At 45.6% G+C, this 72,089-nt stretch overlaps 2 protein-coding genes across 3 annotated transcripts; one reads left to right on the top strand and one right to left on the bottom strand.

Annotated features, from left to right (window-relative positions):
* Window positions 1–5,348: 5,348 nt before the first annotated feature.
* On the top strand, window positions 5,349–11,733 carry LOC106583363 (zinc finger and SCAN domain-containing protein 31). Its single transcript, XM_014167496.2, has 2 exons — window positions 5,349–5,659; window positions 10,273–11,733. Exons 1-2 carry the CDS (start codon window positions 5,467–5,469, stop codon window positions 11,595–11,597), a joined length of 1,518 nt encoding a protein of 505 aa, XP_014022971.2. The 5' UTR covers window positions 5,349–5,466; the 3' UTR covers window positions 11,598–11,733.
* A 16,595-nt stretch (window positions 11,734–28,328) lies between these two features.
* Window positions 28,329–50,908, bottom strand: LOC106583364 (transketolase). Of its 2 annotated transcripts, none has more exons than XM_045705728.1 (14): window positions 50,467–50,908; window positions 47,803–47,920; window positions 47,352–47,465; window positions 45,830–45,933; window positions 44,738–44,929; window positions 44,081–44,199; window positions 42,259–42,455; window positions 41,733–41,897; window positions 35,486–35,642; window positions 34,146–34,276; window positions 32,524–32,607; window positions 32,052–32,145; window positions 31,366–31,488; window positions 28,329–29,825 (listed from the first exon to the last, which is right to left on the bottom strand). In XM_045705728.1, exons 1-14 carry the CDS (start codon window positions 50,571–50,573, stop codon window positions 29,638–29,640), a joined length of 1,893 nt encoding a protein of 630 aa, XP_045561684.1. In that variant the 5' UTR covers window positions 50,574–50,908; the 3' UTR covers window positions 28,329–29,637. The 2 variants fall into 2 exon arrangements, with proteins under 2 accessions (XP_045561684.1, XP_045561685.1); XM_045705729.1 differs by having other exon boundaries at window positions 45,830–45,927.
* Between the last annotated feature and the right edge of the window lie 21,181 nt (window positions 50,909–72,089).

Genomic DNA, 72,089 nt, shown 5'->3' with positions numbered 1-72,089 from the left:
TTGGTTGCAGACCCATTACGGATGCAGGCAATGAGGCAGTGATTGCTGAGATTTTGATTGAAAACAGCAGAGGTGTATTTGGAGGGCGAGTTAGTTAGGATGACATCTATGAGGGTGCCCGTGTTTACAGATTTGGGGTTGTACCTGGTAGGTTCATTGATAATTTGTGTGAGATTGAGGGCATCATGCTTAGATTGTAGGATGGCCGGGGTGTTAAGCATGTCCCAGTTTAGGTCACCTAGTAGCACGAGCTCAGAAGATAGATGGGGGGCAATCAATTCACATATGTTATCTAGGGTACAGCTGAGGTCAGAGAGAGGTCTATAGCAAGCAGCAACAGTGAGAGACTTGTTTCTGGAAAGGTGCATTTTTAGAAGTAGAAGCTCGAATTGTTTGGGTACAGACTTGGATAGTAACACAGAACTCTGCAGGCTATCTTTGCAGTAGATTGCAACACAGCCCCCTTTGGCAGTTCTATCTTGGTGGAAAAAGTTATAGTTGGCGATTTCAGGGTTTTTGGTGGTTTTCCTAAGCCAGGATTCAGACACGGCTAAGACATCCGGGTTGGCAGAGTGTGCTAAAGCAGTGAGTAAAACAAACTTAGGGAGTAGGCTCTAATGTACACAATCATGAAACCAAGGCTTTTACGGTTACAGAAGTCAACAAATGAGAGCACCTGGGGAGTGGGAATGGAGCTAGGCACTGCAGGACCTGGATTAACTTCCACATCACCAGAGGAGAAGTAGGATAAGGCTAAAGGCTATACGAACTGGCTGTCTAGCACGTTCGGAACAGAGCACGATAGCATAGATTCAAGGCATAGTATACAGACAAAGATAAGGTAGGATGTGAGTACATCCTAGGCATTGAGTAATGATGAGAGAGATATAGTCTCTAGAGACTTTTAAACCAGGTGATGTCATCGCATATGTAGGAGGTGGAACAACATGGTTGGTTAAGGCATATTGACCAGGGCTAGAGGCTCTACAGTGAAATAAGACAGTAATCACTAACCAGGACAGTAATGGATGAGGCATATTGATATTAGAGAGAAGCATGCGTAGCCAAGTGAACATATGGATCCAGTGAGTGGTTGGGCTGACTGGGGACACGGCGATTCATACAGTTAGCATGCCGATGCTAACAAGCTAACAGTTAGTAGGCCGGGGCTAAACAAGCTAGCAGTTAGCAGACCGGGGCTAAACAAGCTAGCAGTTAGCAGACCGGGTTAGCAAGCTAGCAGTTAGCAGACCGGGGCTGGCAAGCTAGCAGTTAGCAGACCGGGTTAGCAAGCAAGCAGTTGGCAGACCGGGGCTAGCAGTTAGCAGACCGGGGCAGGCAAGCTAGCAGTTAGCAGACCGGGTTAGCAAGCTAGCAGTTAGCAGACCGGGGAAAGCAAGCTAGCAGTTAACAGACCGGGGCTAGCAAGTTAGCCTTTGGGGACGTCGCGATGGGGGTAAGTCTGTTTTTGCCTCTTCGTGCGTTGATGTCGATAGACCAGTCGTGGAATTAGTAGGGTTCCAAGTAGCTCTAGGTAGCTAGTAGGCCGCGGTTAGCAGAATGGGCCTTCAGCGGACGTCGCTCCTGAGGGGCCTGTTGGAATCCCCGGGAAGATTATGTCGGTATTCCAGTCGTAGAGGATCGGCGGGGTTCCGTGCCCCGTACCGGCAGTAGAAGGGGTCCGGATATTGTAGCCCAGGAGTGGGCTTCGGTGGTAGCACAGGAGCCCTGGCCGGGCTAGCTTCAGGCTAATTGGTGCTTGCTCCGGGATGGAAACGCTAGCCAGGAGTAGTCACCCGGGATTGCGGTTAGCTAGTTGCGAAGATCCAGATGAAAATGTTCAGAATTTGCAGTAGGAATCCGGGGATATGTGGAAAATAAATAAATAATAATAATAGGTCCGTTAAGCTCTGGTTTGAGTCACGTTGTTCAAACTGGTGAGAGCTTTCCGAGCTAAAGATTAGCTGATGACCGCTAGCAATGGTTTGCTGACTGATAGCTGGTAGGTAGTTAGCTGGCTAGCTTCAGTTGAGGGATTCCAGATCCGAAGGAAACATATCCACGCCACATTGGGTGAAGCTGGTTGCAGGAGAGTATTTAGAAGTTGAGGTTTAGGAAAATATTTTAAAAAATATACTAAGAAAAAGATGTAAAAAGATATATACAAGGGACAGGACAAAGATGTCTGACTGCTACTCCATCTTGGATGATTATTATATGTAGTAGAAAGTGATGGGTTAGAAGAAGCCTACATAACCAACCCATAAAGTACAATTTTACATCTATATATGACCAGCTATGTAAACTTTAACATTGATTTATCCTGCAATAGATGTCGTTCAATTGGTAACATATATGTTTGTCTTCATCTAATGCCTCTTAAGGGGAAAGTAATCTAAAAGTAACTGAATGTCATCAGATTACAATTTGACAGGTAACTAGTAACTGTAACGGATTAAATTTAGAAAGTAACCTACCAAACCCTGATATTATACTATTGCCTATTATTACATTCTCAAAACGCCACCAATTGCATGCTGTTCCAGGTACCTTAGGCAGAACATCTATCCTCTCTTTTTTCAGACCAGACAAAGTGTGGCTTTGTGCAGCAATTTGTTGAGTAATTCGAAAACTATAGCCAACTGACACTTTTGTCTTAGTGCAATTTACATGCCAAAGCTGGTCATGACTTGTGTAAAATTTCACAAATGGGTATTCCTATGAAAATGTGACTATACTGGTAAAGGTATATGTATGTTTGCTAAATGTGCAAGGCAGAGTAAAGCTTTTAGGTAATTTGATCCCAGCCGTGTCCATTTTTACAAGCAAAGTCTACGGGGCATGGGTTACATAACAGCTTTAATGTTGAGAGAGAGCCATTTGAATGCGTAGATATATCACATGCTCTGTTCTGTTCATGTGAATCAAAAAGGTATTGGCCTATGCTTTCTGCACAAATGTCCCTCTGTTCTACTATCAGTTATTTTGTAGTCTGACCATGCACTGCCTGGGCATCACATGTTGAATGTAACAAATTATCTGCTATACATTCACAGTCTAAGAAATTTGCAGGTAGAATTTCCTGAACAAAATGTTCAACTATGTCCTTTGCACCACTGTAATGAAGTTGCTCTTGAACCATGGATTGTGAAAATATCCCGAAGTCAATGCTTCAAACTGTGAAGTGGCCTTTTTAACGTGAGGAGACTGTTTCACTTGGTCAGCTCTAAGTAATCTCTTATGGCATTCAGAAAATACTGATGTAGTATTCAGAAACATTAAAATGGGTAACACTTTATCCACTGTGTGATTTGTATTTTTTGTATTTATTATGGATCCCCATTAGCTGCTGCCAAAGCAGCAGCTGCTCTTCCTGGGGTCCAGCAAAATGAAGGCAGTTTATACAACTTTCAAACATTACAATACATTCACAGATTTCACAACACACTGTGTGCCCTCAGGCCCCTACTCTACCACTACCACATATCTACATTACTAATACCATGTGTATGTATAGTGTGTGTGGTGTGTGTGTGTGTGTGTGTGTGTGTGTGTGTGTGTGTGTGTGTATGTATAGTGTGTGTGTGTGTGTATGTGTGTGTAGTTTACACCATTTGATTCTGTACTCAAACATCTGCCTGTTATTCCTTCCCTATAAGCATACTGAAATTCCATTGTCAATTTGTTTACTGTAAAATAGCATTGTATCTGGTCAAACCATTTTTTCCAGAAGTTTACTAAGGGTTGGTAACAGGCTGATTGGTCAGCTATTTCAGCCAGTAAAAGGGGCTTTACTAATTCTTGGGTAGCGGAATGACTTTAGCTTCCCTCCGGGGCTGAGGGCACACTCTCTCTAGTAGGCTTAAATTGAAGATGTGGCAAATAGGAGTGCCAATATCGTCTGCTATTATCCTCAGTAATTCTCCATCTAGATTGTCAGACCCTGGTGGCTTGTCATTGTTTATAGACAACAATATATATCGTTTTTTTCACCTCTTCCACACTGACGGAATTCAATTGTACAATTCTTGTCTTTCATAATTTGGTCCGATATACTTGATGTACTTGTGATTGGAGAAGTATTCAAACTGTGGAATGACAGTGTTTGTACATCATTGCAATTTGTTTGTGTGTGAGGCTCATTAACTACTTCCTAGAAATATATAACCCCTTCTGTTCTCGTGCCAACAGAAATGTGTTACTCATCTGCTCGTATCTTGGTGTCAAGGTGTCAAATCCAGCTCTGCCCCCTCTGAGATTTTGCGCCTGAGTGAAATATTACAGAGCTCAATCTTTCTTGTTGCCAACAACTGGGATTTTAATTGTAATGGATGGAAGAACTGGGTTTCTCTTAACTCTACCGTTTTCTGCTACATGGGGCACAAAAATAAGAAGAATATCTGGTGTGGTGGTCCAAACAGTCTGTCTAATCAATACGCCATCACATTGACTGCAATTTGTGGGTGCACCCCCTTTTGTGATTAATTGCCTGAATATAATATCAAGCGATGATGTGTCTGTATTTAGTTGAACCTGACATTTTGTTGACGTAAAGCTCATTGTGTGAGATGCTGATCACAGCTATCAGTATGCATGGCACTGACCACTGTTTGATGCCCAATTCTTGTAACCAGGGGAGTAATTGATATATACAGTCTAGTGGGTCATTATGCTGACCTATTACCAATGATGGATTGACATGCTTTGGGCCACATATTTGCCACATACAGTATTTGAAAATAGGCTGACAACATAACGTTATAAAACGATAGCTGTCCATGGTGCTGATATGCCTCTCTCTGTTCAAAAGTCAACATAAAGCTTCCTATTACATAGCTTTTTGTTCAAACTCACCTGTTTTGTATTTTAGGGACTCTAGGGAGTAGACTGGACCCTGGTTTTATGGACACACAATTGATTGTTTTTCCTGTACACTGCTAAATTTGAACCATATAGTATCAAGGCATCCAATTTTAAGCTGTTTGACCACAGTAAAAGGCCAGCAATGTTCTGTATTTTTTCAGAGCCCCATGAAATGACACTATATTTAGATTCTAAAAACCCTAGTGAATACTCCCCACCCCACTTTTACAAAAAGAATCGTTTTTTCTCTATAAGCCAATATGAGCTGAATGCATATACAGTGATTTGAATTGGGGGCATTTATTTGAACATGTTTTAAAACCCAAATTGAATGGACATTGAATACTTAAATATTAACAAATATGAGCAATTGTTAATATTTTGACAATTATGTTCCATACATCATGAATGAACAGGTTACTTTTTTCTACCATTACATGGGGACCTTTATTTTGAAGTTTGTTGAAATTCCCTGACGCGGAAGTACTTTTTTATTTATTAGGCTGACCAGACGATGATAATGCTTGCTACCATTAGACACCTTGTTAGCAGCAAAACACATCTCTTCATAGTAAAACAAATAGCACTTAGATTTCCCTCAAAATGTCTAAAATGCAGCTGTTGCAGGTTTATCTGAACGAGCGGTTAACAGCAGCGGCTGTTGAGATATTTGGGGCAGTGGAAAATACCATAGGAGAGTACAAGGAAGAAATCTCCCGTTCGAAGGAGGAGATCCAACGTCTACAAAGGTTGCTGGATTTGGCTTTCAAACCCGACATAAAGTTACATATTGCAGGTTAGTAGTGAGTAGCTATGACCCCGCTATAACAATCTAATTGAACCACCTAGCCAGGCCATAGCTTTGTCCCGCAACTAGCAACAGTAGCCATTTAAATAATCATTTAGAGTGACTTTTGACTTTTATTGTTATAGATATCCTTCTGTAACATACAAAGTAAAAGTCAAAATTGTTAATGGTCATTTTAAATGGCTAGTTGCGGGACGAAGCTAGTCACGCCACAGCTCAGTTTCTAGCTGGACCTGAAGATGGTCCACCTTGTGAGTTGTTTGCCAACCCGTGCCTGTTTGACAACTTTTCCAAAGTCCAGGAATATATCTGTAATCGGTAGGAGGTTCTGATTAGGAAGTCCTCGTTTGCGTCACAGATCAGTGCCCAATAAATAATTAAATCAAATTAAATCAAATTTATTTATATAGCCCTTCGTACATCAGCTGATATCTCAAAGTGCTGTACAGAAACCCAGCCTAAAACCCCAAACAGCAAGCAATGCATGTGAAAGAAGCACGGTGGCTAGGAAAAACTCCCTAGGAAAAACTCCCTAGAAAGGCCAAAAACCTAGGAAGAAACCTAGAGAGGAACCAGGCTATGAGGGGTGGCCAGTCCTCTTCTGGCTGTGCAGGGTGGATATTATAACAGAACATGGTCAAGATGTTAAAATGTTCATAAATGACCAGCATGGTCAAATAATAATAATCATAGTAGTTGTCGAGAGTGCAACAAGCACGTCCGGTGAACAGGTCAGGGTTCCATAGCCGCAGGCAGAACAGTTGAAACTGGAGCAGCAGCACGGCCAGGTGGACTCGGGACAGCAAGGAGTCATCATACCAGGTAGTCCTGAGGCATGGTCCTAGGGCTCAGGTCCTCAGAGAGAAAGAGAGAAAGAGAGAATTAGAGAGAGCATATTTAAATTCACACAGGACACCGGATAAGACAAGAGAAATACTCCAGATGTAACAGACTGACCCGAGCCCCCCGACACATAAACTACTGCAGCATAAATACTGGAGGCTGGCCTATATACAATTGTAGACCCCCCCCCCACATCCAAATGAAAACCAAACATAGATTTCATGTTGTGTTCTCGCTTTGTGTGCACACCTGTCTGCTTCCAAGTCAGCCTCACAATTAGCTACAGATTGATACAACAGAATGTGATTTAACCAAATCTTTTTTAAGAGGTAGGTATAGTTTGGTGTAGCCAAATATTGGACCCAAGGAGCCCAACGTTGCTACTTAGTCCAAGGACCTTACATTTTCTGTTTAAAAGGCGAATTGGCTCTGGAAGCCAAACACTAAACGTGAATCGATTCTCAATCGCGGTACGGTTCTAGAAACATCAACGTCTGTCTTCCGTTCACACAATGATGTTCAGAGATGCATATGGATAATTAGCACAGATAGTCCACTGTCTAATGTCCGTTTTTCATAAACAAGCACTGTAGTATGGCCGTGTGGGTACCCTAACCCTATAAGTGTGTATCAATTTAACATTGTTTTTTGAAAATTATTTATTGCTGATATGAAAAATAAGGTCCTTATGCTTCCAAAGCCATGCCGCAAGTGGCTCTTAATAAAACTTCTCCCTATAGAAGACGCCTTCGTCCATTAAATTACACATAAAAGTCATTGGAACTGAGAGTCATGATCAAGGGCTATGTTTGGTGTAGCACAGATAATTCTTGACCAGCCTTAACTTAGTAATACCATCTTCGTTATCAATTCAGCCAAACGTATCTTCTAAAATGTCAGTGTCCAGATGCAGGTGTTGCGTTTGAATTAGGAAATGCTCCATCTGTACGCCGCCACCTTGTCTATTTCAAATCTTCTGTCATTGATTGAGACAGGTGGGTCCACCCCGAAGTACCGCATGTCACAGTGACACTCACCAGCCTTTCTTCTTCTCTGGTATTATGGTGGTCCGCAAACAAACGCCTACTGTGAACGAGGGAAAAAAAATCCATTGTGGGAAAGGGGGAAAAACCCAACATCATATACATTACTAAAATTAATCCAAAAACCCATGCCACTCCTTCAGTCATAATCCAAGCAAGTCACATCCCTACACAGGCGCAGGGCCCTGTGAAGATGGAACGTTAGTTGACAGTATTCTTTGTAATGCCTCTGCTGTAAAATCTCTGAGTCCCAAAAAACATTCAGCCACACTCACAACCGGACGCTGCACTTGACACATTTATGCAATTGCTTATTCCAGTTACTAATAAGCATGCACCCATTAAGAAAATGACTGTAAAAACTGTTAAATCCCCATGGATTGATGAGGAATTGTATGGTTGAGAGGGAAGAGGCAAAAGGAATGGCAAATAAGTCTGGCATCCCAATCGATTGGCAAGCGTACTGCAAATTTAAGAAAAATTAACTATACTATGAAACAAAAATAAATGATATAAAGAATGATAGTTAAAAGCTTTGGAGGACCTTAAATTACATTTTTGGAAAAAAGACAAACTCTGCTCTGTCGTTCATTGAATCAGATGGCTCAATTATCAAAACCCACTGATTGCCAACTACTTTAGTGACTTTTTCAATGGCAAGATTAGCAAACTTTGGCATGACATGCCAGCAACAAACGCTGACACTACACATCCAAGTATATCTGACCAAATTATGAAAGACAAGCATTGTACTTTTGAATTCCATAAAGTGAGTGTGGAAGAGGTGAACTAATTATTGTTGTCTATCAACAATGACAAGCCACCAGGGTCTGACAATCTGGATGGAAAATTACAGAGGATTATAGCGGATGATATTGCAACTCCTATTTGCCATATCTTCAATTTAAGCCTACTAGAAAGTGTGTGCCCTCAGGCCAGGAATAGTGAAGCCCCCTTTACTGGCTCAAATAGCCGACCAATCAGCCTGTTTCCAACCCTTAGTAAAAAAGAAAATTCAGTAAACAAATTAACAGACTTTCAGCACACTTATAGGGAAGGACATTCAACAAGCACAGCACTTACACAAATGACTGACGATAGGCTAAGAGAAATGGATGATAAAAAGATTGTGGGGGCTGTTTTGTTAGACTTCAGTGTGACTTTTGACATTATTGATCATAGTCTGCTGATGGAAAAACGTATGTGTTATGGCTTTACACCCCCTGCTATATTGTGGATAAATAGTTACCTGTCTAACAGAACACATAGGGTGTTCTTTAATGGAAGCCTCTCCAACATAATCCAGGTAGAATCAGGAATTCCCCAGGGCAGCTGTTTAGGCCCCTTACTTTTTTCAATCTTTACTAACGTTATGCCACTGGCATTGAGTAAAGCCAGTGTGTCTATGTATGCGGATGACTCAACACTATACGTCAGCTACTACAGCGACTGAAATAACTGCAACACTGTCATGTTCAAAACATATTGATACAACAGTAGCTAAGATGCGGAGAAGTCTGTCCATGATAAAGAGCTACTCTGCCTTCTTAACAACACTATCAACAAGGCAAGTCCTACAGTTCCTAGTTTTGTTGCACCGAGACTACTGTTCAGTAGTCTGGTCAGGTGCTGCAAAGAGGGATTTAGGAAAATTACCAGTCTCAACGTCAACAGTGAAGAGCCGACTCCGGGAGGCTGGCCTTCTAGGCAGAGTTCCTCTGTCCAGTGTGTGTGTTCTTTTGCCCATCTTAATCTTTTCTTTTTATTGGCCAATCTGAGATATGGCTTTTTCTTTGCAACTCTGCCGAGAAGGCCAGCATCCCGGACTCTTCATTGTTGACTTTGAGACTGGTGTTTTGTGGGTACTATTTAATGAAGCTGCCAGTTGAGGACTTGCGAGGCGTCTGTTTCTCAAACTAGACACTCTAATGTACTTGTTCTCTTGCTCAGATTTTTGCAATGATGCCATTTATCTACTTCCCCAGAATCAGATTAACTTTTGGATATAATTTTTATGTCTCTGTGTCCAGTATGAAGGAAGTTGGAGGTAGTTTTGCCAGCCAATGCTAACTAACGTTAGCGCAATGCCTGGAAGTCTGTTTCAAGTTTTAATGTGACATGCACAAGTATAGTGAAATACCTTTTTTTGCAAACTTGCAAAATGCTAGTAGATACCATCATCTTTGGTTAAATCACGCTATCTGGTGTAACAATCTACCTTGCAATATGGGCACCATGCTGCCGCAGACTGGAAGTAGAATGGAGTGCACGCAAACATAGACATCCATGTTTGGTTTTAATTTGGAGGGGGTGGTAGCATCTAACAATTGGATTTAATTATTTCCTGGGCATCACACAGTGACGCAAACAGCACATTCTTTATCAGAACGGTTCACCGACCACGGGTATACCCTTTGAAGTGGGAAAAGCGTTGCCAAACAGATACAGGTCGGTAAATAAATCACACAGTGCATTGTGGGCTAGTATTATAATGCTAGACTGAGATACAATCTTTGTCTAGAGAAGCTGGGCTAGCCAGGCCACTGCCACTAAACACCTGATTCATTCAATTGTTTAGCTGTAATGTTCGAACTATTTACAACTGATGAAATGTAACATTCGAATTGTAGCTTACTGGCGTTAATCTAATAGTTGGACTCAAGGCCACATATAACTGGAAACTACATCTAATTGATACCCTATTCTTCTCTTCAGACTCCCAGCAGCTCACTCTCCCTGTCCCTGAAGACATTCCTCCTGAGCAGCAGGACTGGAGCCCCTGTCAGGGCCAGGAGGACCCAGAGCCCACTCAGATTAAAGAGGAACAGGAGGAGTTTGGGACCAGTCAGGAGGAAGAGCAGCTTGAAGGGCTGAAGTCTGATATCAAAGAGTTCATATTCACTCTACCCTGTGTAAAAAGTGACTATGATCAGGACCCTCCTCAGCCCTTATATCTTCCCCAAACCCAGACTATGGAGAACAGAGAGAGGGACTCTCTTCCCACCAAAACAACTGAACAAGACATCAAAACAGAACCTAATGGAGAGGGCTACAGTGCATCAGAACCAACAAGTGAATCTCAACCCCTCTCTGCAGTACACCCAGACTGCTCTGCAGCTCAGATTGGGAACAGTGAAAGTGACAATGGGGTGGACTGTGGAGAGGTACTGTCAGGGTTACAGCCACTTAAATCAAAGACAACTTGGACGAAGAAAGGACAAAGCTCTATTAAGACCAGGGAAGCCAGTGAGTTGAAAGTTCCATTGAGGGCGGCTCACTCAGGGGAGAGACCACACAGGTGTCCTGTCTGCAGGAAATGCTTTCTGAAAAGTAGCATTTTAAAAGCACATCAGAGAATTCACACTGGGGAGAAACCATATTTCTGTAATGTATGTGGCAAATGCTTCAGTCAGAAGGGAACCCTGACGGAACATATGAGAATTCACACTGGGGAGAAACCATATCAGTGCAAAGATTGTGGCAAATGCTTCAGCCGAATGAGAAACTTGGCAGGCCATATGAGGATACACACTGGAGAGAAACCATATAAGTGCAGTGATTGTGGCAAGTGCTTTAGTCAGAAGATATGCCTGAAAGATCATATGATGACTCACACAGGGGAGAGATCATATATTTCCCCGCTTGTGCCATCAAACCCCTGCAACATATCCAGATCGCCGCAGCACGCCTGGTGTTCAACCTTCCCAAGTTCTCCCATGTCACCCCACTCCTCCGCACACTCTACTGGCTTCCAGTCGAAGCTCACATCATCTTTGAGACCCTGGTGCTTGCCTACGGAGCAGGAAGAGGACCTGCCCCTCCCTAACTTCAGGCTATGGTCAAACTCTACACCCCAACCCAAGCACTCCGTTCTGCCACCTCTGGTCTCTTGGCCCTCCCACCCCTACAGGAGGGCAGCTCCCGCTCAGCCCAGTCCAAGCTCTTCTCTGTCCTGGCACCCCAATGGTGGAACAAGCTTCCCCCTAAGTTCAGTACAGCGGAGTCCCAGCCCGAAAACGTCTGAAACCCTACTTAAATAACCCCCCCCCCTAAGAGTATAGGTTTAATCACCATGCGCAATGTCAAGCGTCGGCTGGAGTGGTGTAAAGCTCGCTGCCATTGGGCCCTGGAGCAGTGGAAACGCGTTCTCTGGAGTGATGAATCACACTTCACCATCTGGCAGTCCAACGGATGAATCTGGGTTTGGCAGATGCCAGGAGAACGCTACCTGCCCCAATACCTAATGCAAACTATAAAGTTTGGTGAAGGAGGAATAATGGTCTGGGGCTGTTTTTCATGGTTCAGGCAAGGCCTCAACTGTACAGCATACAATGACATTCTAAACGATTCTGTGCTTCCAACTTTGTGGCAACAGTTTGGGGAAGGCCTTTCCTGTTTCAGCATGACAATGCCCCGTGCACAAAGCAAGGTCAATACAGAAATGTTTTGTCGAGATCGTTGTGGAAGAACTTGACTGTCCTGCACAGAGCCCTGACCTCAACCCCATCGAACACCTTTGGGATGAATTGGAATGCCGACAGAGAGCCAGGCCTAATCGCCCAACATCAGTACCCGACCTCACTAATGCTCCTGTGGCTGAACGGAAGCAAGTCCCCTCAGTAATGTTCCAACGCCTAGTGGAAAGCCTTCCCAGAAGAGTGGAGGCTGTTATAGCAGCGAAGGACGGACCCATGATGCCCATGATTTTGGAATGAGATGTTTGAGGAGCAGGTGTCCATATACTTTTGGTGATGTAGTGTATGTACCGTATTTCATGAATTTTTGTGAAACGGGGCTCCAACATCTGGCCAATCAGTGTAATGTTTGTAAATGTCGGAGCTCTATGGCAAGACACATCATTCACCCAAGTTTAATCAAAGCATGTGACGAACGTACTAACGATTTTGAGGGGTACAATAAGTAGTTGAAGGATCTTTGCCTACCGTCATAGCCTACCTCCTCTGTCATTATCACATTATCATAACTTCTATCATAACTTCTATCATAACCTTCTATCCATGTTGTGAAAATATTGAGAAATTGAGGTTGTCCCTTGATGTTCAATTCCTTTTAGATTTTTTTAAAATGTACATCTCAAATGTTATTCTTGCTGTTATTTACATATCAAAGGTTGATACTTTTTGATGTAATAAAAATGTACTCTTGTGTCTAGAAGGGGCTGAAGTCTTTCAGAGTAATTACTGTAGTTTATTCATACAAAATAGACGGAACAACACAAAGGACACTGATAGCCTATTTTACCTTTATTTAACTAGACAAGTCAGTTAAGAACAAATTCTTATTTACAATGACAGCCTAGGATCAGTGGGTTAACTGCCTTGTTTCGGGGCAGAACGACAGATTTGTACCTTGTCAGCTCGGGGATTCGATCTAGCATCCTTTCGGTTACTGGCCCAACACTAACCACTAGGCAACCTGCCTATAAGACAATTTATGCGGTCCAGAGTTTCCGTACGGAGGGTGGGACGCAATTGCCGAGGCCAAATTAAGCTCTGTACCGCATCGTCCGTATTTTGGAACGATGTAGAGGGCTCTGTATAGCTCCGCACGCATTGATATGATTGGTTGAAGGTAGGTGGGGGCGGTACGTTCTGTAGAAACAAACTCACTTCCTTGACAGCTTCCTTCACAACAGCTCTGTGCTGCTCTGCGAAGTGCAAGAGGTATGAATGCCCTGCCTTCTGCAGAGGCCGCATCGCAGTAAATGCTGCACGGCCACTGCAGACTCCGGAATGACCATAATTTGGCTTTAAGTGTTCAATTATATGACATGTCCAAGAAGATGTGCAAGAAACATTAAGAACACCTTCCTAATATTGCCCTCAGAACAGCCAACATTTGTCGGGGCATGGATTCTACAAGGTGTTGAAAGTGTTCCACGGGGATGCTGGATGTTGACTCCAATGCTTGGCGGCTGGATGTCCTTTGGGTGGTGGACCCTATATATATCTCTCTCTCTCTCCCCCTCTCCTCTTTCCCTATACATTCTCCCTATAGCTCTCATTATATCTCTCCCTCTATCTTTATTTCTCGCTGCCTATATTGCTCCATATCTCTCCCTCTCCTCTCTTTGTATCTCTCCCTCTCCTCTCTTTGTATCTCTCCCTCTTCTCTCCATCTCCTCTCTTCATGTATCTCTCCTTTACATCTCTCCCTCTGTCTCCTCTCTCTCTATATATATATCTCCCTCTCCCCATCTCCTCCCTATATCTCCCTATATCGCTCCTCACCCCCTCCGTGTGTCCCTCTCTACTATTGTCCTCCCCATCTCTCATTTTCTGTCACTTAGGATAATGCTTTATTAATGTGCATTACTCATCTATTATCATAATTCACAGTTCAGCACACACATTGCTTCCACTGAAAGTGGATGGATGACTGTATGTGTCTGTGTGTCTGTCTGGGTATGTGTTTGTTAGTTTTTGACGGGGGAGGAGAGAGTGTGTATTTATGTGCGGGGATGCGTGCATGTCTGTGTTAGGGGGGGCAGGGGGTAGAAATTAGCTGGGGTGGGTATGTGAGTGTGTGTATGTCGTGTGAATGGAGGAGATCTCATACGGGATGTTTCCAGTCAAAGGAATTCTAGAGCCACATTGCAGAGAGATTAAATACAGTCCATCTCTGCCACCTCAGACCCATCGCTCAGAATCATAGTCATGATATCCATCTTATACTCTCTGGCATGCCATAAAACAGTATGTAAATTAAGATATACAGAGCAATCGGAAAGTATTTAGACCCCTTGACTTTTTCCGCATTGTGTTACGTTACAGCCTTATTTTAAAATGTATTACATTCCCCCCCCCTTATCAATCTACACACAATACCCGATAATGACGAAGCAAAAACAGGTTTTTAGAAATTGTAGCAAATTTATAAAAAATAAAACAAGGAAATATTACATTTACATAAATATTCAGACCCTTTACTCAGTACTTTGTTGAAGCACCTTTGGCAGTGATTACAGCCTTGAGTCTTCTTGGGTATGATGCTACAAGCTTGGCACCTGTATTTGAGGAGTTTCTCCCATTCTTCTCTGCAGATCCTCTCAAGCTTTGTCAGGTTGGATGGGGAGATTCGCTGCACAACTATTTTCAGGTTTCTCCAGAGATGTTTGATATTGTTCAAGTCCGGGCTCTGGCTGAGCCACTCAAGGACATTCAGAGACTTGTCCCGAAGCCACTCCTGCGTTGTCTTAGCTGTGTGCTTAGGGTCGTTGTCCTGTTGAAGGTGAACCTTTGCCCCAGTCTGAGGTCCTGAGCGCTCTGGAGCAGGTTTTCATCAAGGATCTCAATGTACTTTTTGCCGTTCATATTTCCTTCAATCCTGTATAGTCTCCCAGTCCCTGCCGCTGAAAAACATCCTCACAGCATGATGCTGCCACCACCATGCTTCATCGTGGGGATGGTTCCAGGTTTCCTCCAGACGGGACGCTTGGCATTCAGGCCAAAGGGTTCAATCTTGGTTTCATCAGATCAGAGAATCTTGTTTTTCATGGTCTGAGTGTCCTTTAAGTGCCTTTTGGCAACCTCCAAGTGGGCTATCGTGCCTTTTACTGAGGAGTGGCTTCTGTCTGGCCACACTACCATAAAGGCCTGATTAGTGGAGTGCTGCAGAGATGGTTGTCCTTCTGGAACGTTTTCCCATCTCGACAGAGGAACTCTGGAGCTCTGTCAGAGTGACCATTGGGTTCCTGGCCACCCCCCTGACCAAGGCCCATCTCCCCTGATTGCTGTTTGGCTGGGCGGCCAGCTCTAGGAAGAGTGTTGGTGGTTCCAAACTTCTTCCCTTTTAAGAATGATGGAGGCCACTGTGTTCTTGGGGACCTTCAATGCTGCAGACATTTTTTGCTACCCTTCCTCAGATCTGTGCCTCGATACTCCTGTCTCAGAGCTCTACTGACAATTCCTTTGACCTCATGGCTTGGTATTTGTTCTGACATGCACTGTCAACTGTGGGACCTTATATAGACAGGTGTGTGCCTTTCCTAATCATGTCCAATTGAATTTACCACAGGTGGACTCCAATTTATAGAAACATCTCCAGGGTGATCAATGGAAACAGGATGCACCTGAGCTCAATTTCAAGTCTCATAGCAAAAGGTCTGAATACTTTTATGTAAAAAAGTTTTATTTTAGTTTTATACATTTGCAAACATTTCTAAAAACCTGTTTTTGCGTTGTCATTTTGGGTATTGTGTGTAGATTGATAAGAAAAAACAATACATTTTAGAATGAGGCTGTAACGTAACAAAATGTGGAAAAAGGGAAAGAGTCTGAATATGTTACGAATGCACTGTATACAAAAGTATGTGGACACCCCTTGAAATTAGTGGATTCGACTATTTCAGCCAGACCCGTTGCTGACAGGTGTATAAAATCGAGCACACAGGAATCTCCATAGACAAACATTGGCAGTAAAATGGCTTTGCTGAAAGGATCAGTGATTTTCACCGTGGCACCATCATAGGATGCCACCTTTCCAACAAGTCAATTCGTCAAATTTCTGCCCTGCTAGATCTGCCCCAGTCAACTGTATGGGCTGTTATTGTGAAGTGGAAACATTTAGGAGCAACAACGGCTCAGCCGTGAAGAGGTAGGCCACACAAGCTCACAGAACGGGATCGCCGAGTGCTGATGAGCGTAAAAATTGTCTGTCCTCGGTAACAACACTCACTACCCAGTAACAAATTGCCTCTGGACTCAACATCCGCACAAGAACTGTTCGTTAGGAAGATTCATGAAATGGGTTTCCATGGCCAAGCAGCCGCACACAAGCCTAAGATTGCCAAGCATCGGCTGGAGTGGTATAAAGCCTGCCGCCATTGGACTCTGGAGCAGTGGAAACGCGTTCTCTCGAGACATGCTTCACCATCTGGCAGTCCAACAGACGAATCTGGGTTTGGCGGATACCAGGAGAACACTACCTGCCCCAATGCATAGTGCCAACTGTAAAGTTTGGTGGAGGAGGAATAATGGGCTGGGGCTGTTTTTCATGGTTCGTGCTAGACCCCTTAGTTCCAGTGAAGGGAAATCTAAACGCTACAGCATACAATGACATTCTAGACGATTCTGTGTTTCCAACTTTGTGGCAACAGTTTGGGGAAGGTCCTTTCCTGTTTCAGCATGACAATGCCCCCTGACAGGTTGACTGGCCTGCATAGAGCCGTAATCTCAACCCCATGGAACACATTTGGAGTGAATTGGAACGCCAACTGCAAGCCAGACCTAATCGTCCAACATCAGTGCCTGACCTCAGTAATGCTCTTGTGGCTGAATGGAAGCAAGTCCCCACAGCAATGTTACGACATCTAGTGGAAAGCCTTCCCAGCAGAGTGGAGGCTGTTATAGCAGCAAAGGAGGGACCAACTCCATATTAATGCCCATGATTTTGGAATGAGATGTTTGTGCAGGTGTCCACATACATTTGTTCATGTAGTGTATTTTTGTTTGTGTTTATGGTAAGTGAATACGAAAGTGATATGCCTGGGATTTTCCACTGTCCCTCATGTTGGAGCAGTATAGGACCTGATGTATACCAGTCTGACAGATCGAAGCAGTATAGGACCTGTATACCAGTCTGACAGGTCGGAGCAGTATAGGACCTGTATACCAGTCTGACAGGTCGGAGCAGTATAGGACCTGTATACCAGTCGGACAGGTCGGAGCAGTATAGGACCTGTATACCAGTCGGACAGGTCGGAGCAGTATAGGACCTGTATACCAGTCGGACAGCTCGGAGCAGTATAGGACCTGTATACCAGTCTGACAGGTCGGAGCAGTATAGGACCTGTATACCAGTCTGACAGGTCGGAGCAGTATAGGACCTGTATACCAATCTGACAGGCCGGAGCTGTATAGGACCTGTATACCAGTCTGACAGGTCGGAGCAGTATAGGACCTGTATACCAGTCTGACAGGTCGGAGCAGTATTGGACCTGTATACCAGTCGGACAGGTCGGAACAGTATAGGACCTGGATACCAGTCTGACAAGTTGCTGTAGTATAGGACCTGTATACCAGTCTGACAGGTCGGAGCAGTATAGGACCTGTATACCAGTCTGACAGGTCGGCGCAGTATAAGACCTGTATACCAGTCTGACAGGTCGGAGCAGTATAGGACCTGTATACCAGTCGGACAGGTCGGAGCAGTATAGGACCTGTATATCAGTCGGACAGGTCGGAGCAGTATAGGACCTGTATACCAGTCGGACAGCTCGGAGCAGTATAGGACCTGTATACCAGTCTGACAGGTCGGAGCAGTATAGGACCTGTATACCAGTCGGACAGATCGGAGCAGTATAGGACCTTTATAACAGTTTGACAAGTTGCTGTAGTATAGGACCTGTATACCAGTCTGACAGGTCGGAGCAGTATAGGACCTGTATACCAGTCTGACAGGTCGGAGCAGTATAGGACCTGTATACCAGTCTGACAGGTCAGAGCAGTATAAGACCTGTATACCAGTCTAACAGGTCGGAGCAGTATAAGACCTGTATACCAGTCTGACAGGTCGGAACAGTATAGGACCTGTATACCAGTCTGACAGGCCGGAGCAGTATAGGACCTGTATACCAGTCTGACAGGCCGGAGCAGTATAGGACCTGTATACCAATCTGACAGGCCGGAGCAGTATAGGACCTGTATACCAGTCTGACAGGTCGGAGCAGTATAGGACCTGTATACCAGTCTGACAGGTCGGAGCAGTATTGGACCTGTATACCAGTCGGACAGGTCGGAACAGTATAGGACCTGTATACCAGTCTGACAAGTTGCTGTAGTATAGGACCTGTATACCAGTCTGACAGGTCGGAGCAGTATAGGACCTGTATACCAGTCTGACAGGTCGGAGCAGTATAAGACCTGTATACCAGTCTGACAAGTTGCTGTAGTATAGGACCTGTATACCAGTCTGACAGGTCGGAGCAGTATAGGACCTGTATACCAGTCGGACAGCTCGGAGCAGTATAGGACCTGTATACCAGTCTGACAGGTCGGAGCAGTATAGGACCTGTATAGCAGTCGGACAGATCGGAGCAGTATATGACCTTTATACCAGTTTGACAAGTTGCTGTAGTATAGGACCTGTATACCAGTCTGACAGGTCGGAGCAGTATAAGACCTGTATACCAGTCTGACAAGTTGCTGTAGTATAGGACCTGTATACCAGTCTGACAGGTCAGAGCAGTATAAGACCTGTATACCAGTCTAACAGGCCGGAGCAGTATAGGACCTGTATACCAGTCTGACAGGCCGGAGCAGTATAGGACCTGTATACCAATCTGACAGGCCGGAGCAGTATAGGACCTGTATACCAGTCTGACAGGTCGGAGCAGTATAGGACCTGTATACCAGTCTGACAGGTCGGAGCAATATTGGACCTGTATACCAGTCGGACAGGTCGGAACAGTATAGGACCTGTATACCAGTCTGACAAGTTGCTGTAGTATAGGACCTGTATACCAGTCTGACAGGTCGGAGCAGTATAGGACCTGTATACCAGTCTGACAGGTCGGAGCAGTATAGGACCTGTATACCAGTCGGACAGGTCGGAGCAGTATAGGACCTGATGTATACCAGTCGGACAGGTCGGAGCAGTATAGGACCTGTATACCAGTCGGACAGGTCGGAGCAGTATAGGACCTGTATACCAGTCGGACAGCTCGGAGCAGTATAGGACCTGTATACCAGTCTGACAGGTCGGAGCAGTATAGGACCTGTATACCAGTCTGAGAGGTCGGAGCAGTATAGGACCTGTATACTAGTCCGACAAGTTGCTGTAGTATAGGACCTGTATACCAGTCTGACAGGTCGGAGCAGTATAGGACCTGTATACCAGTCTGACAGGTCGGAGCAGTATAGGACCTGTATACCAGTCTGACAGGTCGGAGCAGTATAGGACCTGTATACCAGTCTGAGAAGTTGCTGTAGTATAGGACCTGTATACCAGTCTGACAGGTCGGAGCAGTATAGGACCTGTATACCAGTCTGACAGGTCGGAGCAGTATAAGACCTGTATACCAGTCTGACAGGTCGGAGCAGTATAGGACCTGTATACCAGTCGGACAGGTCGGAGCAGTATAGGACCTGTATACCAGTCGGACAGGCCGAAGCAGTATAGGACCTGTATACCAGTCTGACAGGTCGGAGCAGTATAGGACCTGTATACCAGTCTGACAGGTCGGAGCAGTATAGGACCTGTATACCAGTCGGACAGGTCGGAGCAGTATAGGACCTGTATACCAGTCGGACAGCTCGGAGCAGTATAGGACCTGTATACCAGTCTGACAGGTCGGAGCAGTATAGGACCTGTATACCACTCTGACAGGTCGGAGCAGTATAGGACCTGATGTATACCAGTCTGACAGGTCGGAGCAGTATAGGACCTGATGTATACCAGTCTGACAGGTCGGAGCAGTATAGGACCTGATGTATACCAGTCTGACAGGTCGGAGCAGTATAGGACCTGATGTATACCAGTCTGACAGGTCGGAGCAGTATAGGACCTGATGTATACCAGTCTGACAAGTCGGAGCAGTATAGGACCTGATGTATACCAGTCTGACAGGTCGGAGCAGTATAGGACCTGATGTATACCAGTCTGACAGGTCGGAGCAGTATAGGACCTGTATACCAGTCTGACAGGTCGGAGCAGTATAGGACCTGTATACCAGTCTGACAGGTCGGAGCAGTATAGGACCTGTATACCAGTCTGACAGGTCGGAGCAGTATAGGACCTGTATACCAGTCGGACAGCTCGGAGCAGTATAGGACCTGTATACCAGTCTAACAGGTCGGAGCAGTATAGGACCTGTATACCAGTCGGACAGATCGGAGCAGTATAGGACCTTTATACCAGTTTGACAAGTTGCTGTAGTATATGACCTGTATACCAGTCTGACAGGCCGGAGCAGTATAGGACCTATATACCAGTCTGACAGGTCGGAGCAGTATAGGACCTGTATACCAGTCTGACAGGTCGGAGCAGTATTGGACCTGTATACCAGTCGGACAGGTCGGAACAGTATAGGACCTGTATACCAGTCTGACAAGTTGCTGTAGTATAGGACCTGTATACCAGTCTGACAGGTCGGAGCAGTATAGGACCTGTATACCAGTCTGACAGGTCGGAGCAGTATAAGACCTGTATACCAGTCTGACAAGTTACTGTAGTATAGGACCTGTATACCAGTCTGACAGGTCGGAGCAGTATAGGACCTGTATACCAGTCTGACAGGTCGGAGCAGTATAGGACCTGTATACCTGTCGGACAGGTCGGAGCAGTATTGGACCTGTATACCAGTCAGACAGGTCGGAGCAGTATAGGACCTGTATACCAGCCTGACAGGTCGGAGCAGTATAGGACCTGTATACCAGTCTAATAGGTCGGTGCAGTATAGGACCTGTATACCAGTCTGACAGGTCGGAGCAGTATAGGACCTGTATACCAGTCTGACAGGTCGGAGCAGTATAGGACCTGTATACCAGTCTGACAGGTCGGAGCAGTATAGGACCTGTATACCAGTCTGACAGGTCGGAGCAGTATAGGACCTGATGTATACCAGTCTGACAGGTCGGAGCAGTATAGGACCTGATGTATACCAGTCTGACAGGTCGGAGCAGTATAGGACCTGATGTATACCAGTCTGACAGGTCGGAGCAGTATAGGACCTGATGTATACCAGTCTGACAGGTCGGAGCAGTATAGGACCTGATGTATACCAGTCTGACAGGTCGGAGCAGTATAGGACCTGTATACCAGTCTGACAGGTCGGAGCAGTATAGGACCTGTATACCAGTCTGACAGGTCGGAGCAGTATAGGACCTGTATACCAGTCGGACAGGTCGGAGCAGTATAGGACCTGTATACCAGTCGGACAGGTCGGAGCAGTATAGGACCTGTATACCAGTCGGACAGCTCGGAGCAGTATAGGACCTGTATACCAGTCTAACAGGTCGGAGCAGTATAGGACCTGTATACCAGTCGGACAGATCGGAGCAGTATAGGACCTTTATACCAGTTTGACAAGTTGCTGTAGTATATGACCTGTATACCAGTCTGACAGGCCGGAGCAGTATAGGACCTGTATACCAGTCTGACAGGTCGGAGCAGTATAGGACCTGTATACCAGTCGGACAGGTTGGAACAGTATAGGACCTGTATACCAGTCTGACAGGTCGGAGCAGTATAGGACCTGTATACCAGTCTGACAGGTCGGAGCAGTATAGGACCTGTATACCAGTCTGACAGGTCGGAGCAGTATAGGACCTGTATACCAGTCTGACAGGTCGGAGCAGTATAGGACCTGTATACCAGTCGGACAGGTCGGAGCAGTATAGGACCGGTATACCAGTCGGACAGGTCGGAGCAGTATAGGACCTGTATACCAGTCTGACAGGTCGGAGCAGTATAGGACCTGTATACCAGTCTGACAGGTCGGAGCAGTATAGGACCTGTATACCAGTCTGACAGGTCGGAGCAGTATAGGACCTGATGTATACCAGTCTGACAGGTCGGAGCAGTATAGGACCTGTATACCAGTCTGACAAGTTGCTGTAGTATAGGACCTGTATACCAGTATGACAAGTTGCTGTAGTATAGGACCTGTATACCAGTCTGACAGGTCGGAGCAGTATAAGACCTGTATACCAGTCGGACAGGTCGGAGCAGTATAGGACCTGTATACCAGTCGGACAGGTCGGAGCAGTATAGGACCTGATGTATACCAGTCTGACAGGTCGGAGCAGTATAGGACCTGTATACCAGTCTGACAGGTCGGAGCAGTATAGGACCTGTATACCAGTCTGACAGCTCGGAGCAGTATAGGACCTGTATACCAGTCTAACAGGTCGGAGCAGTATAGGACCTGTATACCAGTCGGACAGGTCGGAGCAGTATAGGACCTGTATACCAGTCGGACAGGTCGGAGCAGTATAGGACCGGTATACCAGTCAGACAGGTCGGAGCAGTATAGGACCTGTATACCAGTCTGACAGGTCGGAGCAGTATAGGACCTGTATACCAGTCTGACAGGTCGGAGCAGTATAGGACCTGATGTATACCAGTCTGACAGGTCGGAGCAGTATAGGACCTGTATACCAGTCTGACAAGTTGCTGTAGTATAGGACCTGTATACCAGTATGACAAGTTGCTGTAGTATAGGACCTGTATACCAGTCTGACAGGTCGGAGCAGTATAAGACCTGTATACCAGTCGGACAGGTCGGAGCAGTATAGGACCTGTATACCAGTCGGACAGGTCGGAGCAGTATAGGACCTGATGTATACCAGTCTGACAGGTCGGAGCAGTATAGGACCTGTATACCAGTCTGACAGGTCGGAGCAGTATAGGACCTGTATACCAGTCTGACAGCTCGGAGCAGTATAGGACCTGTATACCAGTCTAACAGGTCGGAGCAGTATAGGACCTGTATACCAGTCGGACAGATCGGAGCAGTATAGGACCTTTATACCAGTTTGACAAGTTGCTTTAGTATATGACCTGTATACCAGTCTGACAGGCCGGAGCAGTATAGGACCTGTATACCAGTCTGACAGGTCGGAGCAGTATAGGACCTGTATACCAGTCGGACAGGTTGGAACAGTATAGGACCTGTATACCAGTCTGACAGGTCGGAGCAGTATAGGACCTGTATACCAGTCTGACAGGTCGGAGCAGTATAGGACCTGTATACCAGTCTGACAGGTCGGAGCAGTATAGGACCTGTATACCAGTCTGACAGGTCGGAGCAGTATAGGACCTGTATACCAGTCGGACAGGTCGGAGCAGTATAGGACCGGTATACCAGTCAGACAGGTCGGAGCAGTATAGGACCTGTATACCAGTCTGACAGGTCGGAGCAGTATAGGACCTGTATACCAGTCTGACAGGTCGGAGCAGTATAGGACCTGATGTATACCAGTCTGACAGGTCGGAGCAGTATTGGACCTGATGTATACCGGTCTGACAGGTCGGAGCAGTATAAGACCTGTATACCAGTCTGACAGGTCGGAGCAGTATAGGACCTGTATACCAGTCTGACAGGTCGGAGCAGTATAGGACCTGTATACCAGTATGACAAGTTGCTGTAGTATAGGACCTGTATACCAGTCTGACAGGTCGGAGCAGTATAGACCTGTATACCAGTCTGACAGGTCGGAGCAGTATAGGACCTGTATACCAGTCTGACAGGTCGGAGCAGTATAGGACCTGTATACCAGTCTGACAGGTCGGAGCAGTATAGGACCTGTATACCAGTCTGACAGGTCGGAGCAGTATAGGACCTGTATACCAGTCTGACAGGCTCTGACAGTTTTACACTGCCTGTCTGGCTTCAGTTGAATGCTACCACCCCATCATACACTGAGGGGCCAGGAGCTAGGGGCCTACTACTCCTTCATGGTAGGTACCTCTCACCATGCGAGGCCTCTGGGTTGGGAATGGGATTTTGGTTAATAACCATGGGTTTGCATCTTCTTTCTGTCTCAATCAATCTCTCAAAAGTTAAAATGTTGATCTTTTTTGTGTATTATATCAATTTTCAGGACCCAGGACAAGACTTAAAAAAAAATCTGTTTCTTCCACCACTGTAAGTTTGCGTGCTTGCTTAAACTAAAATAAGAAAATGCGAGATCTTTTTAATCTTTTGACCAACATGCTTCTCTTTTGAAGATAACTTTTAAAATGTATTCTCAATTTGTTTTGGACTGTGTTGTGGTATGGCAGTCTACGGACCATATTACTGTGAGTAAATGTCATTGACTATTCAAGAAACCTGAGTAATTGTTACTTTGTTTTTTCATCACTCAATATGGGCGGTTTTGTGTCTACAATCAATGTCCTTGTCATTCCAGTCATTATGACGTCAGCATTTCTCTGTGGTTTCGACGCTTACATTTTCATTTGTGGGCAAGCTCTCTGGTAAGGTCACCTGTACTGTCCGTCTTGTGTGCATGTTTATACTGTAATTTGAGGTGTTTATAGTCTTATGTATAGTAAAAAGCATGAGCTTCTTGTGTATGGTCTTGTGTGTGTAATGGCTTACTAGTCAATGACAATGAGAAATAACACAATACATTCCACCTCTGCCAGCTCCCACTAAAATATGGCCCTCCCTATCATAGCAGAGGTACGATGTACTGCATGTCGTGTATATATACTCTCACACCAACCTCAAGTCCATCCCAAATACACAACAACAGCATGTCCAAAACTCTTCTTCACATCCATAGTGAACTTCAACAAAACTACCTTTTTGATGAATGCAACGATAACTCATTCCGTCTTTACCTTCCTAGTATCTTTAACAACCCACAGCATATTACTGTCTTCTCGGAGGTCTGCTGGGGGTTGTCTGTTGCTCTGTTTGTGGCTGTTTTAAACCTTCCCTCATATTATGGTACAATTGATTATTCATTGAAGTAATTGTGATGAATACAGTGTAATATGATTGTAATACAAATATAATCATGTTGAACACACTATTGATTATAATTGAATGTAAATTATTATTTCCCCTGTCTACACACTGTCTTATGGATGTGGAATCATGGTGTTTGCAGTTTGAGGAGCCAAGCAGAAATACAGTTCTCTGTGGTAGGTAACTGACAACAGACCTACTGTATATTGTATTGTAACCCTGGACAAGCACATCTGATTCAACTTGTCAACTAATCATCAAGCCCTCAATGAGCTGAATGAGGTGTGTTTGTCAAGGGGAACACTTCCCTAGCAGACTAGGTGACAAATCTGTCCATGTGTCCCTGAGCAAGGCACTTAACCCTAATTGCTCCTGTAAATTGCTCTGGATAAGAGTCTGTTAAATGACTAAAATGTAAGTATGATGCACTGTTGGTTTTGTCCAGGGAAATAAGAGCAAGGTGGTGACCCAGGTGACCCATGCCGTTGTCAACTGTAGAACACTATGTCATGACGTTGGCCTGTTGGGGGAGGTTTATGACCCCATAAATATCCACCCTCTTTTTCCTCTATCTACTCTACCGATGTGACTATTAAAAATCCCTTTGTTAACATAGTCTGGTAACACCAAAAGGTGGGAAAGGGACCATATTTCGGTAATCCAACCAGTTGAAAATATGCGCTGGGACTTGATGAATATGATGTCAGATCAGTTGGCCTCTGAGACATTATTACTGATGATAGGATGACACAAACTGTATCCTGGAAAGTCTACACATTATAGTTATCAGATTCACATGGAATTGTTGTGCAATTTAAATGTTTAAATATGAAACTATTTGTGAAAAGATGAAATGTAATTTTAGCTTCTAAAGGAGAGAATTGGTTGTTATAGAGTAAACTCTGCTCACTCAGAGGCCCCGCCCAAGTGAACAGACATTGGTTGTAAACTATGAAACACGCCCTTCTTTCACCACTATATAAACCCGTTGACAAAAATTCTACTTTCTCTTCCAAGGACGTGAGGACTTGCGGTCCCTGCGTTAAAAGGACAAGATCACTTACAGAACTAAGCCAACCTCAGCGTGAGCTCTGGTTGAACGACAAGAACCTAACGAAATTAGCATCGAATTTCAACGTGAAGATGACGGTCAACACGCTGAAAGGATGAATTACGACTATACCAGCCAGAATATAACATGAGCTTAAAGTATGACAACTTGGTATGAACTTTGAACTCTTATTCACTAAAGAAGTGATACCTCCGAGCCGATTGAGTTAGCCGCAGCAACTGGAAACGTGGGCTAGGAGAGGACGGACAGAGTATCCATTCTACCGCGCTCCAGTTCACCACTAGACATTCTTCAGAGGACAAGAGATCCATGCTGGACAACCCGGCCTTCTATCTACGACCAATCTACCAAAGCGCAGCTCAGAGTAAATATTTATTGCATTTTCATTTTCCAAATGGGCAGTTATTTAGAATGCATAAGATGCTGTATTTACGATAGCGTAGCTGCCTACGACCCGATAGAGACACAAAATCTTTTTGTTCCTCAGTCTTCCTGCTCTTTCATTCAAAACCCAACCCCCTTTCTTTGTGTAACCAGCCGTCATATCTGTTCCGTCCGCTAGGGACGTTTTCCTTTATGACATCATTTGTAATCAATGTATGATCCATTCTGTGTAGATGTAATTCTGTGTGATTATTTAGGTATTTAGTAAATAAATAATTCAACCAAATTTTGTATTACTTGTTAGCCAGGGTTTGTGAAGACAACCAAGAATTTACAACTTTCAGATGAGACTGAGTAAGGTGACGATTAATAATTGACTGCTACTAATGTAAAAGACTACCAGGTCTTTAAGAGTTTATTCGGAAGATAACAGCTCTATAAACATTATTTTGTGGTGCCCTGACTTTCTAGTTAACTACATTTACATGATTAGTTTAATCAGGTAAAATTAATTACAGAGAAATTATTTTTTAGAATAGCATGTCATATCACTTAATCCGGCATAGCCAAAGACACGACAACTAAGTAGAGTGGTCAATGGCATTTCCTGTGGTACCTACATTGCCAAGCTGCCATTGGATGAACTGATCTCAGGACCTGATATATTCAAGCTGATAGGATCTCAGTGTAACCATGGTGACTGATGGACCAACTCTGCTCTGGCATCTGTCAATCTTTCACGATCAAATCTGGATACTCTCTGTAGGTGCTGGTTTTGATCAAATGGAAAATTGTACAGAATTTAAAATAAAGATAAACCTTCTGCAATTATAATCCCATTCAAACTGAATGACACACTACAAAATACATTTTAAAATGTACTAATATTTTTTACACTGATTTGAACTATTTCTATCATAAAAATATCTCCCCTGAAGCTTATAATATGAAGTTTATTTCCAAAATGCTATATCTACCAATTTTTCACATTTGTGTTTCTTTCATCAGAAATGGTTGCTTATGGGTTCCTTCATGTGTGGGTAAAATATTACTTCTCTCAGATTTTTATTAACAGATTTTAGATGTATGAATTTTTATTGTATTTTTTTATGCTAAACGCTATATATCTATTGTTTAGCTGGAATGGAACGTTTGTATCCTGTATATTTGACTGTGATATGTGGTTGTCTCACCAAGCTATCTTAAGAGGAATGCACTTACAGTACTGTAAGTCGCTCTGGATACGAGCATCTGCTAAATGACTAAGATGTCAAATGTAAATGTTTTACATACAGATTTCATACTACTATATGGATTTTTAGCACTTAGGAAATAAACATGGTTATTTGTCTCTCTGAAATGAAACCAAGTGATAGACTTTACATTTTAGCAGACGCTCTTATCCAGAGCGACTTACAGTAGTGAATGCATACATTTCATACATTTGTTTCTCCGTACTGGTCCCCCGTGGGAATCAAACCCACAACCCTGGCGTTGCAAACACCATGCTCTACCAACTGAGCTACTTGGGACCACATTTTAAACAAATACTGTACATGTCTGTCATTCAACAGCCCCATACTATGATTAGATAGTGAAAAAACACACCAAAGCTAATTTACCAACATTTCTGAAAATGTGTATATATAGTGTTTTGTCATGAAACTCTTCATATTGTTTTATATTAGTTTATCTATTGAAAATGTATGCTTTGGTTAAAGTCTTCCATGTACAATAGTCTAATACGAATGTTTTGAATAAGAAAATACACCAACCTGCCTTTCAATAGATCTACACTCTGATATGCATGCACACATACAGAACACACAGATACACAGTCAAAAAAACACACAAAACAACTTGCAAACTCAAAAATTGAAATGCAGAGGGCTTTAATAAATAAAAGTATAAGGTACATACAGAAGTTCAAGTAACGAAGGAGGTGTTTGTACTAGGTTCACAGTTCAGATGTAACAGCATACTCCCAACATCACCATGGCCACAAGCACAGAGATGCTCTCTAATCCAGGGTTAGGATCAATTCACTTCCTGAATTGACTGAATTCAAATGGAATTCACCCCAACCCTACTGTAAGTCCTAGCTGGCCCTGTATCCCTCTCCCCGACCTCCAAGTCAAACTATTTGCTGTAGAGGACACATTGGTCTTGCTCCTGTAAGTCACTCTGGATAAGAGCATACGCTAAATGACAAAAATGTAAATGGAATAGAAACATTATTGGTATGTTCAGACAGTTCGGGCTAACGTACTTCTTCTGGTTTGCTCATCCAGGTAAAAGGTGTTAATATGGAGTTAGATATCTGCCAAAGGTTGAACGCACAACATTTGGGCAGTTCTTTGACGCCATATGTTTAGCTAGTCTACGCCTGAGCTGTAGAGATGAAAGGAAGTTAGTGTGTGCTGTGCTAACACAAGCTGTCCAGTACAAGTTGGGTGTTGTGGTATAAAGAGACATATGGTTCAAACTGTATGGACTTTTCACTTCACTGATATTTATGGCCCACATACATTTCTATTTGATCGTCTGTATTTATTTTTTATTGGACTACGTTCTACAAACATGTCATGGAGACGACACCTAGATTTCACTACCACATGCCCCACCCTGTCTTCAGAACTACATCATCAGAACAATATAAAAGTATTCAAATAGACTGCTGCTGGTTGTTTGGGGTTGAAAATATCAAAGAGGAAGAGTTTAAAAACACATGAGCATCACATAAAGGTACCTGCATTGAGTAACAACATGTACAGTCTTTATTGGATTGTTTGGTATGGAGAATGTCCATCTACACCTGCCAACCGGGTTTGAGGATCAATGACTATCTCTCATTTTAAATTCTAAACTTGACCCTGTGATGACCCATGGTTACCAGGAAGTAAGTGTGTGTGTGTGTGTGTGTGTGTGTGTGTGTGTGTGTGTGTGTGTGTGTGTGTGTGTGTGTGTGTGTGATGTATGAGGGAAAAAAAGTGAAATGTGTGACGGTTACGTCAAAATGTACATACAGCACAAACGCACGTTACTTCAGTAAACACAGGGGTGGACTTTCACAGTGAGGGGGCGAGGTTACCAGGTGGGGTGGGGTGGGGTCATGTGACATGAAACGTTTATCTGAGGGGTGGTAGAATTGGGTCGGGTGGGGCTTAGGCAGGAAGGGGTGGAGCTACTTGGCGTTGGCAGAGCCGCTGAGCATCTTCCTGATGGCCTGGCAAATGGCTTCGCGGTCGATGCCGTAAATCTTGAGCAGCTCGTTGGGCTTGCCGCTGCGGGGTACGTGGGCCACGGCCAGCCGCTGTAGGGTGAAGCCCTGCTCGTTCACCACCGCTGAGCACACTGCCTCCCCCAGACCACCTGAGGAACAGCAACAATACATTAAATACGTGACATGAGAGAGGGAAGGGACAGGAAGAACCTTCTCTGCGACAGGGTTACGGTCAATTCATATTCAATTCAGTCAATTTGAAATTCGGTTTCCTTCCCGAAATTTGCTGAATTGAAATGGAATTGACCCCAATCTGGGACACTAGGATTAAGTTAAGCTCAAACACTGACCTAAGGTCAGCTTTGTGTTTATCCCTCTACACTTAAAGGTTATGATTGTGGGTAGATAAGCTGATCCTAGATCAGTGCCAACTGCCTAAAGGTTCTACCTGAAGCCACTCGTTGCTCATTGATCATTTGGATGAAGCCATTGATCTATTTCTGTTGCCATGCAAGCCCCCCCCCCATATTCTCACCCTCTATCTGTCCTTCTTCGTTCTCTCACTCTTTTTCTCCCATGCTATCCCTAGTTTCTCTCCCCTTAGGGGACAGATAGGGGGATGCTACTGATTTTGGAAGCCACACATCTTTGGTCCAGTCTGTCCCCTCCCCACCCCCACTCTCATCTCCTCCGGCCCTAACCTACACAGACACAGGCTGGGCAGGACTAGGCATGGCTGTCTGTGTTGGACATAGCTGTCTATGTGATATCTGGGTCACAGAAAGCCCCATGGGAACACACTCCACTAAGGAAATCTGACAGCACTCTGCTTCCCTGGCCCTCACACACACACACACACAGATATACAGTCTCCCTCCTCAGCAAACAAAATACACCAGAACAGAATATATCTCGCCCACCATGACAGCGCCTAACACGTGATGCCTCTCGAGCCAATGACAACATGCCACTGCATCACGTCTCAGCCACTCATCCAATTGGAACATGCCACCGCAACACACCCCAGTGTCTATGGGCCAATGAGAGGACACTGGCTGCATATTCATAAATAAATAATGGCAAAATATTTCAGGTTGCCAGGTTGTAAAGGCTATGCAATATATATGGCTAAAACACTACAATGTGGCTAAACTACATAAAAGTACCCTCGAGTGCTGGAGTCTGGTGAAGTGGTTACTTCCTGGTGTTTGGCCCCTCTCTAACTTCCTGATGTTTGGTCACTCTCTAACTTCCTGATGTTTGGTCACTCTCTAACTTCCTGGTGTTTGGTCCCTCTCTAACTTCCTGGTGTTTGGTCCCTCTCTAACTTCCTGGTGTTTGGTCCCTCTCTAACTTCCTGGTGTTTGGTCCCTCTCTAACTTCCTGGTGTTTGGTCCCTCTCTAACTTCCTGGTGTTTGGTCCCTCTCTAACTTCCTGGTGTTTGGTCCCTCTCTAACTTCCTGGTGTTTGGTCCCTCTCTAACTTCCTGGTGTTTGGTCCCTCTCTAACTTCCTGGTGGTTGGTCCATTTCTAACTTCCTGGTGGTTGGTCCTTCTCTAACTTTCTGGTGTTTGGTCCCTCTAACCTTCTGGTGTTTGGTCCCTCTCTAACTTCCTGGTGTTTGATCCCTCTCTAACTGCATGGTGTTTGGTCCAAGGAGGTCGGAACACTTGTCAGAAAAAGCGTACCTTCGTAGTAGTGGTCCTCTACAGTGAGGATACGCCCCCTGGTCTGGCGCGCGTGCTCAATGATGGTCTTGGAGTCCAGGGGTTTGATGGTGAACGGGTCAATCACCCTGATGAAGATCCTCTCTGGGAAAACAACAAGGTGGAAAACATAGCGTTAATCAACAGTAGTGCAGAGGGTTGCAGAATTCCCAGGTTTTTCAGAAATCCTGGTTGGAAGATTCACGGAATTAGAAATGAATAAGCTGGAAATCTGGAATCCTTCAACCAGGATTTTTTGAAAACCTGGACATTTGTTACTGGAGTTACTGGAATTGTGGATCCTTGAGTAGAGTGTTTCAGTGGAGAAACAATAACAAGACACAGGCAGCTACACAGAGAATGACTATAAAACCTGAACCTTAAATCATTGTGGGAGGGATTAAGCTTTCTAATCTGGATAAACTTGAACATATAGTTGAGAAAGTCTAACACTTATAGAAGAATAAGATGTTGTGCACCAACGCTAATGAACTGATTGAATTAAATAGCAGCGCATTAGTACATGGAGCCAATATTAGCGTATGAAGAAAAGAGAGCATTGCCCCAGACAGGAGTAATCAAACTCAGATAAAGTTTTGTCCTGGGTTCCAAGTATTTCTCTGCACCCACATAGTTAGATCATTGATCTGGGTGTAGTTGTACTGTACCTTTCTTGAGCATCTCAGCTGCAGCCACGGCCTCATGCAGAGTAATCCCAGCTCCGATCACAGTCACCTTGTCCTCCGTACTCTGGTGCACCACCTGAGATGGACAGGGAAGGGTTAACAGCAAGGCTCTAGCACATCTCATACAGCTCTTCCTGCTCTAGACTATTGGATGAGAGATGAATTGTTTATCCTACTAGAAGACAACCCTGTCTGTCTGCAGGCTTGTGTTCCAGCCACTCAACCACTTGTACTCCATCCATAGTAGAAACTCGTTCAGTTGTCAGACAAAACGTTCTCAGTGAGATACAGTAGTTCCTATTATGGATGCTGTGCAACTGATTAAACTAATCATTTTACTAATCATAGCACGTCCTGAAGCAGGATAGAAAACTAAAGTGGCTTAGTCAAGGCTGTGATTAGTCTGTGTAGTTAATGTAATGTAGAAAATATTTCAGAGCTGAGTGGTGCTCACCTTAGCCTGTCCAACATGGAAGTCCTCATTGCTGCTGTAGATGATGGGTTTCTCGGGGCGGCTGGTTCTTATGTAGCAAACACCCTAAGAAAAGATAACATAGTACAATGTATATTGGAATTCATTGTAAACAGGTATTACATTGTAGGGTGAGCACACAAAGCCCATCCCCTGGTTTTGGGGGGGTGTGGGAGGTAGAGGGAAAACATAATGTTGGAGGACTAATAACATATTGTGGGAGGGGATGAGAAACCAATAACATTTTGGGGTGTATGGGGATAAGGACCAATAACATTTTGAGGGTATCGAGATAAGGACCAATAACATTTTGGGGGTATGGGGATAAGGACCAATATCTTTTTGGGGTATGGGGATAAGGACCAATATATTTTGGGGTATGGGGATAAGGACCAATATCTTTTTGGGGTATGGGTATAAGGACCAATATCTTTTTGGGGGTATGCGGATAATGACAAATAACATTTTGGGGGTATGGGGATAAGGACCAATATCTTTTTGGGGGTATGCGGATAATGACAAATAACATTTTGGGGGTATGGGGATAAGGACCAATATCTTTTTGGGGTATGGGGATAAGGACCAATATATTTTGGGGGGTATGGGGATAAGGACCAATATCTTTTTGGGGTATGGGGATAAGGACCAATATATTTTGGGGTATGGGGATAAGGACAAATAACATTTTGGGGGTATGGGGATAAGGATCAATATCTTTTTGGGGGTATGCGGATAATGACAAATAACATTTTGGGGGTATGGGGATAAGGACCAATATCTTTTTGGGGTATGGGGATAAGGACCAATATATTTTGGGGGGTATGGGGATAAGGACCAATATCTTTTTGGGGGTATGGGGATAAGGACCAATATCTTTTTGGGGGTATGGGGATAATGACAAATAACATTTTGGGGGTATGGGGATATGGACCAATATCTTTTTGGGGGTATGGGGATAGGGACCAATATCTTTTTGGGGGTATGGGGATAATGACAAATAACATTTTGGGGGTATGGGGATATGGACCAATATATTTTGGGGTGTATGGGGATAAGGACCAATATCTTTTGGGAGGTATGGGGATAAGGACCAATAACATTTTGGGGTGTATGGGGATAAGGACCAATAACATTTTGAGGGTATCGAGATAAGGACCAATAACATTTTGGGGTATGGGTATAAGGACCAATATCTTTTTGGGGGTATGGGGATAAGGACCAATATCTTTTTGGGGGTATGGGGATAAGGACCAATATCTTTTTGGGGGTATGGGGATAAGGACCAATATCTTTTTGGGGGTATGGGGATAAGGACCAATTTCTTTTTGGGGTTATGCGGATAATGACAAATAACATTTTGGGGGTATGGGGATAAGGATCAATATATTTTGGGGTGTATGGGGATAAGGACCAATAACATTTTGGGGGTATGGGGATAAGGACCAATATCTTTTTGGGGTATGGGGATAAGGACCAATATATTTTGGGGGGTATGGGGATAAGGACCAATATCTTTTTGGGGGTATGGGGATAAGGACCAATATCTTTTTGGAGGTATGGGGATAAGGACCAATAGCATTTTGGTGGGAGGATATAATAAGTACCTTTGTGCTGGCAGCAAGCTCCACTGCCTTTTCAATAGAAACGCCATCGCTGGGGTAGAAGATGGTTGCCGTGGGGATGGCCCTAAACATGGCTATGTCTTCTAGACCCATCTGGGATGGCCCGTCCTCTCCTGGAACACACACACTCACATAGTTAGAATCCTTTAATTCCAAATTGTTGTCAAATGTAGCAGAAAGCAAACAGTATGTTGTTTTTCAGGGACTTTAGGGGGACTTTTTCACGCTTCATTGAGCGTGCCTGGTGAGAACCACATCCATTTCACACTCCGGGCATGCTCAACAAAACTTGAATACTATTTCAACCCAATGTAAAGTGAAAGGCCTGGTGGACCGACAGACATGCAGGTGTATAAGACCAGAAAGGAATGAGGACAATAGGACAGATTGACGGAGAGAGTGCAGGCAGGTGTGCAGACAGACAGTCGGACAGACAGTAGGACAGACAGACAGAGAGTGGCATGCAGGTGTGCAGGCAGACAGTAGGACAGACAGACAGTGAGAGTGGCAGGCAGGTGTGCAGACAGACAATAGGACAGACAGACAGAGAGAGTGGCATGCAGGTGTGCAGGCAGACAATAGGACAGACAGACAGAGAGAGTGGCATGCAGGTGTGCAGATAGACAGTAGGACAGACAGACAGAGAGAGTGTCATGCAGGTGGACAGACAGACAGACAGACAGACAGACAGACAGACAGACAGACAGACAGACAGACAGACAGACAGACAGACAGACAGACAGACAGACAGACAGACAGACAGACAGACAGACAGACAGACAGACAGACAGACAGACAGACAGACAGACAGACAGACAGACAGACAGACAGACAGACAGACAGACAGACAGACAGAGTGGCAGGCAGGTGTGCAGACAGACACTAGGACAGACAGGCAGATTGAGAGGGTGGCATGCAGTGTACCTGAGGGACTAACAGAGGAGAGGGATATCAGGTCCTCCGGTGAAGGTGACAGCGTCCAGGACAGACAGGGTCAGGGGTCAGGGAGGGGGAGGAGAGAGGGAGGCTAGGGAACTCAGGGGGTGAAGGAGGAGGTGAGGAGGAAAACACAGAAGTGGAGAGAGAGAAAGAAAAATAGGAACTTGGATCAAGGAGGAGGACAGTCACGTTAGGCTTTCAGACCATTTGAGGATGCGTTGACTTGAGGAGCCAATAGAAAGAGTGCAGAGTGTGTGAGGTCACTGGGGAAAGGGTGGGGTTGTGAGGTGATAGGTTACAGATGGGTGTGATGGTGGGAGGTTGTGTGAGTAGCATGTAGTGAGGGTGTTTGGGGTGGATGAATGGCTGACAGACAGACTCACCGATGGACAGGCCACAGTGGGAGCCACACAGATTGATGTTGCTCTCTGAGATGGCAGCCATACGGAGCTGGTCGTAGGCGCGGGTGAAGAAGGAGGCCAGGGTGCTGGCGTACACAACGTTCCTCTCACGGGCAGCGCAACCAGTGGCAACACTCACCTAGAGGGAGGAGGGGAAGAAGGGGTTCCATCATACTATAACAATGGCGGCTGGTGACTTTGGCAAGATTAGTTAGGGCGAATAATGGATGGAAATTATTTTAATGAAGCCACGGGTGACAGCTTCCAAGTCACCGTCTATTCATTTACAAGGGATGCGTCCCAAATGGCCCCATATTCCCTATATAGTGCATTACTTTGTGTGCACCCTGGTTAAAAGTATACTATAAAGGGAATAGGGTGCTATTCAAGACGTAGGCACAAATTCAGGAGGACCATCCTCCTCTTCCTCCCTGGATGAGCCTCCTCTGGAGCCAGGCAGTAAATCTAGTCCCTATTAAACCCCTCGGGGACATGTCCAGTGACCTCCGCAATATATAGAGTTACAGACGCACAAATGTCATACCTCCAAGACATGCTAACCTCTCACCATTACAATAACAGGGGAGGTTAGCATTTTATATCATACCTCCAAGACATGCTAAACTCTCATCATTACAATAGCATTTGTTTTGGGGGCGGTATGATATTACATTACATTACATTTAAGTCATTTAGCAGACGCTCTTATCCAGAGCGACTTACAAAATGGTGCATTCACCTTATGATATCCAGTGGAACAACCACTTTACAATAGTGCATCTAAATCTTTTACTAAATCTTTTTTTTTTTATATATATATTTGTGCGTCTGTAATTTTTTCACTCATAATTATTCAGGATTCAGTCAGAATTATCCATAGCATCCACATTTATGTAAAAGTGTTTATAAACATATTCTATTCGTATTTACAATAAAATTGACTCAATACAATACATTATTTACCATTAATTTCTATTGGCCACAAAATGATCTGAAACACAACCAAAACAAACAGCAAATGCATTCAAACAGCAAATGTGTAGAGTCACAAGCTTGATGTAGTCATTGCGTGCTATGAAAATAGGAATAAATACTAAACTTTTTACTACTTTAATACACATGTAATACACATGCAACCCGCCCAAGCCCTCACCATTTCTCCTTCACCCAAATCAAGACAGCTGATGTTCTGAAAGAGCTGCAAAATCTGGACCCATACAAATCAGTCGGGCTAGACAATCTGGACCCTCTCTTTCTGAAATTATTTCCCGAAATTGTTGCAACCCCTATTACTAGCCTGTTCAACCTCTCTTTTGTATCGTCTGAGATTCCCAAAGATTGGAAAGCTGGCGCCGTCGTCCCCCTCTTCAAAGGGGGGGACACTCTAGACCCAAACTGCTACAGACCTATATCTATCCTACCCTGCCTTTCTAAGGTCTGCGAAAGCCAAGTTAACAAACGGATTACCGACCATTTCGAATCCCACCGTACCTTCTCCGCTATGCAATCTGGTTTTAGAGCTGGTCATGGGTGCACCTCAGCCACGCTCAAGGTCCTAAACGATATCATAACTGCCATCGATATGAGACAGTACTGTGCAGCTGTATTCATCGACCTGGCCAAGGCTTTCAACTCTGTCAATCACCACATTCTTATCGGCAGACTCGACAGCCTTGGTTTCTCAAAGGATTGCCTCGCCTGGTTCACCAACTGCTTCTCAGACAGAGTTCAGTGTGTAAAATCGGCGGGCCTGTTGTCCAGACCTCTGGCAGTCTCTATGGGGGTGCCACAGGGTTCAATTCTTGGGCCGACTCTCTTCTCTGTATACATCAATGATGTCGCTCTTGCTGCTGGAGATTCTCTGATCCACCTCTACGCAGACGACACCATTCTGTATACTTCTGGCCCTTCTTTGGACACCGTGTTAACTAACCTCCAGACGAGCTTCAATGCCATACAACTCTCCTTCCGTGGCCTCCAACTGCTCTTAAATGCAAGTAAAACTAAATGCATGCTCTTCAACCGATCGCTGCCCACACCTGCCCACCCGCCCAGCATCACTACTCTGGACGGTTCTGACTTAGAATATGTGGACAACTATAAATACCTAGGTGTCTGGTTAGACTCTAAACTCTCCTTCCAGACTCACATTAAGCATCTCCAATCCAAAATTAAATCTAGAATCGGCTTCCTAGTTCACAACAAAGCATCCTTCACTCATGCTGCCAAACATACCCTCGTAAAACTGACCATCTTACCGATCCTGGACTTCGGCGATGTCATTTACAAAATAGCCCCCAACACTCTACTCAACAAATTGGATGCAGTCTATCACAATGCCATCCGTTTTGTCACCAAAGCCCCATATACTACCCACCACTGCGACATGTACGCTCTCATTGGCTGGCCCTCGCTTCATACTCGTCGCCAAACCCGCTGGCTTCAGGTCATCTACAAGTTTCTGATAGGTAAGGCCCGCCTTATCTCAACTCACTGGTCACCATAGCAGCACCCACCCGTAGCACGCGCTCCAGCAGGTATATCTCTCTAGTCATCCCCAAAGCCAATTCCTACTTTGGCCACCTTTTCTTCCAGTTCTCTGCTGTCAATGACTAGAATGAATTGCAAAAATCACTGAAGCTGGAGACTCTTACCTCCCTCACTAGCTTTAAGCACCAGCTGTCTGAGCAGCTCACAGATCACTGCACCTGTACATAGCCCATCTGTAAATAGCCCATCCAACTACCTCATCCCCATACTGTATTTATTTATTTATCTTGCTCCTTTGCACCCCTTTATCTCTACTTGCACATTCATCTTCTGCACATCAATCACTCTAGTGTCTAATTGGTATATTGTAATTACTTCGCCACCATGGCCTATTTATTGCCTTACCTCCCTTTTCTTACCTCATTTGCACACACTGTATATAGATTTTCTTCAACTGTATTATTGACTGTATGTTTTGTTCATTCCATTTGTTACTCTGTGTTGGTGTATGTGTCGAACTGCTTTGCTTTATTCTTGGCCAGGTTGCAGTTGTAAATGAGAACTTGTTCTCAACTTGCCTACCTGGCTAAATAAAGGTTAAATAAAAAAATATAAGTGAATTTGTCCCAATACTTTTGTTCCCCCTAAAATGGGGGGGACTATGTACAAAAAGTGCTGTCATTTCTAAACAGTTCACCCAATATGGATGAAAATACCCTCATCTTGAAGCTGTCAGTCCTCACTTTAACCTTTAACCTTTAACCCCAGTCATTGTTTTATTTAACATCCAAACTTTTAGGGTATAGAGCCAAAAAACAAAATCCCTCTCTGTCCCAATAATTAAAGAGGGCACTGTACTTCATTTGTATGGTTGTCCTGCACCTGCAGAGTCTTAGACATGTAGGAAGTTACTGAACACAAATCAGCTGCAGATACAGTACTTCTGAAGTTCAGCAGAACCACAGAATTACATAGAACAATATTTATTGTATCTCTATGACCTGAAGATCCAAAGGGTCAAGTGAGGTCTCCATGGGAACGATAACTGCTGAGCCAATCACAATCAAAGGGAGGGTTCATGCCTCCAGAAGTTATGTAAAAGTCAGTGAGAAGTCAGTCAGTCCAAAAGCACAGGAGCTTACAGTACCATATGTGAGGAATCACTCTCATGCATTGTCATTTCCTATTTCCTGTCTCCAGAGCCCTCCCCGATCCCCCTGCTCCTCTCCTCAATGTAATATGGACTCATTCATATTCTATAGCAGTACCAAACAGAGGTACTATTATCCCATGTCCCTATTCTCCACTACTTTGAATCTGGACAAAGAGGACAGAAGTCCTGTTATTGACTCCTGTCATTGTATAGAAGAGTATTTAATTAGTCTCCTTCTCTGTATCTCTCTCTCAACATATATATTTTTTTATTTTCTGTTTACCAAAAACGGTGGCGGGGTGTCCACTGTGTGATTATTTGAGTTTCAGCTTGCCCCTTTGATGCAGTATTCACAAACACATGACATAATGCAGTCATAAATCAGTCATAACATTAACACCAGTGCCTCTCTGATTTTCTCATGCTTCTCTTATCAATATTAATGATTCCTCATTTGAACCTGTCATTCTGGCTCTTTTCTGCACATCGTCTTTATGATAATAGTCTAGCAGCCAGCGAGCCAGCCAGTCAGTCAACCAGTCAGTCAGTCAGTCAGCCTGTCAGTTAGTCAGTCATCCAGGCAGTCACCTACCCAGTCAGTCAGTCAGGCAGTCAGTCAACCAGTCACCCAGGTCGTCAGCCAGTAAACCAGTCCGTCAGCCAAACATTCACCCAGTCAGTCAGTGAGATCAGCCGGACGGCCACACCCACCCTCCTCTCTGATGAATATTTCACCTCTCATCTCAACATGACTGACTTGTTATAACGGCTGCTCAAACACAGCCCTGACCTACATCTGAACAGGCTGCCAGGAGGAACCAGACAAATGACCAGGCAGCTACTGTATACAGTACAGCCAGGCCTGAATGGCTGGCTCTTCCAAAATGTTAATGTATGGATAGATTGCAATGAGGGGGTGAAATAAGTGGGGAGGGGAGAGAGAGAAACAGAAAGATAGAGATATATTTTCTTATTTTTATATATATTTTTTTTACTTCAGTTTATTTAGTAAATACTTTGTTAACACTTATTTTTCTTAAAACTGCATTGTTGGTTAAGGGCTTGTAAGTAAGCATTTCACTGTAAAGTCTACACCTGTTGTGTTTGGCGCATGTGACAATACAATTTGATTTGATTTGATTTTGATTGGAAAGAGAGAGAGAGACCTACAAAGACAGACAGAGATAGAAAGAGAAAGAGAGAAATAGACAAAGCGAGTGGTGGGCAGTATACTGTATGAGAGGCTGCAGAGCCATAGGCAGCAGCCAGCTGTGTGTAGGGAGGGAGGGAGCATGGCGAGGCATCGGAGGAATGGAGGGAGGGAGGGAGCATGGCATACTGTAAGTAGGTCATGTCGCAGCCTCTCTGCCTCTCTCTACAGTCCCAGTGTTACATTATGGATGGACCCACATCTCAGCCTCTCTGCCTTTCTCTACAGTCCCAGTGTTACATTATGGATGGACCCACATCTCAGCCTCTCTGCTTCTCTCTGCTTCTCTGTTCAAACCCAGGTCTGGGGACAGGGCATTCTGTTCAAACCCAGGTCTGGGGACAGGGTATTCTGTTCAACCCCAGGTCTGGGGACAGGGCATTCTGTTCAAACCCAGGTCTGGGGACAGGGTATTCTGTTCAAACCCAGGTCTGGGGACAGGGTATTCTGTTCAAACCCAGGTCTGGGGACAGGGTATTCTGTTCAACCCCAGGTCTGGGGACAGGGCATTCTGTTCAAACCCAGGTCTGGGGACAGGGCATTCTGTTCAACCCCAGGTCTGGGGACAGGGCATTCTGTTCAAACCCAGGTCTGGGGACAGGGTATTCTGTTCAACCCCAGGTCTGGGGACAGGGCATTCTGTTCAAACCCATGTCTGGGGACAGGGCATTCTGTTCAAACCCAGGTCTGGGGACAGGGCATTCTGTTTATCATCAGAGAGAGAGATGTAAGTAGAGGAGAGAGGACAGCTAAACTGAGCCACCAAATGCTGCTACAATTGTATTTCTTATTTTAATCTGAGTACATCTCTACATTTCAGGATAGATTCTTATTTATTTTTTTACAAAAATATTTATTTGGAGGACAGGTCATCTTTTAAAAGCTTGGTGAGGTTAGAGAAAGTGTTTGTCTGTGTTTATAGAGTGGTAATACTTAGCTCCTGTCACGACCGTCGGATGAAGTAGACCAAGGTGCAGCGTGGTGAGCGTACATTTTCCTCTTTATTGAATGTCGCCAGCAAAACCAATAAACAATACAAAACCACCGTGAAGCTTACAGGGCAAAGTGCCACAAACAAAGTTAACTACCCACAAGGACAGGTGGGAAAAAGGGCTGCCTAAGTATGGTTCCCAATCAGAGACAACGATAGACAGCTATCCCTGATTGAAAACCATACCCGGCCAAAACAAAGAAATACAAAACATAGAAAATAGAACATAGAATGCCCACCCAAATCACACCCTGACCAAACCTAAATAGAGAAATAAAAAGGCTCTCTCAGGTCAGGGCGTGACAGTTCCAATAGGTTTCTCCTGATCCTGACCTCATCACCTGTGACCAGGATCAACTCAAGAGGGTTAGGTTTAATTTCCTACCATGTTCTGTTGAGCGATGTAACACTCCACAAAGCGGTTGGGATGTTCGTTCTTGAAGATCTCTGAGTAGGTGATGTTGTTGGTGTCTCCGTCCAGGACCACCACGCGCTCATTGTAACGACCCAGTTTAGCCAGGGCCATGCCATAGGCTTTCCTGGTGGAAATCTGTAGAAAGACAACCATTCAATCAATTAATCAACCAATCAACTAATCAATCAATCAACCAATCATTAATAATAATAAGAAAGCAATAAGTCAAAAAGACAATACGTCTACCTGTTATTTATGCATCATTATACGACCTTCTAGTTGACAGTACTCAAAGTTGTGACAGTTTATTTTATATCTTGTTTGGGACTATGGGCTGAGTCCCAAGTGTCAGTGCAGTCAATAATGTTGACACCTCTGTGATTGGGATGAGAGCACAATCCCAGATGTACTGTAAATGGTGAGGTGCAATGGAGGCTGCTGAGGGGAGGACCACTAGCCTGTCCTCCTGTGGTGAGGTGTGCGTTCTATGTGTTACCTTCTCTCCCTGCTTGTAGGCGGGGGCGCTGGGCATGCGGATGTTGCACAGGCTGACTGGCGGGGCGTCCTCCATGGGCGTGGCAGGGTACAGGCGCTTGCTGCTGTTCATGATGCGCGCCTGCAGATCCTTCACGACTCCCTCAGCCATGTCTTTGGGCAGGGGCTTGGCATGCCAGCCCATCTTATCCTCCACAGCTGGCAAACGTGGACAGCAAAATACACAACATCAAAATACATACAGTATACTCAACATTATATTGTATACGCATACATAGGCCCAGGAATTTTTCCTGATCATGTGACCTGACCAGTAAAAACTCTGGTACTGAAATCAGGTCACATGGTCAGTAAAAAGTCCTTAGCGACACATTATACAGTAGTGACTTGTGTGTGCATATACTGAGATAGAGGGAAGTCCATCACTGAGATAGAGGGTAGCCCATCACTGAGATAGAGGGAAGCTTATCACTGAGATAGAGGGTAGCCCATCACTGAGATAGAGGGTAGCCCATCACTGAGATAGAGGGTAGCCCATCACTGAGATAGAGGGAAGCCCATCACTGAGATAGAGGGAAGCCTATCACTGAGATAGAGCGTAGCCCATCACTGAGATAGAGGGTAGCCCATCACTGAGATAGAGGGAAGCCCATCACTGAGATAGAGGGTAGCCCATCACTGAGATAGAGCGTAGCCCATCACTGAGATAGAGCGTAGCCCATCACTGAGATAGAGCGTAGCCCATCACTGAGATAGAGCGTAGCCCATCACTGAGATAGAGCGTAGCCCATCACTGAGATAGAGCGTAGCCCATCACTGAGATAGAGCGTAGCCCATCACTGAGATAGAGGGTAGCCCATCACTGAGATAGAGGGTAGCCCATCACTGAGATAGAGGGAAGCCCATCACTGAGATAGAGGGAAGCCCATCACTGAGATAGAGGGTAGCCCATCACTGAGATAGAGGGAAGCCTATCACTGAGATAGAGGGTAGCCCATCACTGAGATAGAGGGTAGCCCATCACTGAGATAGAGGGTAGCCCATCACTGAGATAGAGGGAAGCCCATCACTGAGATAGAGGGTAGCCCATCACTGAGATAGAGGGTAGCACATCACTGAGATAGAGGGTAGCCCATCACTGAGATAGAGGGTAGCCCATCACTGAGATAGAGGGTAGCCCATCACTGAGATAGAGCGTAGCCCATCACTGAGATAGAGGGAAGCCCATCACTGAGATAGAGGGAAGCCCATCACTGAGATAGAGCGTAGCCCATCACTGAGATAGAGCGTAGCCCATCACTGAGATAGAGGGAAGCCCATCACTGAGATAGAGCGTAGCCCATCACTGAGATAGAGCGTAGCCCATCACTGAGATAGAGCATAGCCCATCACTGAGATAGAGGGAAGCCCATCACTGAGATAGAGCGTAGCCCATCACTGAGATAGAGCGTAGCCCATCACTGAGATAGAGCATAGCCCATCACTGAGATAGAGGGAAGCCCATCACTGAGATAGAGCGTAGCCCATCACTGAGATAGAGCGTAGCCCATCACTGAGATAGAGGGTAGCCCATCACTGAGATAGAGCATAGCCCATCACTGAGATAGAGGGTAGCACCATCACTGAGATAGAGCATAGCCCATCACTGAGATAGAGGGTAGCCCATCACTGAGATAGAGCATAGCCCATCACTGAGATAGAGGGTAGCCCATCACTGAGATAGAGGGAAGCCCATCACTGAGATAGAGCATAGCCCATCACTGAGATAGAGGCCTAGTATGAGTAATATAATGTAACCAGTAGCCATGTGAGGCTGAGAGTACCTGGGATGCCCTTGCCCTTGGTGGTCTTGGCGATGATGGCAGTGGGCTGGTGGCGAGCCTGGCTCAGAGCCTTACACAGCTCCTCCACACTGTGCCCATCCACGATGATGGCATGCCAACTGTAGAAACACATCAGAAAACCCATTTCACATATGGAAACACATGAACACACTTTCTCTACTCATACACACATAAACAATACATTCCACATATCGAAACACATGAACACACTTTCTCTACTCATACACACATAAACAATACATTCCACATATGGAAACACATGAACACACTTTCTCTACTCATACACACATAAACAATACATTCCACATATGGAAACACATGAACACACTTTCTCTACTCATACACACATAAACAATACATTCCACATATGGAAACACATGAACACACTTTCTCTATTCATTCACACATAAACAATACATTCCACATATGCCCACTAATGTTGACATATGCCTTCACACATTCAGACTCGTTCTCCCAGCACATTCACAAAGATGATCACTCTCTCCTCGTAAACCCACTTTCACTCACACACACACACACACACACACACACACACACACACACACACACACACACACACACACACACACACACACACACACACACACACACACACACACACACACACACACTCACCCGAAGGCCTCACAGCGTTTCTGATACTTCTCCACGTGGTGCTGCAGGGGAGCTGGGTCGGTCTGGCCCAGACGGTTGATATCCAAGATGGCCACCAGGTTGTCCAGCTGGTAGTAGGAGGCGAAGGACATGGCCTCCCACACTGCCCCCTCAGACAGCTCCCCATCCCCCATCAGACAGAACACACGGTAGCTGGGGAAGAGAAAGGGACGGATGGGTAAGACAGGGGTGTGTGTGTGTGTGTGTGTGTGTGTGTGTGTGTGTGTGTATGTACCCACACCACCCCCTGCATCTGTCTAGGGGACTGGATGGTAACCTTTACACCTCTTTCTATCACACCTACTCTGTTCCCTCACATCTTCACTGAGGCTTCTAGCCACACAGGCTCCTATGAACAGAACAAACACTCATCTTTTAATCAAATGGTTTGATAATCTGCTTATGTTATGAGTTTTAACCACTGTCCACACAAAATCCTTCTCTAGTACAAATCTAGGGCACATTTTGGAGACTGGCAATATCAGCATTCTGCATATCGGAGATCCACATTTCGAGACAAAACCTGAACCCAAACCTGAATTAGATTGAGGAATGTGAGTGTGGTTTTGAACAATAGACTGAGTGATGAATACTAATGTAAACCTGGTCCAATCGGATTCTGAGACAGAATCTTTCTGGATGGTAAAAAAGAACAGAGTTGTGTCTGCCAGGGCTGTGGTAATTAGAGCAGAACAATTGGGATAGCAGAGCATGCAGCCCCTGTACACCCAGAGAACCTTCAAAAACCTCACTATGCTCTAAAGCAGTGTTTCCCAACACTGCTCCTTGAGTACCCCAACAGTACACATGTGTATTGTAGCCCTGGAGACTTGTCAACTAATCATCAAGCCCTCAATGAGTTGCATGAGGTGTGTTTGTCCTGGGCTATAATAAAACGGTACTGTTGGTGGTACTGGAGGACCAGGGTCGGGGAACACTGCTCTAAAGACCTCTAAAATACCACAGTATGAACTAGAGTCCACGCTTGACACTTTAGAATTTAGAGGCATGCAAAGACTTATAATCTGTGTGTGCATGTGTGTGAACTCTTACCTGGACTTGTCAAAGTACTTCCCGGTGTAGGCAATCCCACAGGCCACACCCAGGCCCTGGCCCAGAGAGCCAGTAGCCACATCCACAAACTGCTGCTTCTGAAACTCCAACGCATACACAGGAACAGGACTGTTACTATCACCATAGAGAGCAGGGATGTGTTCAGTAGGTGGAAAACGTTGAAGTATTATTATGTTACAAGTTATTGGACAAGTTTAGTGAGGCACTACCTGAACTTGTCCAATAAGAGCACAGATTTTTGTTTACAGTTGCAAAACCTTTTGCTACTGTGTGTTCTTCGGAATATGACCCAGGTTTAGAGTTGTTGTGTGGTCATATCTGTCTGGTCCTAATTGAGGCTAACTGGTAGGCAATTAAAGGTGAGGAGTAGGCTAAGGTCGCGTTCCCCTGCTCAGACGTTGCATGCATCAACCAATGGTTGCATGCCACGACATCGACTGTGCAGTCGGGCACCACATTGCTGTATCATATGATATGGTATGGTTAGCTGATACGTTAAATACCTATCCAGGCATTGTAAGATCTGGCATGGTCATCAATGTCTGAGCAGGAGAACATGACCTAACTGTTAGGCTGTTAAAGGTGAGGTGTAGGATAAAGGTGAGGTGTAGGCTAACTCTTAGTCTATTAAAGGTGAGGTGTAGGATAACTCTTAGGCTACTAAAGGTGAGGTGTAGGCTAACTCTTAGGCTATTAAAGGTGAGGTGTAGGCTAACTCTTAGGCTATTAAAGGTGAGGTGTAGGATAACTCTTAGGCTACTAAAGGTGAGGTGTAGGATAACTCTTAGGCTATTAAAGGTGAGGTGTAGGATAACTCTTAGGCTACTAAAGGTGAGGTGTAGGATAACTCTTAGGCTATTAAAGGTGTGGTGTAGGATAACTCTTAGGCTATTGAAGGTGAGGTGTAGGCTAACTCTTAGGCTATTAAAGGTGAGGTGTAGGCTAACTCTTAGGCTATTAAAGGTGAGGTGTAGGCTAACTCTTAGGCTATTAAAGGTGAGGTGTAGGCTAACTCTTAGGCTATTAAAGGTGAGGTGTAGGCTAACTCTTAGGCTATTAAAGGCCCAATGCAGATGTTTTATATCAATATCATATAATTTCTGTGTAACAATTAAGTAACTTACTGTAATATATTTACATTTAATGGGCAAAAATAGTTTTTTATCCAAAAACTATTTCTCAAAAAATAATTTTGCTAGGACTGTCTAGCAGTGGTCTGAGTGGGGAGGGGAAAACTGAAAACTAGCTGTTATTGGCAGAGAGGTTTGGAACACTCTTTGTTATTGGCCGAAACTCCTGTCCATGCAAAACCTGCTGATTTATAAGGTTCTGTGTAGACTGTATTTTCAACCAGCAACTATCAGGAAATAACACTGAGAATTTTTTGGGGCACTTTTACAATGTTAGTTTCAACAGCTGCTGTACAATATGATACAAAACAGAGGAAAAACATAATTTAGTGCTAAGCTATTAAAGGTGATGTGTAGTAGTTATCACTTACAGGTGTGGGGTGTCCCTCCAGGTTGGACTCCACCTGGCACAGAGAGAGCAGCTCACTCTCCTTCAGGAAGCCAGTCTCTGTCCACATGGAGTACAGGGCCGGGGCGGCATGACCCTGAGGAGAGGAACAGACATCTTACTATAGTACTAGTATATGATACTATAACAAAACCTATAACACAACCACAATATAACTGTATAACCAGGAAGAGTAAAATACACTGTTGCTGCTTGCCAGCCAAATAATCATACATATGACAACTGCAGACTAACTGTAATATCTATGAAAAATCTCTTACAAGCCACAACACAGCCATAAGGAAGCAGATGTTGACCGTTATATGACTTTTATCTAACCAAAACAGTGGCTGGTGGTCAAATCAATTAAATAAAATGTAAAACTTCAGTTCAATACAAATTCAATAGAACTTTGTTCATCTACGGTGTCTCACCTTAGAGAGGATGAAGCGGTCGTTGTTGATGTTCTTGGGGTCCTCTGGGCGGTACTTCATTGTGTTGAAGAAGAGCACAGACATGATTTCTGCCACGCTGCAGCATGATGTAGGGTGTCTGGGAGGTTACAGACAGACCAGGGAGGGAGGTTACAGACAGACCAGGGAGGGAGGTTACAGACAGATTACAACAAGTTGGACACAGACTGTTTCTCGCTCTTGCACACGCACACACACACACACACACACACACACACACACACACACACACACACACACACACACACACACACACACACACACACACACACACACACACACACACACACACACACACACACACACACACACACACACACACACACACACACACAGATCACTTTACAAACTCATAAACATTCAAAATTGACACAGAGCCTATAACTAGATTTGAAGTGGCACAGTCTTAGAGCACAATGGGGAAGGATGGGTAACACTATTTAGAGTGTACTTGTCTATCCAAAATACTAATGAGGGGGCCATGCTCAAACCGAGATGCCCTATTGGCTCTCTCTCACAGGAGGTTTGGTGGCACCTTAATTAAGGAGTAGGGGCTTGTGGTAATGACTGGAGCGTTAACAGTGTAATGGTTATCAAATACATCATGATGGCATTCCATTTCCTCTGTTCCGGCCATTATTATGAGCCGTTCTCCCCTCAGCAGCCTGCTCTCTCTTTATCCCAATTACAGTGACGTCAACATCAGAGGGGTAAACCCTCCCCTTGCAAAGCGCCAGTTCAGGTCACGGTCACAACACAGACCTATCCCTGCTACGACGAGACTAACCGGAGGCTGGGGAGAGATGGGGACCATTTTGGCTTCTGTGCGCACGAAGTCAGAGGGCGCCATTTGAAGTCACATTCATCACCGGGCCTATAACGGTTACCTTCCATCTCCAGCCAGCGAAAAACTGAACATAACCACTGAGGCATAATCTAAAAATCTTCTGTTGAAGGAATAGATGCTCTTTAAAAAATGTGTAAAGAACTGCGTAAAACTAAAAGTACCGACCAGATGCTCTAAAAACTCAACAAAACTCAGGAATGCTGGCAAGTAGCCTAGCCCAACCAAAAAAACACACTTGACTTTCCCCAGTAAAGAAATGCGTAGAGGGGTTTTCTCTCAATCATCGACTGCATGGCTGTTGATTATATTGTCTAGGCTGTGTGCGTTCTTGGGCTATTCGTGGATAGGCTACGGTGTTTATTTAGCTATAATAATGCACTTCAAGTGGGTGTTCACACAATAAGATGGATTGCTGACTATTTATTATGAATATTTACTGACCAACATCCCAGACAGGTTTTGTCCTGTGCTAACAAACTCCGAGGCGCTCCTCCATCACTTACTCGCGCGGTTAGACAGATGGAGACGCCAAATAATTTCCAGATTTTGTTCACAATAGAACATTTCTAATAACAAAATAATTTCCAGATTTTGTTCACAATAGAACATTTCCAATAACAAAATAATTGAGCCACAATGGCCAGAAAATCAATCCTGTTCAATAGACATGAATAAATAATGTGTAAGTACACAGTTTTCTGCAATTTAAAGCTATTAAGCAGACTAAGTGTCAGAATTATCCCCGAAGGATTCATATCATACATCCTGTTTCTGTTTCATTCATTCATATCAAACATCCTGTTTCTGTTTCATTCATTCATATCAAACATCCTGTTTCTGTTTCATTCATTCATATCAAACATCCTGTTTCTGTTTCATTCATTCATATCATACATCCTGTTTCTGTTTCATTCATTCATATCATACATCCTGTTTCTGTTTCATTCATTCATATCATACATCCTGTTTCTGTTTCATTCATTCATATCAAACATCCTGTTTCTGTTTCATTCATTCATATCATACATCCTGTTTCTGTTTCATTCATTCATATCATACATCCTGTTTCTGTTTCATTCATTCATATCAAACATCCTGTTTCTGTTTCATTCATTCATATCAAACATCCTGTTTCTGTTTCATTCATTCATATCATACATCCTGTTTCTGTTTCATTCATTCTCCATAGGTCAAACAGAACAAAGAGAGAACATGCGCTACACTTTGCATTTCACATGGATGTGTGTGTGTGTGTGTGTGTGTGTGTGTGTGTGTGTGTGTGTGTGTGTGTGTGTGTGTGTGTGTGTGTGTGTGTGTGTGTGTGGACCTGTTTAACCAGATGTCCCCACTAGTATAGTAAACAAGGACAAATTTGACCAACTGGGTACATTTTGCCAGTCCCCACAAGGAAAATGCTATTTCTAGTGGGGGTTAGAATTAGTATTCGGGTTCGAATGAGGGTTAAGGGTTAAAGGTTAGGTTTAGAGTTAACGTTAGGTTTTGGAGTTAAGGTTAGGGTAAGAGTTAGGGTTAGGGGGAAATAGGATTTTGAATGGGAATCAATTGTGTGTCCCCACAAGGTTAGCAAAACAAGACTGTGTGTTTTGTGTGTGTGTGTGTGTGTGTGTGTGTGTTGTTACGTTTTCATGTGTTTATGTGTGCACCTGTGTGTATGAATGAGTCTTTATACACTCTTCCCTAGATTCACGACTGTGTAATCTGTGTGTGTATATTTTTATGTGTGTGTGTGTATTTGTCTGTCTGTGTCTGGGTCTTACCCGCTGCCCGTTGCGGTGGTAGCCTTGATGCAGTTGATTCGGAGGCGGTTGGCGATGTTCCTGAGCGCCTGCACCGTCTGCTGGTCGGGTTTGTGGTAGTCCTCCATGAAGGCAAAATGTCAAAGCACCAAAAGAACCAATGTGGACTAGACTGCACAGAGGCTGGGCTGTGTGTGTATTTGTATGTGAGTGAGGTTTGGTAGAGGGAGCCCTGCTCGTGTGTGTGAGTGGCAAAGAGAAGAGGGAAAGAAAGGAGGAGAGGCAGGATTTATCCCTAGTGAGAGTTCACACACACACACGTACGTACACACACACACACACAGAAGAAGGAGGAGAAAGAGGACAGGGCGCGTGCATGATGGTGCAAGGAAGGGTTGTGTTAAGGGTGTGGGTTAGAAAGAGGGTTGTGTTAGGGGTGTGCGTTAGAAACAGGTGTGTGTTAGGGGTGTGTGTTTAAAAAAAAGGGTTGTGTTAGGGGTGTGCGTTAGAAACAGGTGTGTGTTAGGGGTGTGTGTTTAAAAAAAAGGGTTGTGTTAGGGGTGTGTGTTAGAAAGAGGGTTTTGTGTCTGAAAGAGAGGTGGGGTTGCCCACAGTTGAACCAACTGTCCACAAATGTCTTAGGCTTCAGTGTCTAAACTCATTACCAGACTTGAGATATGTGAGTCTTGTCCTTTGTTCCTGTCAACCTCAGTGAGCGCCTCGTCGATCGTGCCTTTGTCTTGTGTGCTTCATGTCACAGAGATAAAGATGTACGTGTCTATGTGTGTAGAGAGAGAGAGAGTAACAGAGAGAAAGAGCGAGAGAGAGGTAGGCTACGCTATAGAGAGAAAGTTAAATCATTTAAGTGGCACGCCAAGGTTTAAAGGTTTAATTTGTTTGAGGGAGGGAGGGAGAGAGAGAGAGAGAGAGAAAGAGGATGAAAGAGGATGAAAGAGGATGAAAGAGAGCGAGAGAGAGAATTGTTTTATTTCTCCTGTCTCACTGAGCACACATCACTGAGCACTGGCCTGGTGTCATCCACACACACACACACATTTGTTTTACTATCCTTGTGGGTACCAAACAAATGTGACTCCTTTCAGGAAGCTAGGCATATGTCACGCGTCACTACTTCACAGGAGAGCCATGTCTAAAATCTAAATGTGTTTTTTGGCAGAAATGCCTTCTGGAACATTTCATGTGCCTTAATAACACATGTGTATGCCATCTGTACATATGAATAGAATTGTTAAATTATGAGCCTAGTTGGTTTAGCCACTGAAAAAGTCAGCAACCTTCCCGCTAGCCATGATTGGCTGAGATAATGAGTGGGCTGGACATGACAAGAGATGAGATCCGGATTGGTCTGCCATGTAGCACTCTTCTGTCTACAACATAGGACACTGTGCTATTTTCCCCAACACATCCATGCAGCATAACCTCAATGAACTGATTACTAAATCATCTGCACAGTGCTACCCCAGCCACTAACCCTCTCCATCAGACTATCCTGTGTGTTTGTAGTCAGAGCGAAAGTCATGGAGTAGTAACAGCGCTGTTAGACAATCTTCTCTTCCCTACAGTCAAATCGATAGCTTTCAAACTTGTTTAAAACAAGTAAATGCAATAGGTGTGCAATGTATTTGCTCAACTGTAAATGGAAAGAAGAAAGGATCATTTCTTATACAAAGTTATTATAACTATTGCTTTTCTCAGAGTGTAACATTTATCATTTCTTATCTCTTATTGCATATGAACTAATATGAATTACAATTACATTGAGCTATTTGTTGATTTATTCTATATTTTGAAAGTCAACTATAAGTTTTGATTCCCTAATTTTCTATATATGCGGTTATATTGCAGTTCCATTGCTGGTAAGGTGGGGATTGGGAGGCTGTGTACTGTCCCCAGCTGCCGACAGGTGATGTACGTGGTGGGTTATACCTCCACCTGGTGGACAGGCTGTAGAAGTACACCTGACCTGTTTCTGACGGGCAACGTCACTGCAGCTGCATGCTTCTCTAAATCAGGCAGGGTTTCCCAAACTCGATCCCCGAGCTCCCCCTGGATGCACGTTTTGTTTTACACAGATGATTCAAATAACCAACTCATCATCAAGCTTTGATTATTTGAATCAGCGATGAAATGCGAGGACCAAAACCAATACACTGCTCTATATGACAACACGTGAGGTGCAATGACTTCAATGAACCATAACAAATGTATGTGCAAAATATAGTGTGCTTGTGTGTCTGAGTGTGTCTAAGTAAGTGTATGTGTGCAAATTTTGTCGGTGTGTGTGTGTGCGTATCTCTGTGTCCGTCTGCACATAATTATCTTTGTGCGTGCCGTGTGTAACAAGATATGTGTGTCAAATGCATCAGAGCTAATGGCGGACTGAAGCAACTGCACACAAAGATTAGAGTTGACTCCATCTAGAGTCTGCTTCATGGTATAGTCCAGAACAGACCACTGAGCTACAGGGAAGAGGGGTAATCCAAAATTAGATTTGTAGGAGATCATTAAAAAAATGTTGGTGAATAATTACAAACCTATTCTATCAATCCAGAGATAATGTAAAGCATCAGTTTACAAACAAACATAATAGTATAAATGCATGTGTATAAACATTCTGTTTACACAAATAAACTCTCTCTCTAACACAACACACACACACACACACACACACACACACACACACACACACACACACACACACACACACACACACACACACACACACACAGTGCGTAATGTTAACCACCAGAGGCCACTGTCTCCCCATAAGAGTCTGCTGTGTGCTACAGACACACCTCGGGCCAGTTTCCCCAGACACAGATTAAACCTAGTCCTGGACTAAAAAGTATTTTCAATGGAGATTCTCCATTGTGTCTGGGAAACCAGTCCCTAGAGTATGAACCTACCACATGAAAGTAGGTGTATGGCGGCCCATAGATAGTAATGGATTGATATACAGTACTCTAAGTGTCTAAGATATGTTTGGTTTACGTTTCATCAGGAAGGACTGAAATGGATCGATGATTAGGTAGACAGGGGTGTCTGTGTTTTTAACTGGGGCTCGAATCACAAGGGTGTGACAGTGCAATGGCACAAGTCAGTTTGTAATTTGAGCACCACATACAATTGTGCTGGGTAAGCATAAGACTTGATGCTACTTTTCTATTGGGAAACAAAAGGGCCTGTGGTTGAGCAATGAGCAGGTTGTTATGGCTGTGCTCCTGTTATATACTATAGGTACCTGTGTTTCCTCTTCTGTCACTAGGATCACTGGAGCCTGACTCTCTCTGTCCCTCTAGTGTCCAGATCCCGGCTCAGCACTGCTCTAGGTCCCAGATGTCATCACCCTGCATCCCCTGCCCTCTGCAGCCAGCTGTGATGTCATCACCCTGCATCCCCTGCCCTCTGCAGCCAGCTGTGATGTCATCACCCTGTATCCCCTGCCCTCTGCAGCCAGCTGTGATGTCATCACCCTGCATTCCCAGCCCTCTGCAGCCAGCTGTGATATCATCATTCTGCATCCCCTGCCCTCTGCAGCCAGCTGTGATGTCATCACCCTGCCCTCTGCATCCAGCTGTGATGTCATCACCCTGCATCCCCAGCCCTCTGCCACCTCAGAGCCACAGGAATGCCTCTCTACAGACACACAGACAAAAATGTTTTAACAAACGAATGCACACACACACACACACACACACACACACACACACACACACACACACACACACACACACACACACCACCACCACCCTGCACCATCACTTCTTCAGCTCCCACCACTCACCACCCTACCCTCACTGCTTCAGCCCCCACCACTCACCACCCTACCCTCACTGCTTCAGCCCCAAACACTCACCACACTCACTGCTTCAGCCCCCACCACTCTCCCCCCTCACTGCTTCAGCTCCCACCACTCACCACCCTACCCTCACTGCTTCAGCCCCAAACACTCACCACACTCACTGCTTCAGCCCCCACCACTCTCCCCCCTCACTGCTTCAGCTCCCACCACTCACCACCCTTCCCTCACTGCTTCAGCTCCAAACACTCACCACACTCACTGCTTCAGCCCCCACCACTCTCCCCCCTCACTGCTTCAGCCCTCACCACTCTCCCCTCTCACTGCTTCAGCCTTCACCACTCTCCCCCTCAATGCTTCAGCCTTCACCACTCTCCCCCTCAATGCTTCAGCCCTCACCCCTCTCCCCCCTCACTGCTTCAGCCCACACCACTCTCCCCCTCAATGCTTCAGCCCTCACCCCTCTCCCCCCTCACTGCTTCAGCCCACACCACTCTCCCCCTCAATGCTTCAGCCCTCACCCCTCTCCCCCCTCACTGCTTCAGCCCACACCACTCCCCCCTCACTGCTTCAGCCCACACCACTCTCCCCTTCAATGCTTCAGCCCACACCACTCCCCCCTCACTGCTTCAGCCCCCACCACCCTCCACCCTCACTGCTATTGCCCCACCACTCTCTACCCTCACTGCTTCAGCCCGCCATTCTCCCCCCTCACTGCTTCAGCTCCCACCACTCACCACCCTTCCCTCACTGCTTCAGCTCCAAACACTCACCACACTCACTGCTTCAGCCCCCACCACTCTCCCCCCTCACTGCTTCAGCCCTCACCACTCTCCCCTCTCACTGCTTCAGCCTTCACCACTCTCCCCCTCAATGCTTCAGCCCTCACCCCTCTCCCCCCTCACTGCTTCAGCCCACACCACTCTCCCCCTCAATGCTTCAGCCCTCACCCCTCTCCCCCTCACTGCTTCAGCCCACACCACTCCCCCCTCACTGCTTCAGCCCACACCACTCTCCCCTTCAATGCTTCAGCCAACACCACTCCCCCTCACTGCTTCAGCCCCCACCACCCTCCACCCTCACTGCTATTGCCCCACCACTCTCTACCCTCACTGCTTCAGCCCGCCATTCTCCAACCCCCCACCAACACCACCCCCACCGTGCTCCAGCCTCCCACCCACCAACACTGTCCTCCTTTCCCACTTCCACAACAACTCCTCTGGGCTCCTGAGTCCCGTCAGAAAGGCTTTCCTTCAAAGAGACCCACAGGTGCCAACCAATGGGAGCCTGAGAACGGGGGCGCCACATGACAAAAGGGCAGCCAATCCAATAACCCCACAGATGTGCACTTCCTGGAGGGAAAGTACATTGAGAGAGCATGAATGTTTCTATTTTTACTCACTCTGGCAGAAAAAGAGAAGCTGGAGAACCACTTTTAAAACAACGCCTTAATATAACACAGAGGAGAAAAACAACTAGGCCCTGGAATAGCACTGAACAAGTGTACTGCTGGGCTCTTCTGATTAATGGGCTCTGGATCAGAACAAAAGAAGTAAGAATACTCACACACACACACACACACACACACACACACATTAATGAACCTATGAATATTCTCTTATTCATGCAGTGCCTTCAGAAAGTATTCATACTCCTTGACTCATTCCATATTTTGTTGTGTTACAGCCTGAATTCAAAATTGATTAAAAATAATAATAATCTCACCCATCTATACACACAATAACCTAAAATTACAAAGTGAAAACATCTTTTTAGACATGTTTCAGAAATATCTAATTTACAGAAAGTACCAGTCAAAGGTTTGGGCACATCTACTTATTCAAGAGTTTGTCTTTATTTTTACTATTTTCTACATTGTAGAATAATAGTGAAGACATCAAAACTATGAAATAACACATATGGAATCATGTAGCAACCAAAAAAGATTCCTCAAAGTAGCCACCCTTTGCCTTGATGAAAGCTTTGCACACTCTTGGCATTCTCTCAACCAGCTTCACCTGGAATGCTTTTCCAACAGTCTTGAAGGAGTTCCCACATATGCTGAGCACTTGTTGACTGCTTTTCCTTCACTCTGTGGTCCAACTTATCCCAAATCATCTCAATTGGGTTGAGGTTGGGTGATTGTGGAGGCCAGGTCATCTAATGCAGAACTCCATCACTCTCCTTCTTGGTCAAATAGCCCTTACACAGCTTGGAGGTGTGTTGGGTCATTGTCCTGTTGAAAGAAAAATGATAGTCCCACTAAGTGCAAACCAGATGGGATGGCGTATCGCTGCAGAATGCTGTGGTAGACATGCTGGTTAAGTGTGCCTTGAATTCTAAATAAATCACAGACAGTGTCACCAGCAAAGCATGCCCACACCATCACACCTCTTCCTCCATGCTTCACAGTGGGAACCACACATGCAGAGATCATCCAAGATCACTTATTCTGCATCTCACAAAGACAGGGCGGTTGGAACCAAAAATCTCATCAGACTAAAGGACAAATTATCACTGGTCTAATATCCATTGCTCATGGTTCTTGGCCCAAGCAAGTCTCTTCTTATTATTAGTGTCCTTTGCAGCAATTTGATCATGATTCCTGATTCACCCAGTCTCCTCTGAAAAGTTGATGTTGAGATGTGTCTGTTACTTAAACTCTGTGAAGCATTTATTTGGGCTGCAATTTCTGAGGCTGGTAACTCTAATGAACTTATCCTCTGCAGCAGAGGTAACTGCGGGTTTTCCTTTCCTATGGCGGTCCTCATGAGAGCCAGTTTCATCATAGAGCTTGATGGTTTTTGCGACTGCACTTGAAGAAACTATCAAAGTTCTTGAAATGTTCCTGTTCTTGCCATAATATGGACTTGGTATTTTACCAAATAGGGCTAGCTTCTGTTTACCACTCCTACCCTGTCACAATACAACTGATTGGCTCAAATGCATTAAGAAGTAAAGAAATTCCACAAATTAACTTTTAACAAGGCACACGTGTTAATTGAAATGCATTCCATGTGACTACCTCATGAGCTGGTTGAGAGAATGCCAAGAGTGGGCAAAGCTGTCATCAAGGCAAAGGGTGCCTACTTTGAAGAATCTCAAATATAAAATATATTTGGATTTGTTTAACACTTTTTTGGTTACTACATGATTCCATATGTGTTATTTCATAGTTCACTATTATTCTACATGTAGAAAATAGTAAAAATAAAGAAAAACCCTGGAATGAGTAGGTGTGTCCAAACTTTTGACTGTTACTGTAAGTATTCACACCCCTTTGCTATGACACTTTAAATTGAGCTCAGGTGCATCCAACTTCCTTTTATCATCCTCGAGATGTTACTACAACTTGATTGGAGTCCACCTGTGCCAAATTAAATTGTTTAGACATGGTATAAGGTCCCACTGTTGGCAGTGCATGTCAGAGCAGAAACCATATTATGAAGTCCACAGATCTGTCCGTAGATCTCTGAGATAAAATTGTGATGAGGCATATTTCAATTTCTAGAGTGTTGAAAGTTTCCAAGGGCACAGTGGCCTCCATCATTGGGAAATGGAAAACATATTGAACTACCTAGACTCTGCCTAGAGCTGGCCGTCCAACCAAACTGAGGAGCCAGGGCGAGAAGGACCTTGGTCAGGGAGGTAACCAAGAACCCAATGACCACTCTGACAGAATTACAAAGTTCCTTGGCTGAGATGGGAGAACCTGCCAGAAGGACAACAGTCTCTACACCACTACACCAATTGGGGCTTTATGGGAGAGTGGCCATACAGAGGCCACTCCTAAGAAAAAAGCAGATGACAGCATGCCTGGAGTTTGCAAAAAGGCATGTGAAAGACTGAGATTATAAAGCAAAATATTATGCGGTCTGATGAGACAAAAATGTAACTATTTTGCCTGAATGCATGCACTACTGTATGTATGGCAAAAACCAGGCACAGCTCATCAACCGTCTGGTCCCATCCCTACTGTGAAGCATGGTGGTGGCAGCATCATGCCCTGGTGGATGCTTTTCAGCTGCAGGGACTGGGAGACTGGTATGGATAGAGGGAACAATGAATGGAGCCAAATACAGGCAAATCCTTGATGAAAACCTGCTTAATAAGAGTGCAAACGACCTTAGGCTGGGGCAAAGATTTACACTCCAACAGGACAATGACCCAAAGCATAAAGCCAAAGCAACGCAGTGGTTTAATGCCAGCCCCTCCTCCAGGCCTAAGCCTCTTCCACTCTGCTCTTATCACTCCATTTCCCTAAATCGTAGGGCGGTCACCACAGCGACACATCGCTTACACTCCTCTCTGACGGCTGCCCATCACTCATTGGCCCCGCCCCCTAACAGAGCATGACAAGAGCAGAGGACTTGATTGAGTAATCAACAGAGCAGTCACTCAGTCAGGCCGACAGGCAGTCACTCACTCATTCACTCACAGGGCTCACGACTCTATTAACCAGTCATCATTAAGGGGGTGGTGGATGAAGAGAGAATGGGGGGGTAGTTGATTGGCGAGAAGGAAAAAGACAGGAATGGAGAGTCAGAGAAAAGAGGAGAAAATAGCAAAAATAAATATAAAGATGAAGAAAGAAAATAAAGAAAATGAAATTCAACAAGAAAGAGGCATGTGAAGGGAAGGATTAAATATACCGGTGAAGAGAAACAGGGGGACTATTCCAAAACCACTTTGTAGATGGAGGAAAAGATAGACCCATATAAATCTAGATTTAGCTAAATAAGATGATATATTCATTGGAGGAGAGGCAGAGCAAAGAGGAGCACGAGTGAGATAGCAATGAAGAGAGAGAGCGAGAGAGATGCATGGCGAGAGTGAGATAAGAGGAGAGTGGGGGTTAGGGCTGGCAGAGCAGAGCAGAGTGTTGTAGGCTCAGTGGTGAAGTTGACGATGCATTAGAAGAACAGCTGCGCTGCAGGGCTTTCAGGCTCCATCACTACTGCTCTCCTTCAAGCAGCTCCCTTCCTCTGCTTACACACACACACGCACACACAAACACACATAAACGTAGACGCACACCCACACACGTGCACATAAATACACACACACGTATGGACTAACAAACATGCAAAAACACTGATTATTACATCAGTGCACATAGACATAATAACAAGTAGTAGAGAAACTGGGCTGTGTATTAATGTACCAGACTGTGAAACAAACACCTCATATATGAATACATCAAATCACTCTATACTAATTGCATTCACACAGTCGTAATAGACTGTGGTATAATACATACACAAACAAGCATAGAAAGGTATACAGTGTAATCTACAGTATAAACTATAGCTGTATGTTCACACATGAACCAATGTACAGTACAATTAGACATGCACAAGAGCACAAGCAACATATACACACCCGCGGAGGCTACTAAGTGGAGGACGACTCATAATATTGTCTGGAACGGAGTAAATGGAATGGCATCAAACACATGGAAACCATGTGATGTATTTAATACCATTCCACTAATTCTGCTTTAGCCATTACCATGAGCCCGTCCTCTCCAATTAAGGTGCCACCAGCCTCCTGTGATACACACACACACATATATATATATATATAAAACACAGACACTGCACACTTCTGAATGGGATAAAATGAAAACACGATCCCAAAGAAAGAGTAGTTTAGTGAGCGCTGCTTTAATACGTTAGCCAGAGATTTACTGCAATGAGATTTTTTTTTAAAGATGCCGAGAAAGAAGGAGAGAGAGAGAGCGAGAGAGAAAGAGAGAGAGAGATAGAGGGAGGGAGACAGAGTGTTTGGCGAGAGAGAGGTTTTCACAGAAGAGCAAAGTGCGCTGGCAGAGAGCCAGCAAAAATTAACAGCTGTTTACTGTGGATCACTTATGTAAATAAAATAAACACAGATTCTTTGTGCTGTTTTTGCTGCTACAGTAATACAACCGCCACAGGCTCAGTATGATCCCATTAGAGGTTGGCCAAATGTAACCTTGTCATGGGATCTCTGGGAGCTGAAGACCTAAATTAGAACCATAGAAATATAATACAATGGGGAGGCTATTCTATGGATTCTATTTCTATGGTGAGGAGGACTCTCCTCCTGTCTGTCTGGCTGCCTGGTGCCGAGTTGCCTTCTTTCAGTCTTGCTGCATGTCATTGTGACAGGGTTATATATTTTATATAATTATCCAGTTCTTCTTTAGTTCACTTGTCTTGGTAGACACCTAGGGCCTGTGAAGTGTCTCGCTAAACCAATCCTAAAGTGTGTAAAATTGAGTGTGTAGCTGAATGAAGTTACTTTAAGATGATATGGACATAAAATGCAAAAAATGCTAATATAGGGGATATTGAACCATTATTTTTTTCATTCAGTTCCACTGTTCAGACCAGCAAAATAAAGTTCTGAACTGGTTCGAACCCGAAAAAACATTTAAATGTAGCTCGACATTAAATGACTTCACCAATCAGTGCAGATAGAGCAGCTTGCTATGGAGTGGGCAAGCTAGCTTTGTTAACATGCATTGGACATGTAAACAAAGGGCATGTGATGCGAGTGAAATTTTGGGGTGGGGAGAGAGCCAGAGAGGGTGGAGGAGGAGGTTTGGCTTGAAGCGCTGGGCGTCTCATTATGACATGCATTATCTGAACTAGACCCACAGATTTATACCTACGGAGGAGCGGCCTCTATGAAGGAACTTTGAATGTCTTTGAACTTCCGAGAGTTGGCTTAACATTGGACCAGAGCTAGCTAACTAGCTAACAAGCTTGTGTGTGATGAGCAGCACCAGAAATCAAATAAAACACTTCTTGCCTTTTTGTAGTTGATAAATTCAATGTGAAATGTGATAACTATAGTATCCTTAACTAGCATTGAAAAAGTGAATCCATTCTTCTGTAATTAAAAATCTCTCTCCCTAATTTCTGAATCACACTTGTAACGTCCGTAGGCTACAGTAACCTATGCTTAGGAGGGGAGGGGCAGGCAGCCTACACATGCATACACACCGCTTGCAGGCAGACACTGGAATACGTTTGAGTGACAGATTGAGGGCTTTGTTGATTTTTTTGTGGGACTGGAAAAAAATTCCCGGAACGTAAAAAAACGTTATTAACCGGTTCCCATGCTTTTAAAATAACGGTTCTGTTCTGGAAAAAAATATAGATCACTTTCGTTCCCGGTTCTGATTCTGTTCCTACTTTCCGGTTTTCGGTTCTGTTCCTTGAACCAGTTCCAAGCCCTGCTTTGTAGTGGTAACATTAATATATGAAACACATGATTAATAGAGTGAAACTAGCGAAGCAACAAACAAATGTTTGGTGCCAAAACCAACTGAACTACATTTTAGTAATTCAATGACTGCATCCGACTACAAATATGTACTAATCAAAGCAATGTTTTGGGTGTGGATCAAAACTAAACTTAATATGAATTTGAATTAGCTAATTCTCTTTGGGAATTTGATTCCAATCTATCCCAGAGCCCCAGTTGCAGTACTTGTGATTGAATAGGGAGGCATCCAGCAGTTTGAAGAGAGGAGAGTGGGCATTTGAGGAGGTAGAGGAGGAGAGGGAGGGTGATGGTCGAGATGCACCCAGCCCCAGCCAAATGGCAGCCCTAACCCCTGGGGCTCGGCTGCACCCTCTGTCTGTGTGTTTACTTCAATTCCTGGAGTAAACAAAAACTGCACCCATCTCATCGGGATTGGAGGAGAGAGTTTGGGTGTTGGGAGCGGGGCATTGTAGATAGTGTCTGGGTATTTTGGACATGCACATGCACACACGCACACAATCACACACACCAGGGAGTTCTAGTCATTTCAGGTTGAGGAACAAACTAAAGTACAACTGCAATTTCCACGATGCACTCTTCCTTGGAGTGATCTCTCCAGGAAACATCATGTTGGCAGGTAAAGAGAGAAAGCAGGTCACCAACTAGAGGAGGTGAGGGGAGAGAAGAAAAAGTAGAGGGAGGGAGCGGTGGAAAGATTTCAGGGGCTTACCGATGGCCCAATGTTCCTGTGTATGTCAACGGTGGGTGTAGCTGGTGCATGGAAGTCAGGCGCAGGAGAGCAGAGATGAGTGGACAAGCACTTTACCTAGGCAATCATAATGAACAGAACGCAATCACGTCACAAAAACAAATGCCCAAAGAATAAGTGAGGCAACACAAAGTACCACAAACAAAGTACAAAGTGCCGGCTGCCACAAAGCACGGGTAATCAACAAAACCCTACGCAAACCAGCCAGAAACGTGCCAACCTGACAATAAACAATAACCCACACTGACATGGAGGGAACAGAGGGCTAAATACACATAGTAATTAGTAGGAGGTGAAAACCAGGTGTGCAGGAAAACAAGACACAACAAATGGAAAATGAGAGGTGGATTGGCGATGGCTAGAAAATCGGTGACGTCGCCCGCCCGAACAAGGAGAGGAACCAACTTCGGCGGAAGTCGTGATAGTACCCGCCCTCCTTGACGCGTGGCTCCAGCAGCGCGTCGACACCAGCCTCGGGGACGACCCGGAGGGCGAGGTGCAGGGCGATCCGGACGGAGACGGTGGAACTCCCGCAGCATTGAAGGGTCCAACACGTCCTCCACCGGAACCCAGCATCTTTCCTCCGGACCGTACACCTCCCAGTCCACGAGGTACTGAAGGCCCCTTGCCCGATGCCTCGAATCCAGTATGGAGCGAACGGAGTACGCCGGGGATCCTCAATGTCCAGAGGGGGCGGAGGAACCTCCCGCACCTCAGACTCCTGGAGTGGGCCAGCCACCACCAGCCTGAGGAGAGACACATGGAACGAGGGATTAATACGGTAATCGGGGGGAAGCTGTAACCTGTAACTCACCTCGTTCAGTCTCCTCAGGACTTTAAATGGCCCCACAAACCACGGACCAAGCTTCAGGCAGGGCAGGCAGAGGGGCAGGTTTCGGGTCGAGAGCCAGACCCGGTGCCCCGGTGCGAACTCAGGGGCCTCACTGCGGTGACGGTCTGCGCTGGCTTTCTGGCGCAGCACGGTGCGCTGAAGGTGAACATGGGCGGCGTCCCATGTCTCCTCCGTGCTCCGGAACCAGTCGTCACCCGCAGGAGCCTCGGTCTGACTCTGATGCCAAGGAGCCAGAACCGGCTGATACCCCAGTACACACTGGAAGGGGGAGAGGTTAGTGGAGGAGTGGCGGAGCGAGTTCTGGGCCATCTCTGCCGCCCACTCCCCCTGCCGGTCCTGGCAATAAGACCTCAGAAACCTACCCACATCCTGGTTAACTCTCTCCACCTGCCCATTACTCTTGGGGTGAAAACCTGAGGTCAGGCTGATCGAGACCCCAGACGTTCCATGAACGCCCTCCAGACCCTCGAAGTGAACTGGGGACCCCGATCAGACACTATATCCTCAGGCAGCCTGTAGTGCCAGAAGACGTGTGTAAACAAGGCCTCCACAGTCTGTAGGGCCGTAGGGAGACTGGGCAGAAGGAGGAGACGGCAGGAAAAACGGTCCACAATGACCAGGATCATGGTGTTACCTTGTGAGGGAGGAAGATCGGTAAGGAAATCCACCGACAGGTGCGACCAAGGCCGTTGTGGAACGAGTAAGGGGTGTAGATTACCTATCCCAGCCTTGGACGCGTCCACCTCCACTATGAATGCCAAAGAGGGATCCGGATGGGCCAGCACGGGAGCCGAGGTAAACAGAGCCCTCAGGTGACCAAAACCCCTGTTCGTCTCAGCCGACCACTACAAACGTACCGGTCCCCCCTTCAGCAGTGAGGTAATGGGAGCCGCTACCTGACCAAAATCCTGGATAAACTCCGGTAGTAATTGGCAAACCCTAGACACCGCTGCACCTCCTTTACCGTGGTGGGAGTCGGCCTATTACGCACGGCTGAAATGCGATCACTCTCCATCTCCACCCCTGAGGTGGAAATGTGGTACCCTAGGAAGGAGACGGACTGTTGGAAGAACAGGCATTTCTCAGCCTTGACGTACAGGTCATGCTCCAACAGTCGACCAATAACCCTGCATACCAGAGACACATGCTCGGCGTGTGTAGCGGAGTATATCAGAATGTCATCAATATACACCACTACACCCTGCCCGTGCAGGTCCCTGAAAATCTTGTCTACAAAGGCTTGGAAGACTGATGGAGCATTCATCAACCCGTACGGCATGACGAGGTACTCATAATGCCCTGAGGTCGTACTGAACGCCGTCTTCCACTCGTCTCACTCCTGGATACGCACCAGGTTGTAAGTGCTCCTGAGATCTAGTTTGGTAAAGAAGCGTTCCCCGTGCATTGACTCAATCGCAGTGGCTATAAGAGGTAGCGGGTAACTGTACCTCACAGTGATCTGGTTTAGGCCTCGATAGTCAATACACGGGCGCAGACCTCCCTCCTTCTTCTTCACAAAAAATAAACTCGAGGAGGCGGGTAAAGTGGAGGAGCGAATGTACCCCTGACGCAGGGATTCAGAGACATATGTTTCCATAGCCGCCGTCTCCGCCTGTGACAGGGGATACACGTGACTCCTGGGAAGTGCGGCGTCTACCAGGAGATTTATCGCACAATCCCCCCGTCGATGGGGTGGTAATTGAGTCGCCTTCTTTTTGGAGAAGGCGAGAGCCAAATCGGCATATTCGGGGGAAATGCGCACGGTGGAGACCTGGTCTGGACTTTCTATTGTAGTAGCACCAATGGAAACCCCTAAACACCTCCCCGAGCACTCTCGCGACCACCCCGTGAGAGCCCTCCGTTGCCATGAAACAGTGGGGTCATGACAAGCTAACCAGGGTAGGCCTAGCACCACGGGAAACGCAGGAGAGTCAATTAGGAAGAGACTGATTCTTTCCGTGTGACCCCCCCTGCGTCACCATGCCCAGAGGAGCGGTGGCCTCCCTAATCAACCCTGACCCTAATGGTCGACTGTCTTAGGCGTGAACTGGGAAATGCATAGCCACAATCGTGTCACAAAAACAAATGCCCAAAGAACAAGTGAGGCAACACAAAGTACCGCAAACAAAGTACAAAGTACCGGCTGCCACAAAGCACGGGTAATCAACAAAACCCGGCGCAAACCAGCCGGAAGCGTGCCAATCTGACAATAAACAATACCCCACACAGACATGGAGGGAACAGAGGGCTAAATACACATAGTAATTAGTAGGAGATGAAAACCAGGTGTGCAGGAAAACAAGACAAAACAAATGGAAAATGAAAGGTGGATTGGCGATTGCTAGAAGAACGGTGACGTCGACCGCCGAACGCCGCCCGAACAATGAGAGGAACCGACTTCGGCGGAAGTCGGAAGACAGTGTATCAAATCATTGCTGTGTGTATCATATATTTGTGTAGCATTGAGAACCCAGGATCCATTCTCATGCTCCTACCAGCCCTCTGCAAACTAAAGCCAACCAAACATATTACTAGACCACAACGATAACTTAGTTTCGGAGCATCAGTGTCACATTCGTTTGTAGAAACGAACCAAGGCGCAGCGTGAGTAGCGTTCCACATCTTTATTAGAAAGTGAAACTTAACACAATACAAAAACAATAAAGAATAAATGAAACGTGACGACAATGCAACTACACATAAACAAAATACAATAAACTAACAACGAACCGTGACTAACAGAGAATGCTACGTGCACTAACTCAAAACAATATCCCGTAACACAGGTGGGAAAAACAGCTAATTAAATATGATCCCCAATTAGAGACAACGATTACCAGCTGCCTCTAATTGGGAATCATACAAATCACCAACATAGGAAATCAAACCTAGAACCCCACATAGAAATAAATAAACTAGATCAACCCCCCAGTCACGCCCTGACCTACTCCACCATAGAAAATAAGGACTCTCTATGGTCAGGACGTGACAGTACCCCCCCCAAAGGTGCGGACTCCGGCCGCAAAACCTGAACCCAAAAGGGAGGGTTGGGGGGGTGTCTAGTGTCGTTGGTGGCTCTGGTGCAGGACAAAGAACCCTCTCATCCGGTGGATCCGCCAGCATTGAAGGCAGATCTGGTGCGGGACGAAGAACCCGCTCATCCCGCGGTTCCGCCAGCATCGGAGGCGGCTCTGGTGCGCGACGAAGAACCCGCTGAGCTCGCGGATCCACCATCCTTGGTGGTGGCTCTGGTGCGGGCCGAAGAACCTGCTCATCCCGCGGATCCAGCCATGGACCCAGGCTGAACACTGTGCCTGGACTTGTCCTAGATGCCGAGGAAGGCTCCTGCCATGGAGCGGGACTGGACACCAGATCTGGACTGGACATCAGTGCAGAGGAAGGCCATGAAGCAGGACTGGACGCTGTGCCTGGACTGGGCATCGGCACAGGGGAAGGCTCCCACCATGGAGCGGGACTGGACGCTGTGCCTGGACTGGGCACCAACGCAGATGAAGACTCTGGCCTTGGAGCTGGACTGGACGCCGTGCTTAGACTGGGCATCGGCACAGGGGAAGGGGAAGGCCATGGAGCTGGAGGTTCCGGACCGTTGACCGTCGCAGGAGGTTCTGGACCGTGGACCGTCTCAGCAGGTTCCGGACCGTGGACCGTCTCAGCAGGTTCCGGACCGTGGACCGTTGCCGGAGGTTCCGGACCGTGGACCATCGCCGGAGGTTCCGGACCATGGACCGTCTCAGGAGGTTCCGGACCGTGGACCGTCTCAGCAGGTTCCGGACCGTGGACCATCTCAGGAGGTTCCGGACCGTGGACTGTCGCCGGAGGTTCCAGACCGTGGACCGTCGCCGGAGGTTCCGGACCGTAAAACGTCGCCGGAGGTTCCGGACTGGGAACTGTCGCCGGAGGTTCCGGACTGGGAACTGTCGCCGGAAGCTCCAGACTGGGAACTGTCGCCGGAGGCTCCGGACTGGGAACTGTCGCCGGAAGCTCTGGACTGTGAAGGCACACTGGAGGCCTGGTGCATGTATCCAGGACAGGTGGCCCCAGACTGGTGACATGCACTTCAGGGTGAGTGCGGGGAGCAGGCACAGGATGTACCTGACTGGGAACACGCACTTCTGGGAAAGTGCGAGGAGCAGGCACAGGACGTACTGGGCTGTGGAGGCGCACTGGAGACCTGGTGCGTAGAACCGGTACAGGATATACTGGACCGTGGAGGCGCACTGGAGGTCTGGAGCATAGAGCTGGAACAATGCGTCCTGGACAGATGACCACCTTCGCACGGCAAGTGCGGGGTGCTGGCACAGGACACACTGGGCTGTGAAGGCGCACTGGGGACACAGTGCATAGAGCCGGTGCAGGATATACTGGACCGTGGAGGCGCACTGGAGGTCTGGAGCGTAGAGCTGGCACAACGCTTCCTGGACAGATGACCACCTTCGCACGGCAAGTGCGGGGAGCTGGCACAGGACGCACTGGGCTGTGAAGGCGCACTGGGGACACAGTGCGTACAGCCGGCGCAGGATATCCTGGACCGAGGAGGCGCACTGGAGACCAGGCGCGCTGAGCTGGCACCACACGTCCTGGACAGATCAAATCAAATCAAATGTATTTTTATAGCCCTTCTTACATCAGCTGATATCTCAAAGTGCTGTACAGAAACCCAGCCTAAAACCCCAAACAGCAAGCAATGCAGGTGTAGAAGCACGGTGGCTAGGAAAAACTCCCTAGAAAGGCCAAAACCTAGGAAGAAACCTAGAGAGGAACCAGGCTATGAGGGGTGGCAAGTCCTCTTCTGGCTGTGCCGGGTGGAGATTATAACATGTTCAAATGTTCATAAATGACCAGCATTGTCTAATAATAATAATCATAGTAGTTGTCGAGGGTGCAACAAGTCAGTAACACAAGAGTAAGTGTCAGTTGGCTTTTTCATAGCCGATCATTGAGAGTATCTCTACCGCTCCTGCTGTCTCTAGAGAGTTGAAAACAGCAGGTCTGGGACAGGTAGCACGTCCGGTGAACAGGTCAGGGTTCAATAGCTGCAGGCAGAACAGTTGGAACTGGAGCAGCAGCACGGTCAGGTGGACTGGGGACAGCAAGGAGTCATCAAGCCAGGTAGTCCTGAGGCATGGTCCAAGGGCTCAGGTCCTCCGAGAGAGAGAAAGAAAGAAAGAGAGAATTAGAGAGAGCATATTTAAATTCACACAGGACACCGGAAAAGACAGGAGAAATACTCCAGATGTGACAGACTGACCCTAGCCCCCTGACACATAAACTACTGCAGCATAAATACTGGAGGCTGAGACAGGAGGGGTCAGGAGACACTGTGGCCCCATCCGATGAAACCCCCGGACAGGGCGAAACAGGTAGGATATAACCCCACCCACTTTGCCAAAGCACAGCCTCCACACCACTGGAGGGATATCTCCAACCACCAACATACCATCCCGGGACAAGGCCGAGTATAGCCCACAAAGATCTCCGCCACGGCACAGCCCAAGGGGGTGCCAACCCAGACAGGAAGACCACATCAGTGACTCAACCCACTCAAGTGACGCACCCCTCCCAGGGACGGCATGGAAGAACACCAGTAAGCCAGTGACTCAGCCCCCGTAATATGGGTTGAGGCAGAGAATCCCGGTGGAAAGAGGGGAAACCGGCCAGGCAGAGACAGCAAGGGCGGTTCGTTGCTCCAGCCTTTCCGTTCACCTTCACACCCCTGGGCCAGACTACACTTAATCATAGGACCTACTGAAGAGATGTGTCTTCAGTAAAGACTTAAAGGTTGAGACTGAGTCTGCGTCTCTCACATGGGTAGGCAGACTATTCCATAAAAATTGAGCTCTTTTGGAGAAAGCCCTGCCTCCAGCTGTTTGCTTAGAAATTCTAGGAACAATTAGGAGGCCCGCGTCTTGTGACCGTAGCGTACGTGTAGGTATGTACGGCAGGACCAAATTGGAAAGATAGGTAGGAGCAAGCCCATGTAATGCTTTGTAGGTTAGCAGTAAAACCTTGAAATCAGCCCTTGCCTTAACAGGAAGCCAGTGTAGGGAGGCTAGCACTGGAGTAATATGATACATTTTTTGGGTTCTAGTCAGGATTCTAGCAGCCGTATTTAGCACTAACTGAAGTGTATTTAGTGCTTTATCCGGGTAGCCGGAAAGTAGAGCATTACAGTAGTCCAACCTAGAAGTAACAAAGGCATGGATACATTTTTCTGCGTAATTTTTGGACAGAAAGTTTCTGATTTTTGCAATGTTACGTAGATGGAAAAAAGCTGTCCTTGAAACAGTCTTGATATGTTCTTCAAAAGAGAGATCAGGGTCCAGAGTAACGCCGAGGTCCTTCACAGTTTTATTTGAGACGACTGTACAACCATCCAGATTAATTGTCAGATTCAACAGAAGATCTCTTTGTTTCTTGGGACCTAGAACAAGCATCTCTGTTTTGTCTGAGTTTAAGAGTAGAAAGTTTGTAGCCATCCACTTCCTTATGTCTGAGACACAGGCTTCTAGCGAGGGCAATTTTGGGGCTTCACCATGTTTCATTGAAATGTACAGCTGTGTGTCATCCGCATAGCAGTGAAATTTAACATTATGTTTTCGAATGACATCCCCAAGAGGTAAAATATATAGCGAAAACAATAGTGGTCCTAAAACGGAACCTTGAGGAACACCGAAATTTACAGTTGATTTGTAAGAGGACAAACCATTCACAGAGACAAACTGATATCTTTCTGACAGATAAGACCTAAACCAGGCCAGAACATGTCCATGTAGACCAATTTGGGTTTCCAATCTCTCCAAAAGAATGTGGTGATCGATGGTATCAAAAGCAGCACTAAGATCTATGAGCACGAGGACAGACGCAGAACCTCGGGCTGACGTCATTAAAAGATCATTTACCACCTTCACAAGTGCAGTCTCAGTGCTATGATGGGGTCTAAAACCAGACTGAAGCGTTTCGTGTACATTGTTTGTCTTCAGGAAGGCAGTGAGTTGCTGCGCAACAGCTTTTTCTAACATTTTTGAGATTTTATGCCCACAGATGCCCACTTTCGCACGACAAGTGCGAGGAGCTGGCACAGAACGCACCGGGCTGTGGATGCACACTGGGGACACCGTGTGTATCACCGCAAAACATGGTGCCTGACCAGTCACACGCTCCCTACGGTGAGTACGGGGAGTTGGCACAGGACGTACTGGACTGTGAAGGCGTACTGGAGACCTGGTGCGTATAGCCGGCATCAATTGTACCGGAACTTTAACACACTTCACAGGACCAGTACGAGGAGCTGACTCAGGTGACCTCGGACGGCTAACACTCTCCTCAGGGCGAATGCCGTGCATACTACGCCAAACCAACAGCTCTCTCTCATCACTCTCCTCAACTTTCACCACCCATTCCTCGCTCAATCTGTCCCAATATTCCTCCTCGGTCTCTGACTCACTCCTCGGCTCCGCCGACCACTCCATGTGCCCCCCACAAAAAAACGTTTTCAGGCTGTCTCTCGAGCTTCCGTCGTGGTGGCGAACCCCGGAGTCGTCGTTGATCCTCCTTCGCTGCCTCCGCCTGCTTCCATGGCAGGGTCTTGTCTCCTGCCATGATCTCCTCCCACGTCCAGGAAGTCCTCCACTCCCTTTTCTCCCGTGCCCAGGAATCCTGCTCCTCCTGGTCACGCTGCTTGGTCCTGGTTTGATGGGATATTCTGTCACGTTCGTTTATAGAAACGGACCAAGGCGCAGCGTGAGTAGCGTTCCACATTTTTATTAGAAAGTGAAACTTAACACAATACAAAAACAATAAAGAATAAACGAAACGTGACGACAATGCAACTACACATAAACAAAATACAATAAACTAACAACGAACCGTGACTAACAGAGAATGCTATGTGCATTAACTCAGAACAATATCCCATAACACCGGTGGGAAAAACAGCTACTTAAATATGATCCCCAATTAGAGACAACGATTACCAGCTGCCTCTAATTGGGAATCATACAAATCACCAACATAGGAAATCAAACCTAGAACCCCACATAGAAATAAATAAACTAGATCAACCCCCCAGTCACGCCCTGACCTACTCCACCATAGAAAATAAGGACTCTCTATGGTCAGGATGTGACAATCAGTCCCAGTTAAGCTTCAGGTCTCAGGATTGGTGATGTTACCAGATATGCTAGTATTTTCAACTAAAATATCTTTATCACATAATATCATATTGCATATGTAGGCCTACATCATATCAGATAATACATGACTCGAGCAGGACAAATTCAAGGCTTTAACTTGGACCCACAGGTTTTCTTGGTTAGGTCACATGGTCAGGAACAACTCTCTGCCATTATGTTTTCTTTCTTGCTCTCTCTCACTGCTTGTGGTTTTGGGGTTTATCCAGTGTTTCCCAAACTCGTTCCTCGGGACTCCAGTGGAGTGCACGTTTTGGTTTTTGCCCTACCAATACACAGCCAAATCAAATAATCAACGTATCATCAAGCTTTAATTATTTTAATGAGCTGTGTAGTGCTAGGGCAAAAAACAAAACGTGCACCTCGTTGGGGTCCTGAGGACCGAGTTTGGGAAACACTGCTAGCCTTTCCTTTCTCTTTCCATAGTGACATCAACCGCTGTCATCACGGAACACTTACTCAGCTAAGAGGTAATGATTGACTGACACAAACGCTTGATGGACAGGCCATGTACCCCTCCCTCCTTCTCCCCAGATGAATAATTCAGGTGCATTCTGGGAGAAACCATTATCCTGAACTGAAAAGAGTAAGGTGATAGGGGTAGTAAACCTATTCCCTTCCCCTGTGGCCTGTCATCCTCCCTCTGCCATTACTACCAGGAACCTTACCGGGAGCCTGGGTAATACCTCTCATCTCGGTGCACTCACCCACCCCTTCCACTCGCCGCCGGGAGGA

The sequence above is a fragment of the Salmo salar genome, chromosome ssa22 (genome assembly GCF_905237065.1).
Source record: "Salmo salar chromosome ssa22, Ssal_v3.1, whole genome shotgun sequence".
Taxonomy (NCBI): Eukaryota; Metazoa; Chordata; class Actinopteri; order Salmoniformes; family Salmonidae; genus Salmo; species Salmo salar.
This window is presented reverse-complemented; position numbering and strand designations above follow the sequence as displayed.

Bases quoted from the DNA above. Each gene is read 5' to 3' on its own strand.
- LOC106583364 (XM_045705728.1), bottom strand. From the start codon at position 50,573: ATGGAGGACTACCACAAACCCGACCAGCAGACGGTGCAGGCGCTCAGG. The intron at 32,608-34,145 runs GTACTTATTATA...ATCTTTTCTTAG, and splicing joins AGCTTGCTGCCAGCACAAAG to GGTGTTTGCTACATAAGAAC. The intron at 31,489-32,051 runs GTACAGTACAAC...TTGTTTTCCCAG, and splicing joins AGCTGAGATGCTCAAGAAAG to AGAGGATCTTCATCAGGGTG.
- LOC106583363 (XM_014167496.2), top strand. From the start codon at position 5,467: ATGTCTAAAATGCAGCTGTTGCAGGTTTATCTGAACGAGCGGTTAACA. The intron at 5,660-10,272 runs GTTAGTAGTGAG...TCTTCTCTTCAG, and splicing joins CATAAAGTTACATATTGCAG to ACTCCCAGCAGCTCACTCTC.